The sequence below is a fragment of the Oryctolagus cuniculus genome, chromosome 6 (assembly GCF_964237555.1).
Source record: "Oryctolagus cuniculus chromosome 6, mOryCun1.1, whole genome shotgun sequence".
Taxonomy (NCBI): Eukaryota; Metazoa; Chordata; class Mammalia; order Lagomorpha; family Leporidae; genus Oryctolagus; species Oryctolagus cuniculus.
This window is the reverse complement of record NC_091437.1, coordinates 45,442,667-45,514,755: the sequence shown is the minus strand read 5'-3', so window position 1 is coordinate 45,514,755 and position 72,089 is coordinate 45,442,667.

Below are 72,089 nucleotides of genomic sequence, written 5' to 3'. Positions count from 1 at the left end.
ACGATACTTCATCTGAGTATTATTACTGGCCCAAGGTCACTAGTTCCCTAGACTAAGCACCTCCATACCTCTGTTTCTGAGTCTCCATGTCTTATTACTGGTACATAAAATACACCTGATAAAAAACTATATTGACTAAACAGGCAAAAACCACTTAGTTACAGATCTCTTAGGTACTAGAATTTTCTTCATGGAAGAAAACACATACACTTGTAATCATAAAACATCACCATCTCAATCTTTTATCATTTTCCAAACTGGTTTAACAAAAATGCTAAATTAGGATATTTCACTCACGGAAGAAACCACTAATTCCTAACAAATTCTTCTCATTGTCATAATGTACCCCTTTGTTTCAATCAGCTGAATTTTCAATATAAGCATATCTACTAACTTGAGGTAAAAATGACATTTTCATCAACTAAAGTCACCTATTCTATACTCGAAGGCTTATTCTGTGTATGGTAAGATTATGGGTAACTAAAAGTTTTTTTCCCCATATTTTCCAAATGAATTTAAAAATTGGGATTTATAACTTTGGGAAGTAGAGAAAAAAATTAAATGTTAAAACATGTATTTCCAGATGAAGGAACTACAATATTAACAAAGCTACAATAATTAGGTTAAGGATATTGATTCAGGTAAACTTTGTCTATGAGCTCTCCCTAAGTGCCCATAGCAACAACATCAGTTACAAAATCACTTGAAAATTTCAATGTCAATAAATTTCTACCATTAATTTTAATATGAATTTTAATACCCTCATGTTTCTATCATCGGTTTTAATAGTGATTTTCAATATAGTCATGTGTCACTTAACTATGAGGATACATTCTGAGAAGTCTGTTAGTTGATTTCATAGCTGTGTGAATATTGTAGAATGTGCTTGCAGAAATTAAGATGACTATGATGTCACAAGATGTTATGATCTTATGAGACCACAGTCATATATATGATCCATCATTGACTAAAACATCATTCTGCCATACATCACTATATTTTTGTTCATCTCCTGCCTTTTCTTTGATACTAGGGACCTGGCTCACAGTTGACATTCAATAAATATTTGTTTAAATATCACATGGGTGGAAAGATTTCATCAGGCCAGCTGAGTTCAGATTAAGTTACTCAGATGCATCATCACTCAAAGTGTAGTCTACTGATATATTTGATATCCCCAAGACACTTTCTCATTGTGCCCAAATCTCACTCACCAAAACTGTTCATTTTCTATGGGTAGTGGGCAGATATGTGATATTAGAACTTCATTGTCAATTGCAAGAAACTCTTATTTCCTCAGCGTGTCCCACCTTTATGTCTGGGAAACACTGGACTTCAGATGAAGGGAAGAATGAAGCAAAATCTTGCCAAGTGCTAAGGAAAGCCTGCTTTGCCTGGCTGCCAATTCCTGGGATTTGGCACAGTGAGGCATCTGCTGTGGTTGTAGATTTGAGTTGAGTGATTCCTGTAGAAAACACTGTGAATAATTCTAACAATGTCACTGCATGCTGTTGCTCTGGTCTTCTTCCCTTTGGGTCATGTTTCCAGCCACAGATGATTAATAATAAACACTAATGAGTAAACTGGTCAGAACAACAATGCGATAGCCAAGGCCTGGCAAAAGTGCACCAATAGGATATAAGGTTCTGATTTTAATTAGGCTTGGGTTTTTGTTTTATAAGCTGGAACGGGAGGAGGGGTTGGGGGATTTAAAAACAGCAAAGCAACAACAAGGAACTGATCTTCCAGCAGATTACACATCATCAGTCTTTCTTGTTTTATGTAGTTATAAAATAAAGTCTTAAAAAGTTTGTGCCACCATATTTTTTCTACATGTATGTATGTGATAGAGGTTGGATCTCCCAGAAGTCTCAAATTGTAGTCTTGCTTCCTCATCTTTGATGGATTTCTCTGTTGGTTTATAGATAATGCGTACTGAAGCATTGCCAGTTGAAAATAACACCTGTATCTGGTAGAGATGTCTCTCATATATATCCCCCATCTTCCCAAGACAGCAGGAACAGAAATTATCTTTTTGAGTTAATACAACCAGAGACAAAGACTTCAGTGTTTTGGCTTAGTGATATCTTGTAAGAGGACCATGAAAATGAGAAGCTTTAGCTCTTTGTGTTTTAATCCTGAAGTTTTCAACAAAGAATATGTCTAACTTCCACTTACTCCCTTTCCTCACAATCTTTGTCCACAAAATTTATTATCTATGAACTTTATCTAAGTTTTGGCTATATTTTATCATAAGATACACTGAAATCTGCAACATCCAAATTTACACTTCTTCTCCTTGCAAGAGGATCATCCCACCGCCATCATCATCAACATCATCACCATCATCATTATCATTGTCTGAGTTCTTACTACATGCCAGGCACTGAACCTAATAATTTATACACATCGTTTAATACTCATGTATTTTCATGAAAGATATTACTGTTGCTTTCACTTTGCAGATGAAGAAATGAAGACTCCTAGAGGTTAAATAACTTGTTCAATGTCACATAGCATATCAAAAGCAGAGTTAAACACAGTACAGGTTTGGTCAAGAGCTCATGCTCTTAAACAATAAGAATTTGAAGTTTGATCCATCATAGCACCTCAAAGGAAGAGGGGACTTAATAATTCACCTGTTCCTGAGGGTGATAACCTAAGTGGAATATTAATCTCCCAAGGGAGACTTTTAAAAAGTTAGTGCTCTAGTATCAAGTGACTAAGACTCTGAGGCAGGGGGCATGGCTATCAACATCTTATAAAAGATGCTCACGTAGTGCAGGGCTATGGGAGAGAGCTGGGGAAAGGGAAAGAACTTCCTTTCCCTCTCATTTGTCCTTCCATTTACTTTTTCTCCTTGTTCTCTCTTGATTCAATCTTCTCCTTTCCCTAACCAAACTTTTGTTTCTTGCTCTCCATTGCATCGTGGAAGTGGCAAAAAAGCCCCAGCCAGTAAACACAGGGCTCTCCTTAAACAGCAATGAGAGAGATCACAAAGTGCAGAGAATGCTCTTTTTTTTTTTTTTTTTTTTGACAGGCAGAGTGGACAGTGAGAGAGAGAGACAGAGAGGAAGGTCTTCCTTTTGCCGTTGATTCACCCTCCAATGGCCGCCGCAGCCGGTGCGCTGCGGCCGGCGCACCGCGCTGATCCGATGGCAGGAGCCAGGTACTTATCCTGGTCTCCCATGGGGTGCAGGGCCCAAGCACTTGGGCCATCCTCCGCTGCACTCCCGGGCCATAGCAGAGAGCTGGCCTGGAAGAGGGGCAACCGGGACAGAATCCGGCACCCCGACCGGGACAAGAACCCGGTGTGCCGGCACCGCAAGGTGGAGGATTAGCCTAGTGAGCCACGTCACCGGCTGAGAATGCTCTTTCACAACGGGGGAAGGAAGAGGGCTCTTGGTGTATAGTGCTTTGTTCTGTCACACCAAAGTGGAAAGAAGTCCAATGTAAGGTCAAATACAACAGGGGGCCAGCGCTGTGGTGTAGTGGGTAAAACCACTGCCTGCAGTGCTGCCATCCCATATGGGCACCGGTTCGAGTCCTGGCTATTCCACTTCCATTCCAGCTCTCTGCTATGGGCTGTAAAAGCAGCAGAAGATGGCCCAAGTCCTTGGGCCCCTGCACCCATGTGGGAGACCTGGAAGAAGCTCCTGAATCCTGGCTTTGGATTGGTGCAGCTCCAGCTGTTGTGGCCAGCTGGGGAGTGAACAAGCAGATGGAAGACCTCTCTCACTCTCTGCCTCTCCTTCTCTCTACATATCTCTGATTTTCAAATAAATAAATAAATAAATCTTTAACAAAAAATACAATAGAACAGGTCTATCTTCTTAGAATCTCTGAAGTTAGAAATTTCCTGGAGTCTTCAGACTGAACCCAGCATCCAGTGTCTCAAATGATACGTGAAAGATCTTTCTCTTTCAAGACCAGTTACACTGATTAAAATGGTTTCATTCCCATCTGAATTTGTTCTGCTTTAAACTCATCTGCAAACTCCTCCTTTGCGTTAAAGAATGTTCTATACAAGGCCCATTCCTGGGATAGAAGCTCCTAGTAGTAGAGTGGTATGCCTCCAAGAAAGGAATCAGAAAGTTCCCTGAATACATTTAAAAAAAAATGAGAGGGCTCCAAGATAGCAGAATAGGGAGGGAGCTCACTGATAGTCCAGGAAATGATAGCTTAATAAAAGTGGAGATACTGTAGTCTCAGGGAAGAGTTAGAGGAAAACTGTAGAGGAAACTCTTCTGGAATTAGAGGGACATGGTGGACCTATGTGGAGGGCACGGGCGCCCATGGCTTGGGACCCCAGCTGCTGAGTCTATACACCAGCACTGGAAAAGGAGGTGAGGCTAAACCGCAGTAGCCTGAGACACTGGCAGAAAAGTGGCAGGAAGAGCCTAGAGGGAATGAGGCTTGAAGCCCCGTGGGGGAAAGTACACCAGCCTAACTAGAGGAGAGAAAAAAACATAAGGGATGGTATGGACATGATTCTCTCTCTCCACTCACCTTACAAAGGTGAGCAAGACAATAGAGCAGGTGCCATTTTGGACATACGTAACAGCTGCACCAGCTCGGGGCTGTGACCACTCTCAGCCAAACAGAAAAATCTGACTCTGGCTGGGAGTAATAACAGGAGACTAAGACCTAGTGAATGTGTGGAGTTTATGAACTGGGAATGTGAAAAAAAATTGAGGGTGTGTGGGAGAACTCACAGTGTGGCTGAGATATAAATAATCTCGGTGTCAGACTCCATAAACTCAGTAGCCTTGGCTACCCACTCAGAGCAATCTGAGCTTACACTGAGGACTGCACAGATCCTTTGTGTGGTCCTTGGGACAGAGCAGACGAATACTATACCCACTGGGGCTCACGCTCAGGCACTGACTGCCAGCAAGGAGAAGAGCTCAGCTGAGCGGAATCACTTCCCTTCTGATTAAAAAAAAAAAAAAAAAAAAAGAGGGAGAGAAGATTTACCATGCCAAATCAGGATGTGTCACCTTTGGAACACCCTTAACCCTGAAGAACTGAACAGAATTCTCTGGCCACACCCATCACAAGCCTCTAGAGATTCACCAAAAGCAGACAGTCCACTTAATCTAGAGTCATGGTATAATGAGAAAAGCCACCACAGTGAGAAAAAAAAAAAAGAAGAAGAAGAAACCAAAGAATATCTCTATAATGCCAAACAACAAATGCAGAAACCGAGGAAACAAGAACATGGAAGACATCATGATGCTCCCAAATGAACATGACACTCCAATACAAGATTATGAAGATGATGAGATAGAAGAAATGCAAGATACAGATTTCAGAAAATTTATAAGAACATTTAGAAGTTATCAAAAACAAATGCATGAACTACATAAATCCATTTAGGACAGGACAGAAAATCTCTTGTGAAAATGAAATCTTAAGAGTAATCAAAATGAAATGAGGAATTTAGTAGAACATGAAATTGAGATATTGAAGAGAAACCAAAATGAAATGAAGAATTCAATAGAACAAATGAAAAACACATTTGAGAGCCTTTAAAACAGAATCAGTGAGGTAGAAGAGAGAATATCAGACTTAGAAGACAGAGCACAGGAAAGTATATAGTCAAACCAAAGAAAAGAAGAAGAAATTAGCAATCTAAAAAATATTGTTGGGAATCTACAGGATACTATTAAAAAAAACCCAACATTCAGGTTCCAGGAGTTCCTGAAGACATGGAGAGAAAGGATTAGAAGGCCTTTTTAGGGAGATACTAGCAGAAAACTTACCAGGTTTGGAGAAGGAAAGAGACATCCAAGTAAAGAAAGCACATAGAACCCCCAATAAACATGACCAAAAGAGATCCTCACCATGACACATTGTAATCAAACTCACCACAGTAAAATATAAAGAAAAGATTCTTAAATGTGCAAGAGAGAAATGTCAGACTACTTTCAGAGGATCTGCAATTAGACTCACAGCTGACTTTTCATCAGAAACCCTACAGGCTAGGAGGGAATGGTGAGATATAGCCCAAGTACTAAGAGAAAAAATTGCCAGCCCAGAATATTATATCCTTCAAAGCTCTCATTTGCGAATGAAGGTGAAATAAAGACCTTTCATAGCAAACAGAAATTGAAAGAATTTGTTATTATTCGTCCATCCCTGCAAAAAATGCTTAACGATGTTTTACACACAGAAACAGTGCCATCAATATGAAAGAAGGTAAAGGAAGAAAATCTCCCAGTAAAAGATCACAGGAAGTTCAAAGCATATATTAGAAATATCTTTGGGAAAATGGCAGGGCAAAGTCACTACTTATCAACAGTCACATTGAATGTAAATGGCCTCAACTCTCCAGTTAGAAGGCACAGAGGGGCTGAATGGATTAAAAAACAAAACCCATGTATTTGCTGCTTACAAGAAACACATCTTTCCAAAAAAGATGCATGCAGACTGAAAGTGAAAGGTTGGAAAAAAATATTCCATGCCAAAAGAAACCAAAAAAGAGCTGGCATAGCCATCATAATATCAAAAAAATAAACTTTAACACAAAAACTGTTAAGAGAGACAAAGAGGGGAACTATATCATGATTAAGGGATCAATTCAATAAGAAGATGTAACTATTATAAACGTATATGTACCTAATTACAGGGCACCGGTTTATTGAAGAGATATGTTAAGGAACTTAAAGGGAGACTTAGACTCCAATACAATAGTATTGGGAGACTTCAATACTCCACTCTCAGAAATAGACAGATCAACCGGACAGAAGATCAACAAGGAAACAGCAGATTTAATTGACACTATAGCTCAAATAGATCTAACAGATATCTACAGAACTTTTCATCCTATATTTAAAGAATACATATTCTTCTCAGCAGTACATGCAACCTACTCTAGGATTGACCACATACTAGGACATAAAGCAAGTCTCAGCAAACTCAAAAGAATTGAAATCATACTATGCATCTTCTCAGACCACAGTGGAATGAAGCTGGAAATTAGCAACTCAGGAATCCCTAGAGCGTATGCAAACACATGGAGGTTGAACAACATGCCCCTGAATAAACGTGGGTCATAGAAGAAATCAAAAGAGAAATCAAAAACTTTCTGGAAGTAAATGAGGATAACAACACAACATATCAAAACTTATGGGATGAAGCAAAAGCAGTGTTAAGAGGAAAGTTTATAGTAATAGGTGCCTACATCAAGAAATTGGAAAGGTACCAAATAAATGAGCTAACAATGCATCTCAAGGATCTAGAAAAACTGCAGCAAACCAGATCCAAAAATAATAGAAGAGAAATAATTAGAATCAGAGAAGAAATCAATAGAATTGAATCCAAAAACCATTAGAAAACATTAGCAAACAAAGAGTTGGTTTTTTGAAGAAATAAACAAATTTGACACCCCATTGACCCAACTAACTAGAAAAAGAAGGGAAAAGACCCAAATCAATAAAATCATAGATGAAAAAGGGAATGTAACAACAGACACTACAGAAATAAAGAATCATCAGAAATTACTACAATGACTTGTATGCCAGCAAACAGGGAAATCTATCAGAAATGGATAGATTCCTGGACCCATGCAATCTACCTAAATTGAACCAGGAAGATATAGAAAAGCTAAACAGACTCATAAATGATACAGAAATTGAATCAGTAATAAAGGCCCTCCCAACAAAGAAAAGCCCAGGACCGGATGGATTTACTGCTGAATTCTACCAGACATTTAAAGAAGAACTAACTCCAAATCTTCTCAAACTATTCAGAACAATCGAAAAAGAGGGAATCCTCTCAAATGCTTTCTATGAAGCCAGCATCACCTTAATTCCTAAACCTGAAAAAGATGCAGAAGAGAAAGAGGATTACAGACCAATTTCCCTGAATAACATAGATGCAAAAATCCTCAATAAAATTCTGGCCAATAGAATGCAACAACATATCAGAAAGATCATACACCCAGATCAAGTGGGATTTAGCCCTGGTATGCAGGGATGGTTCAATGTGTGCAAAACAATCAATGTGATACACCACATTAACAAACTGCAGAAGAAAAGCCGTATGATTATCTCAATAGATGCAGAGAAAGCATTTGATAAAATACAACACACTTTCATAGTGAAAACTTTAAGCAAATTGAGTATAGAAGGAATTTATGAAAAACCCACAGGCAGCATACTATTGAATGGGAAAAAGCTGGAAGCATTTCCACTGTGATCTGGTACCAGACAGGGATGCCCACTCTCATCACTGCTATTCAATATAGTATTGGAAGTTTTAGCCAGAGCCATTCGGTAAGAAAAAGAAATTAAAGGGATACAAATTGGGAAGGAAGAACTCAAACTATCCCTCTTTGCAGATGATATGATTCTTTATTTAGGGAATCCAAAGAACTCTACTAAGAGACTATTGGAACTCATAGAAGAGTTTGGCAAAGTAGTAGGATATAAAATCAATGCACAAAAATCAATAGCCTTTGTATACCAGGCAATGCCACAGCTGAGAAAAAACTTCTAAGATCAATCCCTTTCACAATAGCTACAAATAATCAAATACCTTGGAACAAACTTAACCAAGGATGTCAAAGGTCTCTATGATGAGAATTACAAAATCTTAAAGAAAAAAATAGAAGAGGATACCAAAAAATGGAAAAATCTTCCATGCTCATAGATTGGAAGAATAAACATCATCAAAATGTCCATTCTCCTAAAAGCAATTTATAGATCCAATGCGATACCAATCAAAATACTAAAGACATTCTTCTCAGATCTGGAAAAAATGATGCTGAAATTCACATGGAGATACAGGAGATCTCAAATAGCTAAAGCAATCTTGTACAACAAAAACATAGCTGGAGGCATAACAATACCAGATTTCAGGACATACTACAGGGCAGTTGTAATCAAAACAACATAGTACTGGTACAGAAACAGATGGATAGACCAATGGAACAGAATAGAAACACCAGAAATCAATCCAAACATCTACAGCCAACTGATATTTGATCAAGGATCCAAAAACAATCCCTGGAGTAAGGACAGTCTATTCAATAAATGGTGCTGGGAAAATTGGATTTCCATGTGCAGAAGCACGAAGCAAGACCCCTACCTTTCACCTTACACAAAAATCCACTCAACATGGATTAAAGATCTAAATTTATGACTTGACACCATCAAATTATTAGAGAACATCAGAGAAACCATGCAAGATATAGGCACCGTAAAGACTTCTTAGAAAAGACCCCAGAGGCACAAGCAGTCAAAGCCAAAATTAACAATTGGGATTACATCAAATTGAGAAGTTTTACTGTAAAAGAAACAGTCAAGAAACTGAAGAGGCAACCGACAGAATGGGAAAAAATATTTGCAAACTATGCAATGGATAAAGGATTAATAACCAGAATCTGCAAAGAGATCAAGAAACTCCACAAAAACAAAATAAACAACCCACTCAAGAGATGGGCCAAGGATCTCAATAGACATTTTTCAAAAGAGGAAATCAAAATGACCAACAGACAGATGAAAAAATGTTCAGGATCCCTAGCCATCAGGGAAATGCAAATCAAAACCACAATGAGGTTTCATCTCACCCCAGTTAGAATGGCTTACTTACAGAAATTTACCAACAATAGATGCTGGCGAGGATGTGGGGAAAAAGGGACACTAACCCACTGTTGGTGGGAATGCAAACTGGTCAAGCCACTATGGAAGTCAGTCTGGAGATTCCTCAGAAACCTGAATATAGCCCTACCATATGACCCAGCCATCTCACTCCTTGTAATTTACCCAAAGGAAATTAAATTGGCAAATAAAAGAACTGTCTGCACCTCCATGTTTATTGCAGCTCAATTCACAATAGCTAAGACATGGAATCAACCTAAATGCCCATCAAAAGAAAACTGGATAAAGAAATTATGCTATATGTACTCTATAGAATACTATACAGCAGTAAAAAATTAAATTTGGTCATTTGCAATAAAATGGAGGAATCTGGAAAACATCATGCTGAGAGAAATAAGCTAGTTCCAAAGGGACAAATATCATATGTTCTCCCTGATCAGTGACAACTAACTGAGCACCAAAAAGAAAACCTGTTGAAGTGAAATGGACACTATGAGAAACAATGACATGATCAGCCCTTGTCCTGACTGTTGAGGAGCAACTTACAATTTAATTCCTTTTAGTGTTTTTTTTGTTTTTGTTGTTCTACTTAATACCATTGATTGAACTCTTTAATTAACACACAATTATTCTTAGGTGTTTAATTTCACTGAAAAGTGATCCCTGTTAAATCTGAGTGGGAATAAGAGAGGGAGGAGATATACAGTTCGGCACACGCTCAATCAGACTTACCCCTAGTGTAGAGTTAGAAACGTGCCAGGGGATTCCAATTCAATCCCATCAAGGTGTCATGTACCAATGCCATCTCACTAGTCAAAGTGATCAGTTTCAGTTCAGAATTGATCATGATAGGATTAAGTGTCAAAGGGATCACATAAACAAGACTAGTGTCTGCTAATACTAACTGATAGAATTAAAAAGGAGAGAAAGATCCAATATGGGAATCGGGATACATAGCAGACTCATAGAATGGCAGATGTCCTAAACAGCACTTTGGCCTCAGAATCGGCCCTTAAGGCAATCAGATCTGGCTAAAAAGCCCATGAGAGTATTTTAGGCATGGAAAGCCAAGACACTTTAGCAAAAAAACAAAACAAAACAAAACAAAACAAAAAAAAAACAAAAAAAAAACCTAAATTAAAGATCTCTGTGAGTGAGATCCCAGCAGAAAGAACAGGCCATCAAAGAAGGAGGTACCTTTCTCTGAAGGGAGGAGAGAATTTCCACTTTGACTATGACCTTGTCTAAATAAGATCGAAGTCAGCAAACTCAAGAAGCTTCCATAGCCTTGGCAACTCATGACAAGAGCCTCGGGTGATTACTGACATCATAAATAAGAGTGTCAATTGTTAAATAAACAACAGGAGTGTACTTACTCCACATGTAGGATCTCTGTCCTTAATGTGTTGTACCATGTGAATTAATGGTATAACTAGTACTCAAACAGTACTTTATACTTTGTGTTTCTGTGTGCAAACTGTTAAAATCTTTACTTAGTATATACTAAATTGATCTTCTGTATGTAAAGATAATATTTTGATATGAATGGGATGGGAGAGGGAGTGGGAGATGGGATGGTTGCAGGTGGGAGGGAAGTTATGGGGGGGAAAAGCCGCTAAATCCAAAAGTTGCACTTTGGAAATTTATATGTATTAAATAAACCTAAAAATACTATAAAACATAAGGAATCTAGTAACATAAAAAAATGAGTCTTCAGTGGATATTCAGTGCAGAAGAATTTAACTTTTCTCTGAGAAACATATTTGCTCCTGATAAAAAAGAAGACTCATCATCTCACCCAATTTCTGAGCCTAGTTCATGAAGGCTCTGTGAATCACTCATCTTTAGGTGATCAATTATTTTTACAAAAGTGTTGCTGCCTGATTACTAGAATAATTCTTAAAGGGGTATTTGTACTGTTTTGCAAAATCTCATGTGTTGTGAACATCCTCTCTATGTGTGGTATCTTTAATTCAGTTTTAGGCACCTGCATGTTAGTACATGAATCTGCAAGTCTTTAACAGAGTATACTAGATTAAAGTAAGCTCTATGATCATTTTTGATCAATAGATAATCAATATGACATAGTTCCAAATGGGAAGGCAAAAATGACTCAGACAAGCTTCAAAAGGCTGTTTGGACTGGGGGAAAATAGTCCTCTATGAATGAATGAGTTAAGGTAAGACAAACTTAGTACATGTAACAATATTTATTCAGGGTGTGTAAGGCGAAGAAAGATTTTCAGCATCAAAACAGGGATTTAAATTCATGTTAAGGTCAGAATTGTGGTACAACGTATTAAGCTATCATTTGCAACTCTGGCATCGCATATCAGAGTGCAAATTGAACCCTGACTGCTCCACTTCAAATCCAGATTCCTAATGCTCCCGGAAATGCAGCAGAAGATGGTCTAAATACTTGCTCCCTTGATACCCACAAGGGAGACTCAGATTAAGTTCTAGGCTCCTAGCTTCAGCCTGGCTAAGACCTGGTTATTGTAGCCATTCGGAGTGTGAACCAGCAGATGAAAGATACTCATTCTTTCTCTTTCTAATTCTCATTCTCATTCTCATTCTGTCTCTCTCTCTTTCTCTCTCCCGATCTCTCCCTCTCTTTTTCTGTCTCCTCCCACAACTCATTGCTCTGCATGTCAATTGGATAAATAAATCTGAAGAAAAAAAATAGGTTAAGTGTCAAAGACTTTTTGGAAATCCCACAATGTTGAACCCTTTACCTGCATTATCTCATTAATCTTTATAAAAATCTTACTAGAAAGAGAAATCAGTATGTAATTCATCCTGATTCTATGGCTTCCTAACTGTGAATTTGAGCATATTTTTTTTAACTTTCATGGAACTCTGTTTCCTCTTCTGCAGAACAGACAAAAAGGCTTCTAAGTCAAAGGTTGTTGTCTATCCTTAATTATTCAACTCATGAATCTGTCTGGAGATGGTGGCCATTACATAGTAAATGTTTAATTTCTATTTCAGGCTAGATGAGAGGAGAAAACAGTAAAGAAACAGTATAGAAATGATATGACCAAAAATAAGACAAAAAGCAATTATAAATGGATGAAAGGGGTATCCTAGGATGTCACACTAGGGAATATGAGCAAATGGGGTTTCATGGGTGATATAAGGTAGTTGAAAAAGACTTAGAAGATTTGACACAGCAATATAAAGATGAATTAAAAGTTTTAACAACTCTTAGGTTCTTAAATGAGAGACTGAGACTGCTGAACTTTGGAGAAGAGAGTGGTATCACTGTCTTCCAACAGAAGGTCACTAGGAATGTAGCTGTTACTGAGCACTTTGAGTTCATTACTAGAGGGAATGAGAGAGACTCCACATCCTGGGAACTATGGGGTCACTTAACAGCAAGGTGTCAGAAAGCATTAATTATGGGATTTTTACTTCAATTAGTTGATTTTTGAGTTCAAAAGGTTTACTCTGGATTGGGTGTTGTCATAGAGTGGGCATAATTTTTAAATTGACTGTCATAATAAACCTTATATAGAAAAAGGGAAGACCAGACTCAGGCTAATCTGCAATAGGTAAGGAAGCAGCTGTTACTCACACTAGCTGAGGGGTAAGAGGGTGTCTGATATTTTTGTAATTTGCATAGCAACCTGTTTTCATGCTTAGACAAATTATGAAATGGTCTGTTTTGTTATCATGTCATCACGGTCAGAGGGTGAGCATATGTGATGATATTCAGTGAGACCGTTCATGTTTAATGGGGAGACACCATGGCCAAGCTTTGAGTTCCAGGCCAGTGCCTAACAACACCAAGCCCTTGGTAGATGTATAAGGCCAGTTCCCAAAGGTCAGGGGCTGAATGTCTTTCTGTTAGTGCACAATGGAGCAAAGCTTTATGAAGATTCACTGGTAGATGATATGAGCTTAGCAGAGAAGAAGCTCAAAGGCGGAAAGACTAGGTAGTTCATCACTGTAGGGGAGGAAGGTTGCACTGTCCGTGTTTCATCACGCGAAACCTCAAAACCACTCCGTAATGTAGGGGCCATCATTATCCCTATTTCATGAATAGAGACTCAAGGTTTACAAAGACTAAATAAATAGCCCTATGCCATGGCTAGTAAATGGAAGTGAGATTCAACTCCAGACCTGCCCGACTGCATCTAACCATAATATTGTATTGGGACTCTTGAACCCAGGGGCTCATGGAAGACCTATAAACCACATGTACACTCTAGAATCTCCTGGTGTGCTTTTAAAAGGATGCCTAGATTTTATCCTCAGAGATACTGACTTAAATGTCCTGCTTCATCGGTATGTGTCACTGATTATTTCACCACTTAAGATTTGAAGATTAGTAGAGTTGGAAAAAGGATCCACACTCTGAAGTTAACAATGTTATTAAGTACCCTGTTTAAGTCTCCAATGTGGAGTTGGAAGAAAACTGTGTTATGTTGCAATTTGGTAGATTCTCTCATGAGAAACAGTAAAAAACAAAAACAAAAATACAAACATGCAACGCCTTTCCCTGAGGAAGGTATGTTAGCATTCACTATCCCCAACCTCCCTGAACACCATGGCAGCCAAGAATAGCTATGAGAACAAACACAGACTTTCTTAATTTTGTTGTTAAATGGTGAAACAAATGAGCCGCTTCTAAGAGCTTGAATTCTTGTGAAGCAATGTGTTCAACGCAAATGGGTCTTTTCTCTTCCTCCTATTCACTGTGTCAAAACTGAGAAGTATTAGGTAGTTTACCTAATCCTTCCTTCCAAGCAACTAGGGATAAAAGTGCACTTGGGGATCCGAATTTCATTCTTACGTGGCTTATGAGGGTAGTAGAACCTCAACAATAAGTAGAGAAACTTATGGGGAACCAAACATAATTACAACAAAACAAAGCGAAGGTGACAATAGCTTCATGGAAATTGTTGAAGTTGCTCTCCCAAAATAGATATTTCTCAATTTGAACAATAATGTAACTTTGAAAGCTACCAAAAAACTCACACAAGCTGCAGGACAATAAAGGTCTCCAAGAGTGAGACTAGGAAAGTTGTGTTGACTTTTAAATAGCAAATGTATCTCACAAGGAAAGACAGGAGGTGAGCACAGTGTGAGGGGATGTGATGGTGACTGGGGAGACCAATGCTGACTGGGAAAGAACTGTACATGACCACATTCCCACAACCTGACACATGTGTGTCTCTTTCTCTGTGGAAATTGCCTGCCTGAGTCTTGACCCTGTCACGGAGGCCAACTAACTGGTAAGATAATTACTGAGCACTAAACAGATTTCTCAAAGTATGAGATATGACTACTGATGGTACTTGAGATATTTTTAGGGCTTTCAGGGAAGGAATGGTAAAATTTTGATTAGCTTTGTATAGATTGACAGTGTTTTAGGAAAATACACATGGGTCTTTAAAAAGTTTGTGGAAAATCCCTATTATGAAAAAAAAACTATGTATGGATCCCAGCTTTCTTGTACAGGTGATATAGGCTGCTGCTCCATCTATTATTTGCTCAATGGCTTTGGGCACTTAACTTCTCTGAGCTATGTACTCTTATGTGTCCAACAAAGAGACCTGTTGAACTCCTAGAAGCCATACAAGGCCCAATTACGCTTATGCTGCTAATAAATATGTAAAGATTCTCTAGCAAGGGCAAATATCTGAGACCCAGTTGGTTGTTCTTTTAAAGCATTGAGGAGAAATAATGATGAACAAACACACATTCACAAAAATCAGCTGGCCAGTTTGTGGCTATCACTGATAACCCAAAAGAATTTAATACTGACTCATTAGTATGGGATGGAATAAGAGGATACATGTTCCTTAGACCTTTTACCTTCTGTCTTTCTTTTCCTCATCATGTGATAATCTTCCTGGTGGGCATCTACAGATAAATGTATACTAGTTTGAGGAAGATTATTCCACAAAGCAGGACATGTTTGGCCAGTATAGTAGATTAGGACATGGGCTGTGGAAACCTGAGGTTTGGGTTTCGATTTTATATTTCTTGCTTTGTAACTGTAATGTGGTAGGGAACTGAAATAACATAAGGAGGGCTCGTTGTTTTTTCATACTTAAGGTGTAGGTAGTAATGATTCCTTCATAGTATGTTCCCCTTCTACACTGTTAGTAGAGACCATGTTCTGTTTTTGTTCATCATGGTAGGACCTCAACGTGGTCTCTGAATAAATGAATGAGAAACCACAGGGAATTAGTTAATGTTCAATACATGGATCTTGCTACATGGCAATGGAGGTGAATGTCAATACTCATCATCAATGTATTTTAGTTACTATTAACTCATAGGCTTCTGGATTAAACATGTGTTCCAGGCAGGTATTAGTTATCCCTTTGTTACATCCGCATCCTTGACCACGGACGTTGGCTCAGAGATAGGTCAATGACCCCATCAGAGCAGTAGGACTTTAGGTAGGAATTCTGGAGAAAGACCATCAGTTTTTTTCCTTTTTGAGAAGTGTATCAGAGAGAATGTAGGATCTGAGACTCTGCAGCCATGTTGTATTTGGAGTCTGACAAAGGAGGCAGCACCAAAGAAGTCACTGAGAATGAAGAGAGAGAAACAGGGTCCTCATGACATCATTTGAGCCCTGGATCAAGCAGAAGATAAATTCCTATTTACTTTGATACTTTGATCTATTGCATTTCCTGAGTTGCACCGAAAGCTTCTTGTTTGTTGTACTACTTACAGTAGTTTGAGTAATGTCAGTTTCAAGAAAGAGTCCTGACACAGTGATGTTATTGTCATCATCACAAAGAAAATAGAAACTAAGATCAAATGTCTAGAATTCAACAAATTAATGTGTTTGGATTTCCTTCATCAATTTTAAGGGAGACATTAATGTCCAGATTATTCCACTTAAGACAGATATAACCACTTCCTTCTTGAGTCATTCATATTGGTTCTTTCCCGATTTTCTGAGAGGTGTTGGGTCTGTTTGACCCAGATGTTTGGAAGAGGAAGCACACACAGTGTACTTTTTCTCTTAAGTCACATAAAACATCTCACTTCACTGGCAGATAGTTCCACTAATCTTTTCCCTGGCTGTGACTGCCTTCAACACATCACTGTAATTGTCTCCTTTTTAATTAATCTGTGTGGGACCACCTCTCCAATCACAGACAAATTGCTCCTGAAAGTAACATCTGGGCCCACAACTAAATTCATTCATACTTCAGATACTGTGCATTTCTGGACACTGGAATACAGTATGGTTTGAAAGTTAATTAACTCCACTATGGAAATTAAATTTGGGGCATCCAGAGGGTAGACTGTCATAAATTTTCCTTCTTTGTATTTGAGAGTTTGGAGTACAGAGAATACTGTGTAATACAGGAACTTAAGAACTATTTTCAAAGTCCTTATTTGGGTCTCTTGAAAGGATGGTAGAAACTTGCTTTTAAAATTCATTTGCAATAACTATATCATGCAACCAACAATGATGGAAGCTCTAAAGACACTCAACATGAATACAATGAGGTTTTCAAAATAATTCCTCATGTTCTGGGTCCATCAAAAAGGAGAAAGGAAATAAAACCCCAGATGAGATGCAGTCCCTGCCTGCAGAGTGCTTTAGATCTGGGAGAGAAGAAATCAGTGTTAGAAAGCCAGTTGAACCACAAGGTGGGCACACAATGATTTATGACGAAATTGTAGATTGACTCTGTGGCAGATAAGTTCATAAGTTCTGGAATCCAACAGGTATTGATCTGAGATGCAAAGCTTTCTCGCTTATTTAAGAAACCACATTGAATATATTCTTCAACCTCTGTTTTCTCATGTGTACAATGTTTTAGCAGTAACTACTGAATGTACCTTACTGCTCTCTGAAGATTAAAATAGCTCACACATGGGAAGCACTTACTCTCATGCTTGGCACAACCAGAACACTCAATAAATTTTAGGTTTTATGATTTTTAAGAGCACTCAACGTTATCACAGTAGTTAAGCCCTATCTGGTAGGATAAAAAGCAGCAAAACATATGTCCTCCATTTTAAGCAAATGCATTGTTTTAAAATCAAGTGCCTCAAAACAACAAATTCAAGCCTACGTTTGGCAAATATGAAGCTTAAATAGTGGCATCTGTTGGAAAACCATAATGTCCTACCTAAATATTGTTAGACATCTTCCCTAGATGAAAGAAAAGTCCTGCACAAACTGTACAGAAAAAAAAAAACAAAAATGTTAAAAGAAAAGTTTCTTTATCCACTAAAGAAACACTTCTAGTGACTTACTTGGTTGCAGGTGTCACACACATGGACACAGGAAATAAAACTGCAACTACAAGGTCTGACATGGTCAGAATTATGTTCTACTCATCAAGTTTTTTTGAAAATTAATAACAAAAAATAATAGTAGAATTATTAAGTAGTCACTATGTGCTAAGTCCATTGCTAAGTCTCAGGTATATATGAATAAGCATAATAATAATAATACTGATAGCTGCTAACGTTTGATAACTTACTGTGTGATGTACACAGAGCATCCCAATTAAGCATCACAACACAACAGCTGTATCTTATTATTTTCCTAATTTTCAGGTGGGAAATTCAAGATTCTCCAAAGTTATATGGCTTTGCCTGAGCTCACACTGTTGCTAAGCAGTACTATAGTAATCTCCTATGTCTGTGTCTTGTGTAGTATACTCACTCATTGGAGCCCCATGGATGGCATACACATATCTCAGGTGATGTTTTATTTTCTTTTAAAATCACTCTCAGCTTGAAGCCTTCAAGTTTTACTCCCATATGCATATGTAGGCACATGGTTGAACTCCACCTTAGAAAGCACATTAGAAATACATGAGAGAATTGGGGGCCGGTGCTGTGACATAGCGGGTAAAGCCACTACCTGCTGGTTCGAGTCCCAGCTGCTCCACTTCTGATACAGCTCTCTGCTATGTCCTGGGAAAGCAGTAGAAGATGGCCCAAGTTCTTAAGCCCCTGCACATGTGTGGGAGACCCAGAAGAAGCTCCTGGCTCCTGGCTCCTGGCTCCTGGCTCCTGGCTCCTGGCTCCTGGCTCCTGGCTTCAGGTTAGCCCAGCTCTGGTGTGAACCAGCAGATGGAAGGTTTCTCCCCCCAACCCCGCCCCCCGCGTGCCTCTCTTTAACCCTGCCTTTCAAATAAATAAATAAATCTTTTTTGAAAGAAATACATGAGAGTGGATTTTGTCCCAGGAGGGCTTTGATTTCAATTCAACTTATAAAGAGTAAATCACTCACCAGTGCTGCAGCATGTGTTTAGTAACATATTACAAATATTTGTGACACCATAGGAGAATGTGTGTCATGACCCACGACTGGGAACCACTTATCCAAATCAAAGACTGAAGGTTATCATGGAAAGTCAAATTGCTTTTTGCAAATCCTACCACCTCCATCCAGTTGACTCCTTTTGGAACTACACCCCTTGCTGATTGGAGGCATTCTCTATACTTATAGGGAAATGGAATTGGTACATAGCACCAAGTCCTCCTGGAGGGTGTGACAAAAAAGAGTGCACAAAAAATACAGTTATAAGAGATGGAATAATTTTCCTGAAGTGATAAATCTTAGCCAAAAAGCTGCATAAAACTCCATCCAAACTGTTGCATGATTTTAGAATTAGTGGATATTCCACAGATCCCTGTGGTCATGACTCTCTCCCTAACTTCTCTCCAGGGAGACCTATCTTGGGTAGAATCATTGTTCTATTAAAATAAGCCATGTTTGGGAGAGAGAGGGAACACAAGTTAAACCACATGCACTCCAAATGGCTCATTATTTATTTTATGGCTATACTTTAGTGGGACACAAATGAGCAACTCAGGACTGGAAGCCCTCATCTCATTTCTCAGCTCCCTCCTTTCCGCTCCACTTCCCATTACTCTCAGGGTTTTATTATTTTAAGAGTTTAATGTTTGTCCACTTAAATGGAGAAGGCTGGATAACTCACTCAGTGTAATGCTTTTATAATTTCAGTCACAAAGTAATCTGATGATTGGAAGCCAGACATGTTTCATTTTCCCAAGATTTTGTTTTCCACAACCCCCAAATAATGTTGTTGATACAACATCAGAGAAAGGTGATGCATATTGATTCATCCTAGGAGTTTTCCTATAACCAGTCAACTTGAGCAGTTTGGGGTTTGTCAGTGACTAATTTGTCAAATGTAAGCACCAATGACCTGAAAGATACAGAGATCTACATCTTAAACATGAAGACACAAGAAATTATTTCCCTGTTTCCTGTTTAAAGCTTTGATCTTAAATCTATGCAAACTTGATAATATACATTTAATCAGCATTTGCCTGCTGACTGTTCAGAGAATGAAGCCAGGCACTCAGAGGGAATTCAAAAGAAATGGAAAGCATAGTTCACTTCCTCAAACAATGTTTACTCTAATTGCAGAGAAGAGACACAGAGACAGCACTCATTAGGCAGGTAAGTTTCAAAGCGAGTTGCTTATAGCAAAGTAGCAATTAGGTAACAGAGATAAATCATAAAAGGGAGATATTCATTTGGGCTAGAGTGAGGAGCAAAGACCCTGTGCAGAAGGTAAAGCAGAGTTTAGAAAAAAATAAAGGCAAGAGAAGGGCCAAACGAGGTTTCAAGACGGGATACATTTGCATCTTCTATATTAAGTAGTTCTTTCTAAAGCACTCATTGCTGTTCTCTGACATACCCAACAGGTCCAGGAAACTTGCAGGGAGGTGAAGAAGGGACATTTTGTCCACCACAGAAATGGTTAAACAACCAAATGACTTTTGCAGTCACATGCCCAATTAAACACATTCCCTGTGACTGAATTCCTTGCTATTTTCTCCTAAGCACCAGCTTTAAAAAGAGGGGAAGGAAATTGACCTCCTTTTACCCCTCTGATCAGGACACATGCTTGGAAGTTGGTAAGCACCAGGAACTGAAGATATTACATTTAAGGAACAAGGATACTGTATTTTTGAGCAATTCTAGTTATTATTACCCTGATGTTACAAATGAAAGAATTGAGGCTCAAAGAGGTTGTCTCTTTCAAGAAGATGCAACAGGGCCTCAAAACAGGGTTAGTCAGGTCTGAGGTCCCAGCTCTTGTTCACTCTTTACCAGGCTCTCCAGGGCCAACTATCTCACTACCACCTGGGAATGCCAAATCCCAGGCCTACACTAAAGTTGCAGAATCACAAATACTGGAGTAGAGTCCAGTAATTTACATTCAAAAGAGAGATCCTGATGCATACTCAAGTTGGATAACTACTCTTATAATGATTTATCTGCTTACTAAGCTTAAACGGGATTTGGTATATGCAGCAATTCTCTACTGCTTCTTCTGTTTTAAAACATTTCATATATTTTTAAAAATATTTATTTATTTATTTTAAAGGCAGAGCCACCAAGAGGCAGAGGCAGAGAGAGAGAGAGAGAGGTCTTCCATCTGCTGGTTCATGCCCCAGATGACTGCAATGGCCAGAGCTATGACAATCTGAAGCCAAGAGCCAGGAGCTTCTTCTGGGCTTCCCATGCAGGTGCAGGGGCCCAAGCACTTGAACCATCTTCCACTGCCTTCCCAGGCCATAGCAGAGAGCTGGATCAGAAGAGGGGCAGCCGGGACTCGTACCAGAACCCATATGGGATGTCGGCCACTGTAGGCTGGGCCTTTAACCTGCTGCGCCACAGCACCGGCCCCAGGATTTCATACTTTTTAGAGAACCTTTGTGTTCACAGCAGAATTGAGCCAAGGTATAGAGAATGCCCATTTATCTCTATTTCCCACATACTCACAGCCTCCCCCATTATGTTTGCTTACTTTTAGTGGTTTCTTCTTACCTATAAGAAAGCAAGGCTTACAGATGCTCAGATTCTCAGCTAGTAGGAGGCAGTACTTGAATTTGGACCTGATTCTGCAGAATGTGAAAGCCAGTGAATGCTCCTGTGTGTGCTACCCACTTCTTCCCATCGCCCTGCAAGTTGTTCTGCTGAGCTGGTGCATCAGCTCTGTTGTAAGCACATGGGACATAAGGGGTGGGCCAGTCCACTTCTGAGGACCCAGGTGAAGGTGAGCCTTTCCTTCAGAATCCCTCATCTACTTCAGACTGTCCCTATTATTTTACAGGATGAATTGAGAAGAAGCTGGGACATAAGGAACAGGCCTCAAACTGATAACTGGTGGTAAGAGTCTATGTAAAATTTTTGTTCTCCAGGCATTTAAGTGCCTTTGTGGACTTTCTGCGGTCTTTCCAGAGGAGTCCTGGGTATCAGCTGATAGGGGAGGTGAACCATGAAAAACACCGGGTTCCAGTCAAAGTAATTCCATTAGGAGCAGAAATGATTTGCTGAAACATGAGGAAGGGAAATCATTTGCAGCATACCAACAGCTGGGCCCAAATGACATCACTCGCCAAAATCAAAGGAAATGAGCTAATCAGATATGCATAAAAGCCCTTTTTGTTTGCTTGCTTAGAAAGTTACAATTTGCTTTTAAGCTAGAGGTGAAAAAATATATCTTTGAAATATTTTGGCCCTTATATTTTGCTTCTTTAAATTGTTTTCAGTTATTGAAGCAGACATGAAGATAAAATGCTTGGAATATTCTCAGTTTGCTGTCTGTGAGGAGAAATTATCTCAGGAAGATTATTTTCACAGGTTCCTGCTACACACACATGACTGCCCTCAGTCCTACACCCTCTATCTCAGTGAGAAGAAAAGGAGGGGACCAAAGTGATCCATTGATCTTTAATGGCACCTTCCTTCACATGTTGACCTTCCTTTTCTGTCTCATCGCAAGTTCATCCAGTCCTGTGGTTGCATAAATGCATATTAAATTAAGGATTGAAGGCTGTGGGTAAAAGTAGACTTAAATAATGCTAAGTAAAAGAAGCCAAAGAAAAGGAATTCAAAGTTAGCTACCTGATTAGGACAAAGAAGAAAGATCCAGCTATTCCCCAAGGATAGAGGAGAGAGATGGGGCTGGCGGGCTCAGTGTCTGGGACACTGGAACAGGATGCAAAAGTATGCAAGGAACTGAAGGTTATTGTTTCTAGTAAAATCCATCTTTCACTTCTTCTAAACTCTTGTCACAGAGTTGAATGGGGCAAATAATGCAGGACTTAGTGTTGCATCCAAAGACTCCACTATATCCTCTCTGAGGTGTTAGCTGGGGGATCTCAAAGAGGAAAGTCCAGGAAAGCATTTCAGGCATGGAAAGTCAAGACACTGTGGCAAAAAAAATGTCCTACATGAAGGATCTCTGTGAGTGAAACCCAACTGGGAAGAAGGAGCCATCAAAGAAGGATGTACTTTTCTCTGAAGGCAGGAGAGAACCTCCATTTTGGTTATGGCCTTGTCTAAATACTGACAGAGACTGTGGATTCACAAGGCTTCTGTATCCTAGGCAGCTCATGTCAAGAGCCTGGGGTGATCACTGATGTCAAATGCAAGAGCGTTAATTGTTAAATTAAGAACAGGAGTCACTGTGCACTTACTTCCCATGCAGGATCTCTGTCCTCAATGAGTTGTATTATGAGAATTAACTGTAAAACTTGTTCCCAAACAGTTTTTGTTTGTGTGTGTGTATGCACAAATTGTTGAAATCTTTACTTAGTATAGAGTTGGTCTTCTGTGTAAAAAGTTAATTGAAAACAAATTTTAATGGAGAATGGGAACGGGAATTGGAGAGAGAGGAGGAAGAGGGGTGGGAGTGGGGTTGGGAGAGTGGGTATGGTGGGAAGAATCACTATACTCCTAAAGTTGTACTTTTGAAATTTCACTCATTAAATAAAAAGTTTCTTTGGGAAAAAAAAAGTTTTAAAAAATGAGGAAAACCATGAGGACCGCACCCTCTGAGGTGAGACAATGGGGTGCAAAGATCTAGTGGTTCACATTATAGAGAGGCTGTGAGGAGCCTAAAGAAAGCAGAGTCTAGTCATGAGGAGTCTTCAACAAATTCATGGAAAATGCATACTGTGAAAGAATTACGTTGTTCCTAAAGTTGTATTTATGAAATATATGCAAATAAATAAAGAAAAATAACTAAAATAATTGTCCACAGATTTCATTATATTTTTTTTGCACCAAAACAAACCTTCTAATTTCATTTTCCATGAACTTTCTGAAGTCCCTTATATTTGTAAAGGATATCTTCCACTGAAGTCATCCAGAAATCAACTGTCTGTCCAGAGACCCTAGTTTATTATTATGATTACATTATTATTATTGATTAAATTGTTACTATTGTGGCAAGAAGACTTAATATGAGCTTTCCCCCTCTGAGCATCATTTCAAGAGCATGATACAGTGTATGCAGAGTATAGGGATAATGTTGCGTAGCAAATCTCTAAAACATACCCACCTTGCATAACTGACACTTCATACACCTTGAACAGTAGCTCCCCATTGCTCTCCCTGTCCAGCCCCTGGCAGTCACCTCTTTACTCTCTGATAGCTCACAGAAGTGGCATCATGCCATGCTTTCCCTCTGTGACTGGCTGCTATAGTTTGAATCCATCTACTCCAGCATTCATGGTGAAACATACTGTCCACTGTGGTGATATCTTGAGGCAGGGCTTTTGTGAAAGCAATGAAGTCATTAGGGCTCTGCCTTCCTGAATATCTTAGTGTCTGATACATGGGCTAGAAGGAAGCAGCTTATCCCCTTTCTGCCCTTCTGTCTTCCTCCATGTGAGGCCAGCATTCAAGGGGCCACCTCAAAGCAGAGAGCAGCCTTCACCACACAGTACATCTGCTGATGCCTTGTTCTTAGAATTCCCAACATCTAGACCTGTGAGAAATAAATCCCTATTATTTGTACATTACAAAGTATAGGCATTTTGTTGTAGCACCACAAAAGGACTAAGACTGTGGCTAATTTTAGCTTTAGGGTGACCGTTTTTGATGGGGTCTGAGTGGACACTCTAAAGGGCCAGGGACCCGGAGGCAGAGATGCTCTAGTCTGCATAGGCTCAGGGGCAGGGGTGGGGCAAGGGCAGGGCCAGGCCAGAAGACAGGGAGGCCCTGCAGGTGCTCCCTTCCCTGAGGCCTCCACTGAAGTCACTCCCAGGGAAAGAAAGGTTTTGCATTAAACTTTTGGAGAAACAAACTTGTAGTTCCTGCTTTCTTCTCCATTAAGAATGTTTATTTTTTGAGGAAAAACAAAAATGCTGCTTTACAAATCAAATCTCTAGGTTAATCAAAAACATTAAACTTTTTTTTAAACTTTTAAAAATAAAAACGTATCTCTAAAAGTATCTTCAAGAAATGTATTTTTTTACAACTTAGCAACAACAAGATAACAATCTGATTAGCAAATTGACAATGGACTTGAATAGACATTTCTCCAAAGAAGATATAAGAATGGTCCATAAACACATGAAAAGATGCTCAAACCACTAATTATTAGTGAAGTACAACTACAAACCAAATAAGTTCTGATCTCACATCTATCAGGATGACTGCTACAAAAAACAGATAATAGTGTCCTGTGTTGTGGTGTAGTGGGTAAGGTCACCACCTGCAGGAGTGGTGAGCATGCCATACAGGCACTGGTTCAAGTCCTGGCTGCTCCACTTCTGATCTAGCTCTCTGCTATGGCCTTGGAAAGCAGAAGAAGATGGCCCCAAGAGCTTGGGCCGCTGCATCTGTGTGGGATACCCGGAAGAAGTTTTTGCCTCCTGGCTTCAACAGCTCCAACAGATGCGGCCATTTGGGGAGTGAGCCAGTGGATGGAAGACACCTCTGTCTGTCTCTCTCTCTTTCTCTCTGCCTCTGCCTCTCTGTAACTCTACATTTAAATAAACAAATAAATCTTTAAAAAAAAAAACAGTAACAAGTACTGGCAAGAAGACGGAGAAGTTGGAACCTTCATGTTCTTTTGGTAGGATTGTAAAATGGTGCAGATGCACAAAAGAGTATTGTGGATCTTCAAAAAAAAGTAGGGTAACCCTATGAACCAGCAATTCTTCTTTTGCATATATAACCCAAATAATGGGAAACAGAGTCTTGAAGAGATTCCTGTACTCCCCTGTCCATAGCAGCAGCATTCACAATGGCCACACCTGGATGCAACCCAACTGTCCATTGACAAAAGAATGGATAAACAGAGTGTTGTATATATGTGCAGGGGAATATTATTGCACTTTAGGAAGGAAATTCCAACACATGCTACAATATAGATGAATCTTAAGGATATTATGCTAAGTGAAATAAGCCAGTGCCTAGAGACAGAAAGCAGAACAGTAGTGACAGGTGGCCAGAGAAAGCAAAATTATTGTTCAATGAGTGCAGAGTTTTAATTTTTCCAGATAAAGAATTCTGGAGATGAATGGTGATAAGGGTTGCATGACAATATAAATGTACTTAAAACCATGAAATCACTGAGCTGTACCTTTAAAAATGGCTAAGATAATGAATTTTATCTTATCTGTCTCATACAACAGTGAAAATAAGAAGCTTTTCTCATGAAGTCGGGCTTTGGAGGTAGCAAACTGTGAAATAGAACAATAATAATTAATATTATGATTTTTTGACTGTTAATGATTTATCAGTAAATATATATACCATATCATTTAACCTTCACTACAACTACACAGCATAAGATTTATTGTTCCTTTGTTTCAGATGAAAAAACTGAGGTTTGGAAAGGATAGATGTTTTTTCCAGCAACACATGAGTAGGAAGATGTTCTAATCCACAACTGTGTTGGCTCTGAAGTTTGCACAACTGACTAGCGTACTACCTCATGTGGTTTGCATTCAAAGCCTGCCATTGTAGCTATTAAGTTCCTCTTGTTTTATACAGATAAAGAAACTAAGGCTTGAAGACAATACATGGATGGCATACTCAGATCTGACTCTTAAAATCTACCCTTGGTGCATTATATGACTGATAGTCCATCTCTTAACACTCAATTGGCCTTACTTATTTTGAAATCTAGTCTATTTCCAGCTCAATAGTTCCCTCCTGATTGAGGCATTTTCTCATTTGGTGGCAAAGAAGGTAACACTGATGAAACATTTAATATGCATCAGGCACTTTTCTAAGTACCCTACATGGATTAACAATCTAATCTTCACAACAAATTCAGAAGGTGGATTCCATTCCTGTACCCATTTTAGAGATTTGGAAGTACAGAGAGAGCAAGTGAACTTGCTCATGAACACAAAGCTTGTGGTTGGCAGAGCAAGCATTCAAAGTCAGGCAAGTGGCTCCATAGAGGTCATGTTCTGTCATGGGTTGGCTAGTATTTACTAAACAATTAGAATTTTAATTAAACAAAATATTTAATGATTGCTGGGAGGGCATCCAAGAAGGCATTGTCTCTAGAAACAGAAAAGCCTATCTGCTGTTTATTTAGTTGATTTGTCTCCCAACATTTCAGCTGCACTCATGTGTATTTTTTTGTATGGCATTGTTAAATCCTCAGGCTGCTGTGTTCAATGGCTCTGGAGCCATTTGAACCAATCATGGTAAATGTTGGATGGTGGTAAAAGGAGCTGCTCCATGTGGCCCAGAACCTGTATTCCAGGGCCCTTTTAATGTCCTTTTTAGATTCTAGCATATTCTTATTTTACGTGAGGTTTCCCCTGTGCTGGCGTCACCATCAATGAGAAGGTTGTTGCTCCCCCATTCGCGGAGGAACGACACAGGACCCTGCGCTATTCTTTTGTCTGCTCAGCCCTTCCTGGGTTGGCTGCTGGTTCTTCCCGGGTTGGCTGCCGACCCCTCCACCTCCGTGGAGGGGCGGCTCCTCCTGCCACTTTCCCCACTTCCGCGGAGGAGCGGCACACCGCCGGCCGGCTCTCTCGGGGGCTGCTCAGATGTTATCCGGATGTTCCTGGTGCATGTTGTCTCTCTCCTCCTTTATAGTCCTCTTCCACCAATCCCAACTCTGCTACCCACACGCCGAGCACACTGCTCTCCTCCAATCAGGAGCAGGATCAGCTCTTGCAGCTTGTCAAACTGATGAGGCAGCTGTGTAGAGGTTGTTTGGTCTCTTTCTCTCAGCACCATATTGTGGGAGAGCAGATGCATAGAATAAGTCTTAATTCCAGTAACTTAGTCTAGTCTCAGTTGCTCCCCACAGAAGGTAGTATGGAAATGACACAAATTAAAAAGGTCAACTGAAACAGCAGAAAGTTTAAAGGTATTTGTGACCAAACTGTGATTCATGAATTGGGCAGCTCCAAAGGAGAAGTGATTTGGAAGCTCTGTCAAGAATATGCAAAAGGGAGACTTTTGTAGGATAAACATGGAAATAAAGTAAAGAAGATAAGTGATTGGTTATAGTTATACAGTTGTCTTATTTGGTCTACCCCACTGGAAAGCCCCTTAGTTGTATAATTAAGTGTTATGGCTTCTTCTAGTTAAGCTTAAATTATATTAGCATTTACAGGGAATAGCTCCAGTTAAGTTTTGTTTATGTTTACAAATCAAGCAAGGTGAAGGTCACTTATGACGTTTAAGTGTGTTCAGGGATTCTTCAGGCATGGTCTTCATTTTAATTGACTAGCACATCTCATGGGGCTAGGTCCTGAGCTGTCTGTTTCTGAGAACTGGTGTAAAGCGAATCATCGAAGGAGTTGTCTGGGCCACTTAGAGACCCTTACTATGTTGTACCACAGAGCCAGTGCCCACCTGGGTGATCTCACGAGGCACCTGCTGGGAAGGCAGAGCCTTCCTTGCTTATCACACTCAGTGCATATCCTTTGGTTTGGTGCACTTAATTCTCTGCAGTAGTTTTGTTCTTGCTACAGTTGGGCAACAATTACTGTAAATTAAAGGAATGAACAAAAGAAAAATCGACATACAGATGTGTGGGTGTTCAAGTTCTGCCTGTAGGGCAGCTGTCGAACCCCTGGCTGGAATAAAGGCTGAGTGGAGATTTCTGGTGGTCTGTTCAGTCTGAAGGGTTCACTGTTCTCCACTTTGCTTTAATATTCAGCACATATAACCTTAATATATGTTAATGGATTTGTTTGTGGTTATGCACCACTCCCATGTGAGTGTGTATGTGAGTGTGGATGTGAGGTAGTTATAAGCTTAGGCTGTAAAGTCACCTCAATAAATTAAGGGTTTTATTCCCACTCCTTCTTGATGAATCCACTGAAGGCTTCAGGCAAGGGGTTCAGTGAAGGTCAGCCAAACACAGCTCAGTAAACAAAAATTACCCTAGAAGAGGCCTCAGTTCCTAGCTGGCATTTCTCAGAGTGACAGAGTCCTTGACAGCTATGCCATAGCCCAGTGGCAAGAACAGCCCTAGCCTCAGAATGCTGGGTGTACACACCAGTTGGGTCCCTTACTAACTAGGTAACTTGAAGTGAGTTACTGAATGTGGGTACAGTTATCTGGGGATAAAACTACTCCACAGGATTGTTGGGAGGGTGAAAATGAAGGAAAATCAAAGAAAGGTGCTTAGCACAGTGGCTGGGAAATGGTGAATGATACACCGACTTTAACAAAAGAACATCTCATTTCTATTTATTCCCTGCAAGCTCCACAGAATACCCCTAAACCTCACCCAAACGTCTTCCTCGGATTCTTTGATTGATTCCCATCTTTTTTTTTTCTCCTTCTTCTAAAGCCAGATGAACCATTAGAAATGAGAGGGGCATCAAGAAGAAAATAAGCATCTACAAGTAGAATTTTGGGATTGAGTGGGAAGACATCATGAAAATCTATTCTTTCTTTCCATACGCACATCAGGAATTGTTATCGTATCTTCTTTACCATTGTTGGAATTGGCATGCTCCAAATAGGGATTAAGGATAGGAGCTTTGGAGTCAAAGCTGCAGGCAGTTGAATCCTTGCAAGTTTCCCAAGTCGACAGATTCTCAGCTTCCTTTTCTATAGAGTGGTTGGTGGGGCTGATCTTAGTGAGTTATTGTGAGGCTTAAAGCTGTTGATACTATAACACGCTGGCATATAGTAAGTGCTCAATAATCTGGAGTTGTTATGCTTCTAGCTCTATAAATAGGAGGCAGAAGGGGATATCAAGGCAGAGACCCACAAGCCCTACCTCAGGCTAAAAGAAAAGCTGCATTGAGCCTTGTCTGAATGATATTGCAGTTCCTAAGACTTGAACCTTTAGCCTTCTGGACTTTACTGCTTTTCCAGAGCCAAGAAATTCTGTCTCCCAGTGAAAGTAATCCCTTTTCCGAAAGCTGCCCAAGATAGGGAGAAAAACACAGCCTAGTGGACCAGGCTGCCACTCTTCAAGCATAAGAAAAGACACAATGAGGGTTCCATGAGCAGGGGACAGGGAATGAGCTGGGGGCTCCAAAGTTTAGTGGAGGGAGGTGTGGGTCCCCAGGCCCCAAGCAGCAGGCTGTCTTCCAGGTCTAATTGCAGCGCATTCCTGAGCTCTGTCGTCACTCAGCCATGATGCAAACGCCTCAGCATTGTGGGTGGAGAGGAGTTAGAATATCTATGAAAGACACACAAAAACATATGCTGACCCCTTCAAACCTATGACCATATTCTAAGTGGAGCCAAACTAAATGAAATCAAGGTCTCTGTCCAGCATTTGAGAGCCAGTGAAAATAGGAACTCAGTGTTTCTCTAAATACACAGAGTATATTACCTTAGTCATAAAATTGGGGACTTTCAAATCTAATTTGTTCAGCCCTAGTGCTGTTGAAGGCTGGGCAGGGTTCCAAAGGAAATCACCTCCACGCAAACAGAGATTAGCAGCTCCCCACTGGAGGCATATGGGAATGATTCCCTATAATCTCCAGTAATTGTGGCTGCATTACATTCAAATCCTGTTTTCAATTTTCTCAAACTTCTAGACTGATTGTGTTATTAAATCATGCTGGCTGATGTGTTTAATAAGGACCTATTAAATGTTTATAAAATTAGGGAAATAAATATGGGCTTTTAGTCAGATTGCCCAATGGATCTGGTAACCTATTGTTAAAATAACAGCTCTCCTGTTAAAACTGCTTCTCCTGACTACACAGGCTGGTGCTCACTTTAAAACACCATCCCAGCATTCACACAGAACTGTGTATTCTACCACTCCATCTGCTAAAAACTTGGCTTTCCCTACCCCCACTCCCCTCCACAAAAGAAGAAATACTTTGAGAGAGGAATAACTGACTAGGAGATGCAGTGTCTTGGCTGACAAGAAATGGCACCTGTGCTTCCAGTGTGGTAGTGATGACACCCATTGCTAGAGAAGACCCAGAGAGCCCAGATCTGCTGCTGTTGTTATTGTCGAAGACTTCAGCTGGCTTAATTTCACACTGGAAATTGCGCTAAATTCTCCAAGGCCTTCAGCAGGAAGATTCAAGTAGGCCTTAGAGAGGGAAGGAAAACTTGGCTAGGATTTATACAACCAGTAGAGAGAATGAGTAAAATGCATTCTTCACACAGAAGGGCTTACTTAGGAATTGCTTATCCATGGAATCCTGGATGGTTTGAGAAGTATCTAAGTTTTCGTTGCACACTTCAGACTAGATCAGTAGCCTTTGTTTCACTGGCTTTTGAAAGCAAAGACCTGCAGAAGGGATCCAGGCATGGATAGCTAGCACTGTCTCAAAACAGATTTATAGTGCCCAGGAGTGTGGACTACCAACCCAGGGGGTGTGTGCTCCTTCATGTTCAGGACCTAGGAAAGATACTTCCCCCTCCAAAGAGTCCCCTTTTCCTTAAGTGTAAAATGATGATGTTAACGGTTTCTCCTCCAGGACACTTCAGTTGTGAAGATGGAATATGACTCGTCTATGATAAGCTGTCCACGCTGTCTGGTAAACAGTAAGGGCTCCAAAGTCACTGATACGAAAATGAAAAGGGAAGACATATAAGCCACTGTCAAAATCAGTGATCCCTTTGGAAATGACCAAAATAACTTTGAAGCCATGTTAATAATAAACATTAATACAATATTAACTGTCTGAGCATGCTTCTCCATGTGGCATTAAAGGCAGAACCGCATGGTTTCCATCCAGAGCAATTCCCTAACACAGACACAAAACCATAACTTCAGTCTTCCCTGCCAAAACACTCTTGGCCACCTGGCCTTAAACCACAGTTTCCTACACTCTCGACCACAGCTCAACTAATTCTGTTATCTTCAGGGCAAATGCACACTCTACTTTCTTGGACAAATTAACCTTTGAATTTCCCCTAAGGAAGGCGAAAGCAATTAAACAATCTTTCTGGCACTTAAAAAAAAAAGAGGGGGGAGGAGGCCAACAAACCACATCATTATTTTGGTATAAACACACCCCCTTAAAATATTTCTAACAAGTGGGTACCAACCCTCCCCTGCCCCCAGCTCACCCACTGCCCCCACCCCAGCTCCAGAATATTGTAAAGTGATGGGAAAGCTGGCCTGGTTCACATTAGGGGCTCTGAAAGGTTGGGGGAGAATTGGATATAAGGTTAATATTTGGCAGAACCTTGTAAATGACCTGATTGTTATTTTATATTGGCCACAGCCTCCAATCACTGCTGCTTGCCAGAAAGTCCCCAAGTCTGGCGAGGTAGTTACACACAGCAGTGTCCCAAGCCTGCTCCATGGAGGGACACACTTACTCTGCGTGTTTGTGTGTGTGCTTTGAGTGTGTGCACAGGCCCTCACTGTCTTTCCTTGCACCCAGCCAAAATGCAGCAGAAACCCTGCACAGCAATTATTTTTACAGATTTTTTTTGGTTTGCCCTCCGGGGAACTTCTCCCAGTTTAATTGTCTGGGGGGATTGTTTCCTTGTGGGATTTTATTTCAAAACATTCCTGTTAAAATTTCTTTCTGATGGGGAAGAAAAGAGAGGGCAGAATATTCCTTTTTTTAATCTCCCTAAACACACAAACCTACAATCACATAAAAATTCACCAAACTGTGTATCCTGAAATTAATAGTGGTGTTTTGTGATGCATAGATTTTTAAATTATTTGTCTAAAGATATGCTTAGAATTGATTATATTAAAGGTGTATAAATCTTGGGTGCCCTTCCCCCACTCCTGTGCTTTGGGATGAATTCAAGTAAACCAACTGAATTTTAAGTTAAGACAAACGGGGGGGAGAGATCATTTGTCTCCAGTTATACATGAACTAGCTTATAATAGTGGATGCTGAGTTCATGAAGTCTATGTTCGACCCTCTTTGATATAAATTCCACCATCGGCTCACAGAGAAATTGTATTTATGCATAAGACAGTGTTTTCTAACATGAACTCCTATAAATTATGAGAATAGAAAATACAAATTTATAAGATGCCATTTCTAGATTTATTTTTAATGCTCTCTTCTGCATATTACCAAACAAATGCCACATTAGCGGAGCATGGAAGTCTTTAGTGGCATAAGCTACAGTGATGAAATTCACAGCACAGGCATGGTTGGGGTTTAGGGCAAATGAAGAAGCAGAGAAAAGGGAAAGTGTGACAGGGATGCAACACTTGAAGGTGACTGAGAGGTCCAAATACCTGTTGCTTCCTTTAGTGTAGACGGACTCACCAATTTCCTTTGAAGGAAATCACATTTTTTGATCAATTAATGACTTTAAGCACATATGATTTCATGTATTTTCTAAGATGTCTTATGAATTTCCTCTTTTAAACTCTATACAGTAAGATATGACTCAATTTTCCTCTCCATCTTTCTCTAATTCATCCCAAAATTCCTGTATTCTTTCATTCATTTATTAATCAGATATTTGCTGACTGCTTTATATGGGCCAACTACTCAACTGAGGAACTAGGATGGGGTACATAATCCAGTAACACAGACATTGTAGGTTAGTCGTTAGAACTTAGGCTGTGAGGGTGAGCACTGTGGTGCAGTGGGTTAAGCTGCCACTTGTGATAGGGGCATCCCATATTGGAGTGCTGATTCAAATCCTGGCTGCTCTCCTTCTGATACAGCTTCCTGCTAAGGTGCCTTTGAAGGTGGAAGAATATGGTACACTTGGGTCCTTGGCACCCATGTGGGAAACCCAGATGGAGTTTCTGGCTCCTGGGTTCAGCCTGGCCCAGCCCTGGCTGTTGTAGCCATTTTGGGAGTGAATCAGCAGACAGAAGCTCTCTCTTGGGGACTTCGCTGTGGCTCACTTGGTTAATCCTCTGCCTGCGGTGCCAGCATCCCATATGGATGCTAGGTTCTAGTCCCGGTTGCTCCTCTTCCAGTCCCGCTCTCTGCTCTGGCCCGGGAAGGCAGTGGAGGATGGCCCAAGTGCTTGGGTGCATGCACCTGCATCGGAGACCAGGAAGAAGTACCTGGCTCCTGGCTTCGGAACGGTATACCTCTGGCCATGGTGGCCATTTGTGGGGGTGAGCCAACAGAAGGAAGACCTTTCTCTCTGTCTCTCTCTCTCACTGCCTAACTCTATCTGTCAAATAATTTTTTTAAATCTTTCTCTCTTTCCTTCTTTCAAATAAATAAATCTCACAAGAAAGAATTCAGGCTGTGGGGTCAGTCTACCTAAGTTATATAGAAAGTAATAACAATATTAATAATACTAACATTAATGAAATGCTTACTCTGCTCCAGGCACTATTCTAGATTTTTACATATATTAAACTACTTAACCTTCTCACATTCCTGTGAGGTTAGATATTATTATTTGTTGATTTACTTTAATCATAAGAAAACTAAAGTTAAAGATAGGCCTTACCATGAGAGTATTTCAGGCATGGAAAGCCAAGACACTCTGGCAAAAGATCTCTGCGAGTGAAGAGAGAATATCGGACTTAGAAGAGAGAGAACAGGAAAGGATACAGTCAGATCAAAGAAAAGAAGAGGAAATTAGAAATCTAAAACATATTGTCAGGAATCTTCAGGATACTATTAAAAAAACCAACATTCGGGTTCTAGGAGTTCCTGAAGGCATGGAGAGGGAGAAAGGATTAGAAGGCCTTTTTAGTGAGATATTAGCAGAAAATTTCCCAGGTTTGGAGAAGGACAGAGAAATCCTAGTACAGGAAGCTCACAGAACCCCTAATAAACACGACCAAAAGAGATCCTCACCACGACACGTTGTAATTAAACTCTCCACAGTGAAACATAAAGAAAAGATCCTAAAATGTGCAAGAGAGAAACGTCAGATTACTTTCAGAGGATCGCCAATCAGACTCACTGCTGACTTCTCATCAGAAACTCTACAAGCTAGAAGGGAATGGCGAGATATAGCCCAGGTACTAAGAGAGAAAAACTGCCAGCCCAGAATATTGTATCCTGCAAAGCTATCATTTGTGAATGAAGGTGAAATAAAGACTTTTCATAACAAACAGAAATTGAAAGAATTTGTTGCCACTCGTCCAGCCCTGCAACAGATGCTTAAAGATGTGTTACACACAGAAACAAAGAAACACGGTCATCAGTATGAAAGAAGATAAAGGAAGGAAACCTCACAGCAAAAGATCACAGGGAATTCAAAGCATATATTAGAACTTATCTTTGGCAAATGGCAGGGCAAAGTTACCACTTTTCATTAGTCACATTGAACGTTAATGGCCTGAACTGTCCAGTTAAAAGACACCGATTGGGATTTGCTTTTTAACCTGATGCAATTTTAAATGATGCTTAATTTTGTTTTTAAATTTCAAATCCTAGCTCTTACCCATACATGGAACAACAATTAAATTGTACATGTAATTCGCCACTTTGCTACACTAACATTGTTCCAGGGGTACTTATGATGTACTTTTGAATTTTCTATACATGCAATAATGACATTTGCTAGCAGTTTTATGTCTTCCTTCCCAATATGTATTCATTTTGTATCCTTTCTTTGTGTTACTGCACTGTCTAGTAATTCCACCATAATATTGAAAAGCAGTGGTGAGAAAAAGACACTTCCGCCTTTCCCCAACTTAAGGGAAAACTGTCCAATTTCACTATTAAAGTTGGTTTTGGTAGATATTCTTTATCTAGATGAGGAATTTCTCTTCTGTTTCTTGTTTGCTCAGTTTTTTTATGCCAAATATCTTTTACAAAAGTTGATGTAACCATTTAACATTTTTGCAGTTTGTGTAGTATGTCCAATTTATTGATTTTTTAAAATGCTGACAGCCTTGCTTACGTGGGATAAATACCACTTGCTTGTACTACATAAAATTGTTGGATTTTACCTATTATTTAAAAAAAAGAGAGATTTCTAAAGGCAACCCAGAGGAATCCTTAATCCAGTTCTTCATTAGAAGAGATGTGCAATTCGGGACATGCTCAAGCTGACTTACCTCAAACGGCAGAGTTAGAAACATACCAGGGGATTCCAATTCAATCCCATCAAGGTGGCATGTACCAATGCCATCTCACTAGTCCCAGTGATCAATTTCTGTGCACAATTGATCATAATGATAGGACTAAGAACCAAAGGGATCACATAAACAAGAATAGTGTCTGCAAATACTAGCTGATAGAATCAAAAAGGGAGAGAATGATCCAACATGGGAAGTGAGATACACAGCAGACCCATAGAATGGCAGATGTCCTAAACAGCACTCTGGCCTCAGAATCAGCCCTTAAGGCATGCGGATCCAGCTGAAAAGCCCATGAGAGTATTTCAGGCATGGAAAGCCAAGACACTCTGGGGAAAAAAAAAAATGAAAGATCTCCACGAGTGAGATCCCAGTGGAAAGAACGGGTCATCAAAGAAGGAGGTACCTTTCTCTGAAGGGAGGAGAGAACTTCCACTTTGACCATGGCCTTGTCTAAATATTATCAGAGTCAGTGAACTCAGGGGGCTTCCATAGCCTTGGAAACTCATGACAAGAGCCTAGGGTGATTACTGATGCCATAAACAAGAGTGTCAATTTGTTAAGTCAACAACAGGAGTCACTGTGTACTTACTCCTCATGTAGGATCTTTGTCCTTAGTGGGCTGTACATTGAGATTTAATGCTATAACTAGTACTCAAACAGTATTTTTCACTTTATGTTTCTGTGTGGGAGCAAACTGTTGAAATCTTTACTTAATGTATGCTAAACTGATCTTCTGTATATAAAGAGAATCGAAAATGAATCTTGATGTGAATGGAAGGGGAAAGGGAGTGGGAAAGGGGAGGGTTGCGGGTGGGAGGGACGTTATGGGGGGCAAGCCATTGTAATCCATAAGCTGTACTTTGGAAATTTATATTCATTAAATAAAAGTTTAAAAAAAAAAATAAAAAAAAAAATCCCAGAAGGAAAAAAAAAAAAAAGAGTGTCAATTGTTAAATCAATAACAGGAGTCACTGTGCACTTACTCCTCATGTAGGATTTCTGTCCTTAATGTATTGTACTATGTGAATTAATGGCAAAACTACTACTCAAACAGTACTCTATACTTTGTAAGTCTTTGTGGGTGCAATCTGTTGAAATCTTTATGTAGTATATACTAAGTTCATCTTCTGTATAGAAAGATAATTGAAAATGAATCTTGATGAAGAATGGAATGGGAGAGGGAGTGGGAGATGGAATGGTTGTGGGTGGGAGGGGGGTTATCAGGGGAAAAGCCACTATAATTCAAAAGTTGTACTTTGGAAATTTATATTTATTAAATAAAAGTTGAAAAAAAAAAAAAAAAAAAGATCTCTGCGAGTGAGATCCCAGTGGAAAGAACAGGTCATCAAAGAAGGAGGTACCTTTCTCTGAAGGGAGGAGAGAACCTCCACTTTGACTATGACCTTGTCTAAACAAGATAAGAATCGGAGAACTCAGAGGGCTTCCATAGCCTTGGAAACTCATGACCGGAGCATAGGGAGACTACTGATGCCATAGACAGGAGTGTCAATTGGTAAAGTCAACAACAGGAGTCACTGTGCACTTACTCCTCATGTAGGATCTCTGTCCTTAATGTGCTGTGTATTGAGATTTAATGCTATAACGAGTACTCAAACAATATATTTCACTTAGTGTTTTTATGGGGGTGCAAACTGTTGAAATCTTTACTTAATGTATACTAAACTGATCCTCTGTAAAAAAAAAAAAAAAAGAAATTATCAACTCCCAACTTGACTCTCACTGGGATTAAACATGACAATAGGTCTGATCTGATTTCATCATCATTTAAAAAAAATCATCTATTATTTTTCACTTTATGTTTCTGTGTGAGAGCAAACTGTTGAAATCCTTACTTAATGTATACTAAGCTGATCTTCTGTATATTAAGATAATCGAAAATGAATCTTGATGTGAATGGAAGGGGAGAGGGAGTGGGAAAGGGGAGGGTAGTGGGTGGGAGGGATGGTATGTGGGGGAAGCCATTGTAATCCATAAATTGTACTTTGGAAATTTATATTCATTAAATAAAAGTTAAAAAAAAGATAAAAAAAAAAGATAGGCCTTAATAGGAAGAAGAACAACTAGCATTTGAACCTAGGACTTCAAGGCCAGCAGTTATAATCACTATATTAGAAGGAGCAGGTGCTCTTGAATCACTCAAATAAGCAACCAATAAATCATTAATCACCAGCATTGCTCTTCTCTGACTATGGGATAGTGAGCAAGTTACTTAACAACTCCATGATTTTGTTTTCTCATCTATGAAGTGAGGATGATGGTTGTAACCACTGAGGATCACAGTGATGGAATGAAGAGTTGTGTGTGTGTAGCACTTAGAACAAGGACTGATATGGGTGCGTGCTCAGGGTTCAATTTTATTATCTATTTATTATCATCATTATTTAGTAGGTCTACTCTTTCTCATTGCATATTATGGATTCATTCAGAAATCAAGGTTTGGTTTTTCTCCTTTTTATTTTTTAAAGTTTGTTGAGCAGCATGGTGAATAAAGCCAGTAGCTGAGGACTACACATGTGAACAGCATGGTGAGGATTTATCTCAAATGTTCTCATCAAAGAAGATGTTACCTGTTTAAGATGATGTCTTGATTGGTTTGATGTAATCATTCTACAGTACCTTCAAAATTCATACCATCACTTCGTATTCTATAAGTACGTGCAGCTGTAATATTTGTCAATATATAATAAAATATGAATGAAGAAATTATAAAAAAAGACATGAAGACTGAATTTTCTCAAAAAGCTTTGAATAAGGAAAGGCTAGATTAGATACACACAGTTTTCCATTAGTAAGGATGCAAAAAGGTCTTAGGTCAGGAAGGTCAATCCTAAGTGGTCCATACCAAACCACTCGAAAAATCTAGTAAAAAAAAATCACCTCCTTCACAGGTGAGTCTGGGAACCTGGGAGTAGGTGTCAGTAGAGCTCACTGAGTTTTGAGTCTACAACCCAAGTCTCCACATTTAGCTCAAACCCACCACACCATTCTTCCCAACATTAGTCCTTTTTCAGGAAAGACTTGAGGCAGTGCCCCTAAGCTCTTAAGACTTTTCAGTATTTCCATTTAAAAGTTCTAAGACATTGAGGGCAGAATGCCAAAATAGCAAAAGGTACAAAAGCATGCAAATGGCAACCAGTGATAGCTCAATCTGAACACAAGCCTTCCCCTTCAATTTCTATCTTCAGAAATCAGATTGTTTACTGACTGTTTTATCTTTTCAAACATGCCATGTTCTTGGTGGCAAGCTGTATTATGAGGAAATAGAGTTTATCAATAGGATAGAAAATAAAACACCTGTAGGAACTAAACTGAGAAACTGTTAGCCTGGAAGAAGACAGTAATCTGCCACAAAATGCCATGGATGGGATAACGATAGCTATGGTCCAAGGCAGTCTGCTTGAGACTTAGATCTGTCTCTGGACTAGGCTGTCCTGGGGACCTCCATTCCTCTTTGCTGAAGTCTAAAGCTTGATATTTCCAATGCAAAAGGCTCTTCTTGCTTCTTTGCAGCTCTCTCTGGATACAAAATCAAGGGCAGATACACTTAAATGGCCAATCCTAGGCCCACATTCTCACTGTCAGTGGACTCTTCAAGTCAAGTTTCTTGTTTGTTTGTTTGTTTTTTTCAGATTTTATAGAGGAAGGTCCTATTAGCTCAGGCTCCCATAACAAAACACCCTAGTCAGGGTGACTCAAAGAACAGGTATTTATTTCTTACAGTACTGAGCCTGCAAAGTCCAAGATCAAGGAGCTGACATATTTGGTTCATGGTGAGGACCCTCTTCTTGGTTTTCAGATGACTGAGTTCTTCCTGAGTTCTTAAATGTGTGTGTGTGTGTGTGTGTGTGTGTGAGAGAGAGAGAGAGAGAGAGAGTGAGAGAGAGAGAGAGAGAGAGAAGGAAACAAAGAGAGAGAGGGTAAAAGGGAAGGAGAGGGGGAGGGAGAGAGACAGAGACAGACAGTTTTGGTTCCTCTTCCTATTCGTACATAGTCACAAATCCCATCATGGGGACTTCATTCTGATAATCTCATACACGCCTGTGTACTCCCGAAGACCCTACCTCTAAATACCATCATATTTGAGGTTGGGCTTCAATATGAATTTGGGGGCACACAAGCATTCAGTCCTTTACAGAGGTAGACTCTGTGTGCCTTCAAATGATATAAGGTAGAGAATTTCAAAACAACAGGAAGGTGGTTTCACTGCTAATTAGTCAAAAATATAATGACAAAAGTACACCACATCTTATTTATTAGACCTTTGATTCTCTGAGAAAGATTTTGCTTGTCCCAGCCCTGGAGATATTTTTGGTTCTCAGAACTGGGATACCGTCACTAGCATCTAGTGAGAAGAGGCCAAGGATGCTGCTAAACATCTTCTGAAGCACAGGACAGACTGTTGCTGCAGCAAAGGACTAAAAAGGACCAACACGTTAAGAAAAACAAGGTGGAAAGACTCCATGGTGGACTAGAGCTCCCCAGTGAGTGGTGACTGTCTCTGGTTTTTCTCACCTTATGTCCTGACAACCATCAAAGGAAGGGCTCTCTGTATTGGGCAGATAAATCAAGGGGCAAATTAATAGATTTCCTTCACTGCTCTTTAGCTTCCACAGTAAAAGGACAAACAAATTGTTTTTTCTATTTGCTTCTGACTTGTTGGCCACTATGGCTTCTAACACATGGCAGAAATATGTGTATTACATGTACAGATTTACATGCATAATATCTTCTTGTAAATCAGTTATTCAGGCTAAAATCCCTATATTACATAAGTAATATACTATATTACTATTACTATTATACTATATAAGTAATGTCTCCAAAGCCCTAAACAGTATGGCCTGCCCTTAACTCTTCAAACTCCTCTCCCACCACTTTCATTCCTGTACACTCTGTTCCCACCACATTGGCTTCCTTATTATTTCTGCATGCCAGCCATGTTGCTGTTCCCTCTGTCTATAATGCTTTCTGCCCCCTCCATTCCCCAGACTCACTCCTTTCCTTCCTGATGCAAGTCTTTGCTAAAATGATCTTTGTCCAAGTACACTAACCTTGACCCCTCCCCCCCCATGTAAAGAGACACCTGTCACCCCACCCTTGATATTCCTGACATCTTTACATTGCTCTCTTATTCCCCACAGCACTGATAACTAACATACTGTAGAATCTATTAAGTTATTCCTCCTCTTGAATGGCATTTGCTATTTAATTTGTTCATAATGTATATCAGTTGCCTAGATTGATGTCTGACACACAGTAGATGATCAATAAATGTTTGCTGATTAACTAACCAACTGAATTAACCCCAAGACATGGGAGAGACTGAAACAATAAATAGTTTTCCAAAAAGGACTTTTTGAAGTTCTTAGAATGGCAGGTCCATAATGATGCAACAGGTACACAGAATGTCTGTGTGCTTGCAATGTTTGGAGATGACACTAGAAGGAAAGCACTTGATCTGCCAAATGCATCCTCCTGAGGCTTCCTGTGTACCAGACAGGGGGCCCAGGGATTCCAAAAATAGCCTCTATTTCTCAAAAGTTTTTGAAGGAAATAGTATCCAAATTTTTCAAATGAGGAAAGTGGGGCTTAGGGAGATTAGGCAGATCTCCCTAGGGCAACAGGACTAGAAAGCTAGGAGTGTGAGCTAGGTTTTTCTGATTCCAAAGTTCATGACCCTGAATCATACAGGGGCTTGTAGGGCAACTTTTATGGTGCTAGATCTCCATATTCTATAGCAAGTAGTCAAGCAGAGGTGAATAATTTCCAGAGTAACAGGCAAGGAAGGTAGCAACGTCATGGAGTCACCACACAGGAAACCAAAGCATCATTTCATTTTTGGACTGTAAAATTTATCTATAATAATGTATTGTGTAAATGTAACAATTTTATATTAACCCTATGATTAGAACATCACTAATATCCAATGCACTACATAGAGTAGATTTGTCCCTATTACACAGATGAATAAAAAAAGGCAATTTTTTCATGATACACATTTCCACGAACTTTTTGAAAAACCTCCATATGCGGGGATTTCAAATTTCTTGAACCTAAATAAACATATCCATTTTCTAAGAACATTAGGAAATTTTTTTAAAAATCTTATTCAACAGGCAGTTAAAGATGGAGAGAGAGAGAGAGAGAGACAGAGAGAGAGAGATAGAGAGAGAGAGAGAGAGAGAGAGAGAGAGAGATTCCATTCAATGTTTTACTTTTCAAATGCATGTCATGTACAAAACTGGGCTGGCCAAAAAGCCAGAAGCCAAGAACTCAATTCAGGCCTTCCACATGAGTGGCAGGGACCCAATTACTTGTCACCTGCTGTCTCCCATGGTCTGCATTAACAGGAAACCAGATATGGTTCCTTAACGGATATACCAAATGCCCACCCGTTCATGAACTTTTGAAGTGACCATTGTATATGTAGGGTTTGTGTATATGAGTATGTGTGTGTGTGTGTGTGTGTACAAGCACCAGATGCTTACTGCCTCCAAAGTTCTCTCCACGCCCCAGGGATATCTGGAATCCAAGAAGTGACAGGAGGGTGCTGCAAAATGCCCTGATTGAGATATAAGTCAGGACATCTGGTATCTAAACCTCACCTTTCATTACTTTCTCAAATAGGAGTTTAGTCATGGGATCCCCAAGGTAGAACCATTCACTGATCCCAACAGGAGTCTCTGGGTGCCTGCATGAGCTATTCTCTTCCCACACCAGTCTGTTCTCTTTCTGACCAGGTAGTTTGTTTCCTCCTGACTTGCATTTTGCTTCCTTAGGGCAGGAGGAGGATTCTGCTTCCCGATAGAGCTCTGTGCTTTGCTTTTATGACATTAGCATAGCAGATGGAAAGCACCCTTGCATTTGTATATTGTTTTATAAAAGACTCCATCACCCACAAGCATAGGAGTCTTGTGACTTTCTCATCACCCCACGTCCAGGGCTAAGTTCTGAGCATCACCCATGTTCCACCATTCTATGCCCAATATCCACTAACTGGAATTTCTGTGAGAAGTAGCACTCTCTGAATACCAGGAACCCAGCAATTACTATCTCTGCATAGCAGCATTTTAAAAATAACTAGATTGACAACTCTGTGGCGCAGCAGGTTAACGCCCTGGCCTGAAGCACCATCATCCCATATGGGTGCCAGTTTGAGACCTGGCTTCTCCACTTCCAATCCAGCTCTCTGCTATGGCCTGGAAAAGCAGTAGAAGATGGCCCAAGTGCTTGAGCCTCTGCACCCACGTGGGAGACCCAGAAGAAGCTCCTGGCTCCTGGCCTCGGATTGGTGCAGCTCCGGCCGTTGCGGCCAACTGGGGAGTGAACCATCGGATGGAAGACCTCTCTCTTTCTCTCTCTCTCTCTCTTTCTCTCTGTGTAACTCTGATTTTCAAATAAATAAATAAATCTTTTTTTTTTAAAAAGATAAACTAGATTTAGGATTTTTTTCTTTTCTTTGTTTATTTGAAAAGGAAAGAGAGAGAGAAACACACACACAGAGACCATTCTTTTACCCATTTGTGTACTTCAAATACCATCAAAAAATGACCTCAAAGCCAAGGTTGAACAAAGCTGAAGCCAAGAGCCTGGAACTTGATCCAGGTTTCCCAGATGGATGGAAGGGGCCCAAGAACTTGAGCTATCACCTACTATCTTCCATGATGTGCGTTAGTAGGAAGCTGGACTCAGGAGTGGAGCCCAAACTCAAACACAGACACTCCAATATACGAATATCCCAAGCAGCATATTAACTGCTCTAACAAATGCTCACCACCATTTTCATTTTGATAGGAATTTCAAAGCTTGCAGTAGACTGAAAAAGTATATATGTGAAGGAGATTCAAAAAATTCATGGAAAAATGGACTTAAAACATAAATTTATTTTGGTGTAAAAAATTTTTATATCCAGGCATAGTTCTTAAATAATATGCACTTGTTGTGAGATTTTTGATGACCCCTCATATACATCAGTAAAATTTTAGCGACATAAAATGTTAGAGAACTAGGAATTTTTCATTTACTGCAATCTTGCTTTTCTGCCATACCTGTGCTGTACAAAATGCAGTCAAAAGCTCCTGGAATGATTTTAGAAATTAAGAGTGTTATAGACATGAATTGACTATAACTTTACTGTGTAATGTTTCTTGGAAACCGCTAGTTGCAAAGCCACATTAGCTAATCACACAGGAAACTTCATCTCATGACCTTATGATTTCACCCTGTTTTAGACCAGTGTTCTACCCAGCTTGGCCTCTTTCTTCACCAGACTTGATGCCAAATGACTTTTGATCCATTTCAAAAGTTAAAACCACATTTCAAGGATGAAGCCTGCCTGCAATTAATGCTATTCAAAATATCCTGGGGACTTGAATGTTCTAGCAAACAGCAGCCTCACTGAGGTAAATACACAACCTCTCAGGGTGACCATTCTGAACATAGTAGTGTATAAATGGCTTGCTGTTTGTAGGCATTTAAGTTATTTTGTTAAATTACAACTCAAAAGAAAATGAAGACAAAAATAATGTTTGCAAAACTGTTCTTATAATATGTGAATTAAATGTCTTGATGTTATTCATGGGAAATGAAGCTGAATATAATGCTGTTGATTTATAAATTTTCTTTAGCCCATGAGGCTCTAATATCAGAAGGGTAGATCATGTCCCTGCCCGTGACTGCTGTGGCCTTAACACCAAGCACAGGGACAAGAGCACATGGCAGCAATGCATTCTAGGCTGCCCATGACAGTATGTTTCCTCCAGGTTGTCCTAGTGTAAGTGTTTAATAACATCTCCTTTTACACTTGGAAACGTCCTTAGTTTTAGAAATAATTTATATGGAAATAATTGTTTGCATATGTTTTATGGGTAAAACCATGGATGAATGGCTAAACAAATGAAATGCACATCTATCGCCATCTAAGATTTATGATGAATGAATAAATCTGGCTCTCTGAAAACAAAAACAAAGTACAGGTTTAGAAAGTTTGCTGACTTTTGTGGTATAAATACCCCCACTGTGGCTGATTTTAGTGTTACATCAATGAATGGTTGGTTAGGAAGAATTGTATGAGCTGGTACACATTTGCTCCTCCATACCTTGTCCGAGTAGACAGGAGCCACACATTTGTGAGACACCAAACTGGAAATGGGCTTATTGTTTAACAACTGATATGACACAGATACAACTGACATGACATGGGTATAACTAATTTGATATGGATACCAGCATCTGATCTCATCTCTTCAGTAATAGACTATAATTGGCTATAATAGCCAACTGGAGCATGATGACCCAAGCTTCATGGTGACCGAAGCTACTATGTTGAATCTTACCCATCCCATGTTCTCATTTACTAAACTTATTGACTTAGTTCAGCCAAGATGGGCAGGGACAATACCAACACAATTCTCAGGTCCTCGTAAGCATCTTTTGGTGCTTCTCTGAGTTTTGAACAGGAGTTGACTGATTTCTCCAAAAGATATGAATGTATCACAGAGCATCACAGATCCATGCTAGGAAGAATTCCTCCTGCTATCCTGCCCTCTTGGAGAACATTTCAGAGTTTCTGTATTACACTGATGTGGAACTGAATAGCAGAGAAGTTTGACAATATAAGTAAAAGGATCCTTAACCTCTCTTTGATTTTGACAGGAAAAAAAAAGTATTCTCCCAAGGCCATCAAAATAATTCTTAGAAAATTCTTAGAATTCTGGGCTGGCACCGTGGCTTACTTGGCTAATCCTCCGCCTGTGGCGCCAGCATCCCATATGGGCACTGGGTTCTAGTCCCGGCTGCTCCTCTTCCAGTCCAGCTCTCTGTTCTGGCCCGGGAAGGCAGTGGAGGATGGCCCAAGTGCTTGGACGCCTGCACCCATGTGGGAGACCAGGAGGAAGCACCTGGCTCCTGGCTTTGGATCGGTGCAGCGCCAACCAGACCTTAGTGGCCATTTGGGGGTTGAACCAACAGAAGGAAGACCTTTCTCTCTGTCTCTCTCACTGTCTAACTCTATCTGTCAAATAAATAATAAAAAAAAAAGAAAAAAAAGAAAATTCTTAGAATTCTTAGAGAAAACATTCAACTGTGTCATGAAATAGTCTGCATAATAGACAGACGCATTAGTTGCAGGAAAATGAGGAGAAATTAAGAATTTCCCTTGACAGGGTAGGGAATGTCCAGCCCACAGGATCTATGAGGCCTGCAAAATCATTTTATCTGGCCCTGAATAAACTATCTTTTAATTCTGTTTTTCCATAAACTTTTGAAGTACCCTGGTAGAAAACACAGAACATTTTCCCAAATTGGCAAATGTAATTTATATATTGTTATTTCCCTGAATTTGTTTCCTTCTCTTTTTCCTTTTCTCTTCTTCTCTCTCCCTCTACTCCATATAATCATTCAATAAAGCTTTATGGTAGACAATGAAAAGTGTATTAAGAAAGATAATGATAAGTAGTGTGAGTGTTCAGAAGAGGGAGGCATCCCCCTCACTAGTGGGAAGACACATTTAGAGGAGTCAGCATTGTAGCTGGGCCTTGGGAGACAGAAGTGACTTGGATACTAGGTGATAGAAAGGTTTTCTAAGGAAAGGGGACAGTGGGAACAAAGGCATGAAATGAGAAAGCCTGGGGCTGATTATAAAGAACAGTGCCTCGCTTTGTTCGCCTGGAGTACAGGGTTCATGGCGAGGAGCAGTAGGAGGGAGAGCTTTCATTTCTCCCTCTATTGATTCTTTCCCTGAATATTTCAGATGAAGAGAAGTCACAGTTTACCGAATGGGGCACTTTGCCAAGTACCTGGTCCTTAGCGACTGTCTTCTCTGTACTCAGCACCGTGACATATCGTAATTCTCAATCAAGAAGATGCATCAGTTGGGACAGGCACACTCCTACTGTAGTAATAAACAACCTCCAAATGCCAGTGGCTTAACCATGTTAACAAAGGTTTATTTCTCTTTCAAGCTGTATGTCTATAGCAAATCAGCTGGAGACTGCATTCTGCTTCCTACTATCTTCAGTCTGGGCTTAGGCTGAAGATGTCCCTGCTCTCTGGAGCTTTACTGGTTACCATAGGAGGAGGAAGGAGCAAATCACAGGCTGGTTCTTAAAGGCATTTTGCCCAAAGGGGATCCAGGTCACTTCTATGTACATTTCATTGGCCAGAACAAATCTCACAAAGATGCCCAGCTACAAGGAGCTGGTAAAGATGCTGTCCTACCATGCACATAGCAGAAGAAATGCTGTAGAGTTGTGATGAATGGCACTAATGAATTCATAGAAAATCACAAAGTGATTCGCTCCAAATCAGCTGCTTCAGTCTGTGTATGATATGTCTAATAAGTAAAACTACGAATGGTTTTTTTATAGTTTCATAATTTGATGCTTTGGCAATTAAATTGATCATCAAATTTATTTATGCATTTAAATGCATTTATGCATTTAAATAAACCCTTATTTATATAAGGATAATTTATTCTAAATGTTTTGTTTTTAATTATTTATTTTTATTTTTATTTTATTTAAGAGAAATTTTCCATATACTGATTCATGCCCCAAATGCTTGCAATAGCCAGGGTTGTGTCAGGCAGAAGCCCTGAGCCTAGAACTCAATCCAGGTCTACCAATGTGCCTGACAGGGAACACAAGCACTTGAGCCATCTTCTGCTGACTCCTGGAGTACACATTAGCAGGAGCCTGGATTGGAAGCAGAGGTTCTGGGGCTTAAATAAGGCGCTATGGCATGGAAGACAGATAACCCAAGAAGTAGTTTAACTGCTATGCCAAATGCCTACCCCTGAATGAAAGTTTTAAAACTAATTTATTTTAAAAGTATCTGATTTTTTTTTTAGACTGAAGGCACTTGGATAGTGTAGGTATTCTCACTTGTCAGCCCTTCTTTATTTCTCACCACTTTGCACTGATGTCTACACTCTGAACCATGTGATCAAGTATTATTTATGTATTAATTAGGATTTTTTCCAGTTGGGGGATAAATAGCCAATTTCCCCGCCATTACTCATGACAAATATCACTAATCAATCATAGTCTTCTCTCTATACTGATCCAAATTTGAATCTTTCTCAATTGAGTATTCCACCGGGCCACTGTCAGTTGATCAGTTTTAAATGAGATAAAACTTATTTATCATTCTCTTATTAAAAAGGGGAAAGGCCACATCAAACCCAGGTGATTTTCTAAAAAGGCAACAGCACATTAATGGAAGGATGTTATTCTTTTGTATATTTATTGATTTGTTGACTTCTTCCTTTACCCACCAGGTTTTTACTGAGCACCCCGCAATGTGCCAGATACTGTTCTAGGTACTGGAGGTGCTCATAGACATGATAAGCATGATCCCTTCCCTGATGAAGCTACTATTCTGCTACTAGTGACCATTTTAATGGGTTCATTATCCAACTCTGGTAGCAAGAGTCACAAATAAACTGTACTGCAAGCTAGAAGGGAGAAAATTCAAGTTGTCACAAAAAGATGTGAAAAGGCCAGCAGGCAAGCTAAGAGACTGAGAACCCCTTGGTGGAAAGCCAGAGAGAAAAAAGAAATGTCTATAACAACAGTAATAAAAATTATCCTTATTCACCCTTATGTTCAAATCATGTGACCAACAGTTATAGTCATGTACTTGCCAAGACTTGATGAATTATCCTTCATAGAGGCAACTACTTCTACAGATTCACTTATTCATTCAATTGTTCAGTCAATTGTGAGTGTTTATTATGTGTTGGAAATAATAAAAATATAAGAAAAATAATAAAAATACTATGTGTTGGAAAAATAAAAAAGCAGTCTGAATATGAGTAACAAGAATCCTACCCTTGAAGAGTGTTCCCATGTAGGGGGTTAGGGGCTAAGTAGAAGCAAGGGACACCAACAGAGTAGCAACTAATTACAAGACAGAGCAGTACTAGAGATGAGTGGAAGGAGGACTCACCTTTGCTGCATAGGGAAGGCTGTGCAAGGAGTCAAGAAAGGTGAGTGGATTTTTTCATCAGCAAGAGAAGGCCAAAAGCATTTTAGGCCAGGGGAGGGTTACAGAGAGGAGAGAATAATAGATTGGAGTGAGTCTGGGAAGTCTGAGAGGACTCAGCAGCTTTGGAATGCTGAGATGAGAAGCTAGGCTAAGAAGCTTGGAAACACCTGAGCTGTCAGATTCAATGAAGTTCCTAGGACAGGGATTCAGGGAAGAGAGGTGGCAGGAGGAGGAACATATCAGAATCTAAGGTTCTCCTTAGCCACTGGAATCAGACCACTCAGATGTCATCTGCCTCCTCTGCACACAGAACTGCCCTGATTCTAACTGTGCATTGCTCTTGGGCCCTGACTTCCTCCTTGCTCTACAGCCCTTTGTCCAAAATACAACAGAACATGATTTTCGCAAGATTGTAAGAGGACAGTTTAATCTTTTAAAACGAACAAATGAAATTCCACGACTGCATTGAAGGGTACTTCCTCAGGGGTTTGTATGAAAAGTTTCATCTTTAAACCTGAGCTCCAAGACACCTGAGCCCTCAAGTGGAAAATATGTAGATTTACCATTTTATCATTGTGAGGAGTTGGGCCTGATGCCGGGCAGTGTGGACTTCATGCCTTTGGGAAGCCACTGTGGTTTTAAGCTCCAGTCTGCTGACATCAGCCTCTGCAGCTTTCTTATTAGCCTTGAGAAAGAAGTAGAGTTCAAAAAGGACACTCCTTTCAGAAGGGAAGGGCCCTCGACCCATCTCAGCGTCTCCACCGTGGTTGCCAGGGAAGTTTCCAGCTCTGAAGGGCCAAACTGGGAATCAAACCACGAAGCTGCGAGTCATTTTCCATAAGCCACCGAACAGCTGTCAGATGTTAACGAATTTGACTCAGTACCACCCAGGAACTGGATTTTGTGGACAAAAAATGAAAAACTTCCAAGTTTATGACACAGTTGGCCCTACCTTTACTCCTCTTCTGAGGGAAGAGAAGGCTTGCCACTAGAGTAGCCATGGCCCCTGGGGCAGAGGCAGCCTCTGTCTGTCTCCCCCCACTGCTGACCATGGAAGGGTTCCTGTCCCTGGAACTGAGCTGCTGTGTTAAAGCAAATGTGCATTTCTGGTGTCACCCTCCACTGACAGCTATCTGTAGAGGCAGACAAGTCTCACTAGCATGTGGCTCGCATACATGTTGAAGAATCCTGCAAACATTTGCAAACCCTATGGTCTTAAATGTCAACCACAGGGATCATGAGGGGAGTCGGTGGTAGCTTGAAAAGCATGAATTTATCATTTTTTCCAAGGAGGAGGAGTTGCTGGCTGGCAAGACCAATAAAGCTTTTAATAGCTCTATGAACATTCCAGGAAGGGAGCTTTATGTAAGGGAGCAAATGGAACCTTCCCTGGGAAGAAAAGGAACAGATGATAACAAAGCACAGGGAGTCTGAGGGGACCCTACAGGAGATGGATGATAATAACCCCGTGATTTCTATCATCTTGAATGCATACAGTCTTCATCACCACTGGCACCTCTTTTGGCACATCTGAGATACCACAAGAACCTGTTGACCTGTCTCCCTATTTTCACTTTTCCCTACTTCCAACTGATCCTCATGAGCAGCCCAACTAATCCATTTAAAACTGGATAGGGCAGGCATGTGACCTAGTAGTTAAGATGTATACATTCCATATCAGATTACCTGAGTTCAATCCCTGGCTCTCACTCCTAGTCCCAGCTTCCTGCTAATTCAGACCCTTGGAGGCAACAGGTGATGTGTCAGGTAACTGGATTCCTGATGCTCACATGGAATACCCAACTCAGTTCACAGCACCGTGCTTCAGCTCAGCCCCAGCCATTGACAGCATTTGAGGAATGAACCAACGTAAGATTCTCTCCCCCCCTCATCTGTGTGTGTGTGTGTGTGTGTGTGTGTGTGTGTGTGTCTGCTTCTCAAATAATTACATGAAACAATTTTGAAGGGAAAAATTGGAACATGAGTCTGCCTTGGTTAAAACTTTTCCCAAACTGAGAAAGTCACTTACTGTAGTCAACGCAGGAATCTGCTCTTACTTGCCTCTCCATCCTCATTTAATTCCCGTTTACCTAACTTAGCACACTTCAGCTTCTCCAGCCTTCCTTCAGCTGCGTGCAATCACCCTAGTCTTTCCCTGTGATGTGCTGGGGTCCCTGCTGTGTTTCATCTTCAGCTAGGTCCTCTTCCCTTTATTGTCCCCTTTAGCTCAAGCCTTACCTCCTTAGAGAGGAATTCCCAGATTACTCTATTTAAGCAGAGCCTCCTTCTTGCTTATTTTTCGTCACCCTGCTTGTTTGCTTCATAACACTCATCCTATCCATAGTCAAAAACTCATGTGATAGCTTCTTGTTTATCCTTTGAATCTTCTTCTGGATTATAAATGCTGCAAGGGCAAGGCTAAAGCTGTTTGCTCTAACAGTGAACTTCCCAGTGCCCATCATTATTCTTGGTGTCAGAAATATTTGTTGAAAAGTTCATGGTCTAGCTACAAACACAGTCTTCTCTCAGATGGACCTGAGTTTATCTCCTTGCCTGCACCTTGCAGCAAGGGGATCGTGGCCTCCATGGCAGCCTTGATTTCCATCTTTGTCGTGGAAATGAGAATGGCACCTCTCTCTGAAACTTGGTGAAATGAAGACTCATTTCAGGAGAAAACTGTACAATTGGTGCCTGGCGCATAGCAAGTGCTCACAAAGTATTAGCTACTATTATTGTTATTAATATTAGGGTATTACTATTACTATTTAGCTATGTTTAGGCATGGTCTTCAGTCCTCATTGAGGAAGAGTGCACAGGCCTTTCTTATGGGGTGTGTGCTGTGTGTGTGTGGGTGTGTGTGTGTATGTGGGGTTTTCAGTTTTGTTTTTATCACAGTGGTGCCTAACCCCAGCCTTCTGTTCTATTCACTTTATACCAGACAGCATTTTACCACAAAGAGTTGCTGCTGTTTCTCTAATGGCAGTCACGCACTTAATGCTTCAATTTCCACATTTTATTTTATATGTAATTTAAAGCCCATGGTGCCTTAATTGTAAAATAGGCCTTATTAAAATAATAGCTTGAAAACCAGTGGGGCTCCCTGTGCCGAGCAATGAGAGTTTTTCGCTTAACGGCTGTTTACTAGGATTTAAAAAGAGACACAACCCAAATAAAGCTGTAAAGACATTTGCAGCGTGAGTGATGGGCTCAGGACCAGCTGATAATTAAGCTCCCCCCATCTCCACACTTTTTTTTTTTCTTTAGGTGCTGTCTGGAGCTTTCCTTAGAAATCCAAAGCACACCCTTTGCTGCTTTTATGATTGATGAGGCGGTGAGGGTACTTCACTACAAGTAAGCAATGTGGTGCTTTGATTAATGATGCTGGTGGGACTCCCACAAGACCAAAGAGAATAACACTGTTATCAGGAAAGCAGTTGAAGCTGTGCAGAGGGATAGCAGCTCCCAGGATCCTGTCAACTATGGAGCCATCCACTGGCAGGGCCTTTAATTCAGCCCTAGCACAACCTCACCTCCTGAAAGTCCAGCAGCCAATGGAGCCAGTGAATGCACAAGACCAGCACTGGGCACAGTTAGGGTCCCTAGAAATCTCTGAGGATGAAACATAGCTAAGCTGGTAGGAGTCTCAGGCTCTATCACAGATGTGATTTTTTCTTAGGCAGCAAAGCCAGATGAAGAGATTTTGCAGAATAAGGAAAATAAAAGTGCCTATCCACGAAGTTCCAGGCTCCTTGTGTCAGCCTGGACTTCACTCGGACTTACACTGAATTCTTTAGGAACATGAGCTTGATGTTACTATTCTTCCTCTTACTTTCTGACTAAGGGAACCTGGACTCAGAAAAACTTCGGGCACTACAAAATGTCTCATAGCTCTTGAGCTGGGGAGCCAAGACTCAAATCCAAAATGGCTCCAATGCCTTGGCCTATGCTCTTAGCCCTTTAACAATCCTGAGTTTCCAAGAAGAGAGCCTTGGGACTCAGAGATACATATCCCTCCAGGTTTTAGAACACCTTGGGCCTTAGGTCGTGTCTGTGTGGTAGAACCTAGGGTGAGTCAGTTGCTTCTCTGTGTCTCAGTAGCCTTGACTGTGAAATCAGATACACCCTGCCTAATTCACAAAGCTTTCATGAGGATCAAACATAATTCACATTTACAAATGCTCTCTGCAAAGTAAGAACCCCAATGGACTATTCATTCTAGCAAAAGTGTCAAGTGAACCCACACAGAAAAACATAAACCCAATCAACATGGAAAGAGCCAAGCAAATTAAAATTCTTGGTTCCAGAGAAATCCAACATCATTTCTAACTCCCAACTGTATGACCATGGGTAAGTCACATAGTGTTTTTATTGTTTGTTTAAAGATTTATTTATTTGAAAGGAAGAGTTACAGAGAGGCAGGGAGAGAGAAAGAGGTCTTCGATCTATTGGTTCACTCCCCAATTGGCCACAACAGACAGAGCTGTGCCTATCTGAAGCCAGGAGCCAGGAACAGGAACCTGAAGCTTCTTCTGGGTCTTCCATGTAGGTGCAGGGGCCCAAGGACTTGGGCCATCTTCTGCTGCTCTCCCAGGCCATAGCAGGGCGCTGGACTGGAAGTGGAGCAGCCTGGACTCAAACCAGTGCTCATATGGGATGCCGGCACTATAGGTGGCAGCTCTACTTGCTATGCCACAGTTTTAGCCCCACATCCTGTCTTTTAACCTCAATTTTATGCTCTGAAAATCAGTTAATATCCACATCTCAGCTTTGCTGGGAGGCTGCCATGATTTTCTGCCCACAGAGCAGCCTAAACACTGCTGATACCTGTGTGCCTGAGTCTCAGCTACCATTACATGGCCTGTCTTTTCTTTCCCTGCAAGCCACAGTCTACTCCTCATTACCTACTTGGGTACAACTGTGCCTGCCTTTCCTATTGTCTTTCTGAACCCTAGCGGCATTATAGACTGCAAAAGGAAATATGAGTCAAAGAGTGCCCCGAGGCAAGAGCACTGTGGTTTTGAAAATCAATACGCCTGTCGATATGGAGGACTCACAGCCTCTCCAGGGAGCGCCCACAGCGTGTTGCTGAGCTTGCCAGGCCCCGCACAGAGAAGGTTTGCCGTGATGGAAAGTGTTGCCCAGAGGAAGGGTCGAATCACTGTTAGGCCCTAGCATCTTCAGCCACCCGAGGGAGTGGGAATTTGAGCACCAGGAAAACCAGACCACCTTTGCCTGTCCTCACACCCATAAGGGGCTGAAATCACTGTCCTTTACCTTTGACAAAGTGTTTTTACTTCCTGCATGCTAGAGGAAGAATGGAAACACAAGGGAAATACACACACACAACCAGCCACCTTGGACCAGTCTGCAACAGACCTGCAAAAGAAGGCATAAAGAGAAACTACAACTCCCCTAGAAGGTGAAGACAGATAGATCTGGGCTTAAATCTGGACTGCCAGTTCTGAGTACTGAGATCCTAGGCAAGTTCCTTAGCTTCCCTCTTCTTTCTCTAAGGCAGCAGCTTACTGTAATGCCACAAGAATGCCTAGGTTTAAATTCAAGCTTTCATGCATCCTCACTGAATTCACAGATAATACACTATTTTCCCTACCTTTTAAAATGATACTGAAGATGAAATGAAACCAAAAATAAATGCAAAGTCCATAGTACAAGCACTTGTGTTTGTCATAATGGGCCTAGTTATGCTCCAATTGAGTAATGAACTTTGATATCTCCATGTAACGGTACAATACAAGTTTGTTTCTCAGTTTCAGGAATTTCTTTTCTATCATTTAAGGTGATGCACCACCTGGGCTCTTTCCCTCATCTGAGATCACCATGTCAATCAAGCCATGGCTTTCAAGTCCAACTTGACAAAGACAAGAGTGAAAGAGGGTTCACGGCTCTTTGCTCCTCTGGCACAAATGTGGCTCTTAGCACTCCTGTTCACAATAACCTCAGCCACAGCTCACACTAGCACCCAAATCCCACGGCTGTCAGGCAGGCCCCAGCACCTACAACTCCCCTGTGAACTGTTACTGCAAAGCAGGCTAACTGCCTAATTTCTCTGGGTTGTAAAACCATTAAATGACACTGTACATGGAATGCTTTACACTGTGTCTAGCACACAGTGAGTGCCTGGTGTTTGCTTTTGACTCAGTGCCTTTCTGACTTGATTGCACATGATTCTGACTCAGATCAAACCACTGGCACTTCCAGACTATGGAAGGCCATGGTAGATGCCAGGTTCTGGTAGTCACAGTAGTCTTTGACCTTATGTGTTTCCTTCCCCCAGTGCACTAACGTGGGCCCCCAACTTATCGGTGCTGCTTACTTAGGCCCTCCACCATGTATAACAGTTGCAAGGTTATTTGGTCATTTCCAATGTCAAGTCTTCTCACAGTATCTATTGTGACATTGTACTGATTCATTCAGCAAGCTTTAATGGAGTGTCCATCCCATGCCAGGACCAACAGATATTAGTGCTCATACTACTAACTGTGGAGCTCAGTCAATCTTATCAGCTTTGGCTTTGGATGAGCATCTAGAAGCTCACAGAAGTTTAGGGACTGTCGCATGCCACACAGCCTCTATGAGGTGCAAGAGAACTCAACTCAGTAGGACTCCCTCCAAAGAGCCCTGTCTACTGCCCTCTCTAGACCTCTGCAGATTATATGTCCTCTGGAAGTTGCCACTCATACTGTGGGCCTTTCCTAAGCCTTATTTATGTTTCTTTCCCCCCAAAGACTGAAACCTGATCAATTGATTAATTCAAGATTGACTGACTTTCTGTAGGAGATAATGACTTAACAAGGTGCTCCCATCTGGGACTCTCAGCAGCTGAAGATGCACTGTTCCACCCCAGAATCTGCTGATCACTGATGCTGACGTCAAGAATACAGCTGTGCACTGGATGAGCTATTCTGAGGCAGGAATGGATATTTAGAGGTGTCCCCAGATCAAAGCACAAAAGCAATACATATCTGACCCAACAAAAAGGCAGAGCTTTCCAGTCCCAATGACAAAAGCCAAAAAGTGAACAATCAGATTGAGTTCTCTGAACTCAAAGAACTTGGACTCTCAAAGGGTATCCAGGAATTGCAATTCAAAGAATACATTACCATTCAAACAAATATTACTTTTTATCCGTTTTAGCTCCTATCCACAGAGTGTAGGTTTCTATGCAACATATTTGAGAAATACTATCTTTAGTCTTCACAATCAGCACATGATATCAGCATTATTTATGCTCATTTTCCCATGCTGGTGTGGACACTGAGGCTCAGAGAGATTAAAACAACTGGTGCAAGCACACAGCAAAAGAAGTGTCAGAGTTTGCATTTGAACCAACTCCAAAACTCATCACTGTTCATACCTCCATAAAGCGTAATGCCACAGGAAGGATTGGCCTTAAAAGTATCTCAAAGATGGGTTGCTTTTCTACAGGAATTCCCCAGGGCTCTGGCACATCAGTTCAGTATTTCAGAGGCTGATGGAGGGCTAAGGGCTGCTTGAAGGCAGCCAGGCTGGACCCCACTTTACATCTACCAGAGAAATCTCACTTGTGAATTTCCCACACTAAATTTTCTCAAAAATATTTTATTAGAAAAATGTATACAACTTCACAAGGCAAAGAGAAAAGCAACTGAATTTAAAACAGAAGAGAGATAAAAGTGATCATTTTAGTGTCATAGACTCAACTGGTCACAAAGGCCCAGTAGATGAGCAGGTTTGTCTGATGATCATACAAAGAATTGTGACAGGCCGTGACTTCGAACAGGGCCTGACAACCTTTTCCTGAAAAGGGCAACATAGTAAATATTTTGGGTTTTGTGGGAACTGTGGGTTCTGTTACAACTCCTCAACTCCACCATGATAGTGAGAAAATGGCCACAGACAATCTGTAGACAAATGAGCATGGCTGAGTTCCACCAAACTTCATGTACAAGACAGGCTAAGGGCTGGATGTGGTTCTGGGTTTGGTAAGTGGTGAACTCCTGGTTTCAAACAAAGGACTGTTGACCATTTAGCACTTTTTCTAGGAAAATAAAGCTGCTTCCTTGAGGACAGATGAATTGCACAGCCCCATTACACTTTCTTAATGTTGAGGAAAAATGGAAAGTCAGAGTTGAGAAGTTCCTGGGATACAGAATGAAGGGAACTCATAACTAAGGGGTTTGAATAAAGGTCTCAGACCGGACGATGATGTTCACATGTCAAGAACTTAACAGTGTGATTGTCTTGTTTCTGCACCCAAGGCCTAGAGATAAATTACTTTGGAAGTTGTGAGAAGTGATGGTTGCCCACCATCGTGAATGTACTAAATGCTATTGAACTGTACACATTCATGTGGTTAATTTTGGTATGAAGTTTATCTCAATAAAATTTTGAGAAGCACACTAAATAATTAAACAAATCACAAAATACCTGCAAATGAACCAATATAGTTCTTTCCATGCAGTCAGTTCTCCATCTCTCATCTTACCTCAGGGTCCAGGGCTGTGGATGTTTTCCTCAGAGGAGAGAGTGAATTGTCTGCACGGCTTGGTTACAGGGTGCCATGATTCTTCTTCTTGCTTTGATGTCACGCGGGTTTGTTCTTGATCTCTAGCTTCTTTGGACCTGAATTTCAACATTAGTAAAATGCAGGTTATTATGTACATTTGTTAGGGTTGATGTGATCACTAAATGCAATTCTGTTATAAACGATCTTACTCAAATGGACCTGCTATAATAAAATACTGAGGACTGAGTAGCTGAATAGAAAACTTCTATTTCTCACAGTAGCTAGAAGCTGTGAAGTCCAAGATCAAGATGTGGGAGACTCAGCTGCTGGAGAGGGCCTACATTCTGGCTTGTAGGCTGTACACTCACAAGGCCTTTCCTTGGTGGATGAAGTGAGAGACAGAGAGCCATGTATTCCTCTTCTTGTTAGACCATTGATCCCATAGCACCAGTTCCATGAGAGTGGCACCCTTACGATCTAATCAACATGAAATGATCTTCTAGAAGTCACACCTCCAAATACTACCATATTGGAAGTTAGGACTTCAAGATACGAACTTAGGAGAAAAGGACAAAGCCATTCACCCCATAACAAAAATTTAACATTTGGGAAGTGTTCATGAATACAGCTTTTAATAGCCTTTATTTCTCAGAAGCCAATGACTTTTACTTCTTCACCAATTCATTCATGTATCCATGCATAACCATTTACCCAGCTCCTAGTATCTACCAGGCAGTATAACTATACTTGCTTTCTATTGCTGTATGACAAACTATTCTCTTTTTTAAAACAAGATTTATTTATTTATTTATTTATTTGAAAGGCAGACTTATAGAGAAAGAGAGAGGGAGAGAGAGAGAGAGACAGACAGACATAAAGACAGATATTCCATCTGCTGGTTCACTCTCCAAATGGCCCTAACAGCTAGGGCTGGGCCGAGTTGAAGCCAGGAGCCAGGAATTTCATCTGCATCTCCCACATGGATGCAGGGACCCAAGCACTTGGGCCATCTTCCACTGCTTTCCTAGACACATTAGCAGGGAACTTGAATCAGCACCTTATGGGATGCTGGCATTGCAGGTGGTGGCTTAACCATTCCAACACAGCACCTACCCCACATACTATTCTCAAAATTTATTAACTTTAAACAGCAAATATCATTTCACAATTCCTGTAGGCAAGGAATTCAAGGAATTAGCTTGATGATTTTGACTGGAATTCCCAATGAGGATGCCATCAAAGCATGGCTTGGGGCCACAGTCATCTAAAGTCTTGACTGTAAATGGTCATCCTGCTTCCAAGATAGATCACTCACATAGCCAGTGGTGTTCTCATGAGCCAGCCACTGGCTTCCCTCAGAGCAAATGATAAGAAAGAGAGAGACAGCAGTCTCCAAATCAAATATCAATTAATCCATCTTATTCTGCTTGCTAGAATATGCCACTAAATGAAATCTACCCACCATCTAGGGGAAGATATTATACAAGAATATGAGTACCAGCTGGTGGTGTGGTACGCACTGCAGGTAAAGCTGCCACCTGCAGTGCCGGCATCCCATATAGGCACCTGTTCGAGTCCAGACTGCTGCTTTTCTGATACAGCTCTCTGCTATGGCCTGGGAAAGCAGTAGAAGGTAGCTACGGTCTGTGAGTTCCTGCACCCACGTGGGAGAACCAGAAGCTCCCGGCTCCTGACTTCAGATTGGCCAACTGGAGAGTGAACCAGCAGATGGAAGACGCCCCCAACACTATCTCTCTTTCTCTCTCTCTCTCTCTCTCTCTCTCTGCCTCTCCTTTTCTGTGTAACTTTGACTTTCAAATAAATCTTTAAAAAAAAATGTGAGCACCAAGAGGTGGAATTGTTGGTAACAATCTTGAATGCTGGCCACCTTGGTGACTTAGCATGAGTTCCAGGGATACAGTGATGAGCTAAAGAACCATCAAACTTACATTATAGAAGCAAAGAGATAAACATAACAAACTGTTATGGACTTAAAAATATATCAACTGACTGGTATAAATCAAAGAAGAAAAAGCACAGTAAGTTATAAGATGCAGTGACCCAGGGGACTTGACTTAGAAGGGAGAACAGGGTACAGGAAAGCATTTGTGAGGAAGTTAGATTTTAGCTGAGGCTTGAAGGATGACTGGCAGTTCATGTTAGAGCCAAAATATGGTAATTGCCTCAAAATGTTAAACATGGACTTTCCATATTACTCAGCAATTCTACCCTTGGGTATATTCATATACTCAAAGAAATGAAAACATATATCCACTTAAAAACACACACACATGAATATTCTTAGAGGCATTATTCACAGAAGCTAACAAGTGGAAACAACTCACATACCTATCAATTTGTAAATGGATAAACAAAATGTGGTATACCCATAGAATGGAATACTACTTGATGGTTAAGAAAGAATAAAACACTGATACATGGTACAATATAGATGAACCTTGAAAACATTATGATAAGTAAAAGAAACCAGACACAAAAGACCACACATTCCATTTGTATGAAATTTCCATAATAGAAAACAGAACAGAGAGAGAAAGCAGATTAGTGATTGCCTACGGCTTGGGGTGGAGGGAGGTTGGGAGAAATAGAAAGTGACTGCTAATGGGTAAAAGATTTCTTTGGGGGTGATCAAATAATTTGAAATAGATTGTGGTGAGGTCTGCACAACTCTGGGAATATGCTAGAAATCTTTGGATTGTATACTATACTTTAAATGAATGCATTACATGGTTTGTAAATGAGTTCTCAATAAAGAAATTTTAAAAAAAGTAGATAGCTGGCGAAGGAATACAGCAGAGGGAGTGAAGTGCAGGGGGATATGGTACATGGGAGAAATAGGGAGAAGGCCACCATGCCTCGGACACAGAGCAGAGGAGAGGAGTGGTTTCTGACGCCCAGGGACAAGGCTCTGCAGGCCTTGTGGATCCTATCAAGGATGCCAGTCTTCATCACTGGAGGGGATTGAAGCCTCCAGATGGTTTGTGCCTGGACCGTTTCAAGCATTCACTTGGTCATAGTCAGATTTGAGGTTTTCAAATGTAATAGAATTAGCAATCAATAAATTAAAGCTAACATTAAATTATGAATTAACGGGGCAGGCAGAGTCCACTGAAAAACTTATTTTTATCATTTTTTCCTGAGGAACACAGACTCTATAGAGTCCTGGCTAGCGCTTGGATCTTTTACTGTCAGAGGTGGCAAGTTTGCTGTCTTGTGCTCCTCATCTACTTTACTGTGTCCTAAGTGGCTGCATGCTGCCTACTATGGGGACACGCCGGATGCAGTCACCCTCAGGTGCTATCCTCATGTCCCCTGGTTGCAGAGTCTTTGGGACTCGAGCCTTCACTGAGCTTTTTGTTCTTCTTCAGATGTCAGAGTGTAGGAAATTTCTGGTCAAATGTTAATTCCACCTCAGTGAACACAGCTTCCATAGGTGTGGTGTAGTCAAGGCCTCTACAGGAAAAGCTGATTTCAAGTTCTGGCGCAACGATTAGCTGATTCACAAAAGATGTGAGTCTTCATTTCTCCCCTGCACATCTGTCCTGTCTGCTTTTAATTTGAAAGCACCAGTTTTAATTTAGCAGCAGGACTGTAAACTCCATTTCTGTGAACACAGAATGACATACTTTGTGGAACAGAGGCCGCTGGCCAAGATCTGACTCTTAAGTAATTGATGGCTGGTGACTAGCTGAGAAGCACTCCAATGTGAACACTTTCCATGGCAAAAGCCCTGTCATATCAGCTGCATTGCAAGAAGCCTCACTGGCCTGCTACCCATTAAATACAGACCATGTCTTTAACCACAGTTCCTCCAAGACGGTGAAGGTCTTTCTGATCCCTAGTCTCCCGTTATCCCAGGCTCGGTCTGGAGGCTGTGGCCCCATGCACAGATTTCCTCAGCATTGGAAGTCGACCATATCAGGAAGGAGTCTTCAGCACGCAGGGCTGTTTTGTTCTGGGGAAAAGGACACTCTTTTCATCACACTTAAAAACCAATTTTTAAAAATCTCACTCATATCCAATATTGTGTGAGTGAGAGGGAGGAAAAACAGGCCTAGAGTTACATCACCCCTGTGGTTTAAGAAATCCTTTTCACAATATGTAGATTGTTTTTGGAGCTGCGATTTTTGGAGAAGGGGGAAAGATGTAGAACAAGAGGGAAAGAGATATAAGACAGAAAACCGAAACCCTTTCCAAGCATGAAGAAGTAGATAAGTTAAAGGGAATAAAATGGACAAAATCTGCACGAGTTTGGGGTCTTCTAGATACAGAGATAACTGATACAAAATCTCATGATGTCATTTTTAAGTAATAAATTTTATTTGAATCCACCTGTCTTAGATCACTGTTGAATACCTTTCACCTATCCCTGTGTTTCATGTAAAGTAGGTATTAATACGCTGATTCAAACTCATAGCTGTGGAAATGAGTGATTAGGGAATGCTTACCATGTGTTCCACACTGCTGTAGGTCACAAGCGTAACTAAGGGGACATATGCAGAATCTGGTGTATAATAACAGTAGTGAGAACAGGGCATGGTGCTAGCTAGTCCTGGGTTTCGTTTTAAGTCCTGGCTCTGTCACTTATCAGTTAGTTACCTGTACTTGGGAAAAAATATTTAAACTGCTTAATTCCCAGTTTCCTCACATTGAAATATGGACAATAATAGGATCCATCTCATTTGGTTGTTTGGAGAATTAATTGAGGTAAAGGGTAGAAGGTGCTTAGAAAAGTGTCTGAACCAAAAGTGTCTGAAGCATAGGAAATGCTTAGTAATGGTTGCTATTATTGTGTCATTTGGAACCGGCATGGGACAACCCTTATACAACATTTCTTGCCATGGGTCTCCTCAAAATGTTCTTGAACTGTCACCTTTGCGTCACATGCAATTGGCTGCCAAGTATTTTCTCAAGCCATAGTGAGGTCACATTACACACTCCTGTTGGTTTTATTTAAGTGTGAAGAGTCCCATTGTCCTGAAACTAATATGGGTTTTGTGAAAATCATGTCTCCATGGAGGACAGGGGCTCTCTCAGCTCCAGCACAAACAAGAGAACATCCCAGATGGTTTGCAAAAGTATTTTAGCTTTTGCCAAACATGTTTTCCCCTAATTTTAAATTCCCTGTGTATTTTAAGAGAAATGTGATCCACATGTTCCTGGCCAAGTAACTCTTGGGGAAAGGAGTGGGGGAAGAAGAGGGGAGGGAGAATCTCAACATAAGCTCTTAGTGAGACAGCAACGTCTGAGGGGCGTGCCCCATGTATGCTCCAACAGGGGGCTCTGGCCAGGGTGAAGAGGACATGAACACTCCCCAACTCTCCACACACACCCACCAATCAATCATTTCCCCAACCACTTCCTGTTAATGCGTCCTCATCAACTCCATACTGCACTAGACACAGTGACTCACATAGAGGGGGCTAATGTAATTCCTGTCCTGCATCAATTAGATTAGAGCTTGGCAAACTTTCTCTGTATAGGCTGAGAGAGTAAACATTTTCGGCTTTGTGGGATGTGAGATCTCTGTGCATCAAATCCACTCTGCCATTGCATCATGAAAGTACCAACAGACAAGTCACAAATACAAAGGACTTCATTCCAATAAAAATTTACTTGTATATAAAAAAGACAGTAGGCCAAATTTAACCTATTACCCTTAGTTTGCTGATCTCTGGATTATCTTGTACCAGGAACACTGACCACACTACCTCAGATAAACACTCAAGGGGCAGATAACTCAGTGCTGGACAATGAAGTGGCTGAGATAGGAATTCAGTCCTAAGAAGAATCAAAGACACAGAGCTGAACCTTTCTGGAAGGAATGGATTCCAATCCAATTCCCATCATTTTTTTGTTTTTGACAGGCAGAGTTAGACAGTGAGAGAGAGAGAGAGAGAGAGACAGAGAAAAAGGTCTTCCTTTTCCGTTGGTTCACCCCCCAAATAGCTGCTGCGGTCGGCGCATTGCGACCGTTCCGACCTGAAGCCAGGAGCCAGGTGTTTCCTCCTGGTCTCCCATGCGGGTGCAGGGCCCAAGCACTTGGGCCATCCTCCACTGCACTCCTGGGCCACAGCAGAGAGCTGGACTGGAAGAGGAGCAACTGGGACAGAATCTGGTGCCCCAACCAGGACTAGAACCCGGGGTGCCAGCACCACAGGTGGAGGATTAGCCAAATGAGCTGTGGCACCGGCCTCCCATCATTTTTTAAATGACTTAAGAAAAGTTACTAAAGCTCTACAAGCTTCAACTTTTTCATCTCTAAAGTTGATGCAATGACATTATTTCCTTCTTTAAAAAAAAAAAGATTTATCGGGGTTGGCACTGTGGTGTAGTGGGTAAAGCTGCCACCTGCAGTAGCAGCATCCCATATGGGCGCCAGTTCGAGTCCCGACTGCTCCACTTTCAATCCAGCTCCCTGCTACTGCACCTGGGAAAGCAGCAGAAGATGGTTCAAGTCCTTGGGCTCCTGTACCCACATGGGAGACCCAGAAGAAGCTCCTGGCTCCTGGCTTCGGATTAGCCCAGCTCCAGCTATTTGCAGCCATTTGGGAAGCGAACTTTGTTTCTATCTCTGTCTCTCTGTAGTTCTGCCTTTCAAATAGATTTATTTATTTGAAAAAGTTACAAAGAGAGAGAGAGGATAGAGAGAGAGAGAGAGAGAGATCCATTTTCCATTCACTGGTTCACTACCCCAAGCGAGCATAACAGCCAGGGCTGGACCAGGCCAAAAGTAGGAGTTTCATCCAGGTCTCCCATGTGAGTGGCAGAGGCCCAAGCACTTGGTCATCTGCTGCTGCTTTTCCCAGGCCATTAGCAGGGAGACTGAGCAGAAGTGGAGCAGCCAGGACCAAACTGGTGCCCTTAAGGGATGCAGGTGTGACAGATAGAGGCTTTATCTGCTATAGCAAAATGCCAGTTCGGATCATCTTATATAATATTATGTAGCATTATTAATAAATATTGGTAATTGACATTATTTAATTGAAAAATTAAATCAGACACAGTGTACTAAGTTTCTAAGTTGGGACTGACATCTGGTATACAACTGGTAGTCACAGCATTATAGAAACTCAAGATGGTGGTCCTGGGTTTGAGGTCTACTTTGCCACTTGATTGTCTAGACTAAGGGTCAGTATTTTTTCTCTCTAAAGTACCAATAGCAAATATTTTACTTTGGAAGCCACATGGAGTCTATCACACTTTAAAAAACTTTCTACAAAGTAAAAATCCTTCTATAATCTTTAGCTTGGAAACTCTATAACACCAGGCTATGAAGTCACATTTGACCTAAGGGCCATGGTTTGTTGACCTCTGCTTTAGACTTCTGTGTTATCCAACAGAAACAGAATGTAAGTACCAGGCTGAGGCTCATAGGTAATTTAAAATTCTCTAGTAGTTATATTAGAAAAATTGAAATAAACCAAAAGGAAGCAAATAAAACAAATAACTTGTTAATTTTAGTAATATATTGAATCTGATATTCCAAATATCATCCAGTAACTAATACTGAAAATTTATTGATAAAGTATTTTGCTTCATTTTCTTTCTTTGTGGTCTTTGAACTCATAGCACACAGTTGACATTTTATGAGTGTCTGACACTCGTAGTACACGTTAGGTTCTCAGAGCTGCATGTGGCTAGGGGCTACCATGTGGGATAGGGAAGCTCTAAACCTCAGTAATTTTTTTCTAAAATGGATGTTACCATAGAACTTACTTTTTAGAGTTCATTGGGAAGACTTACTGAGCTAATGCACGAAAGATGCTGAGCACACTGCCTGGCACTGGGAGTCTGTAAGAGCTGGCTGAATGTGGTTAATTAGTCACTGGAAGAGTAAGAATGCTATTGATCGTTTCAAGGGGACAATCTTCGTCTCGTTCTTCCTTCTTGGCAAAACCAAAAGACCTCTGTCCTAGTGATCAGAGGCCTTTCCCAGGATGCAACATCTCCCTTTATCATTTCTCTGAGAGGCTCAGGAAGATTCTAGGTGCTCCTCAGAACTCACAGTTTTCCTGGGACCCAGGATCCAAGGAAGAGGCCTAACAATGAAATGAAGTGTTTCAGGAATGATCCACATCCTCCAAACCTTCTGAGACACTAGGAGGGTCAGCATCTCTGATACTTTTTTGAGTGCCTCATTCCTAGGTTCCTGCTCCAGTAGAGACCCTTTGCTTCCTTTAACATTTGGGGTGTGTGTGTGTGTGTGTGTGTGTGTTCATTTCAATCCTATGCCAGTTCTTTCTTTCTATTATTTATTTATGAGTCATAGAGAGTCAGAGAGAGAGAAAGAGAGAGAAAGAGACAGACAGACAGACAGACATCTGCTGGTTCACTACCCAAATGTCCAGAATGACAGAGGCTAGGTCAAGGCCAAAGGTGGGACTCTGAAACTCAGTGCAGATATCCCATGTGAGCAGAGATCCAATTACTGGAGCCATCATTGCTGCAGGGTGCACATTAGCATGGAACTGGAATTGGGATCCAAAGCAAGGACTTAAACCCAAGTACTGTGATGTAGGATGTGGGCATCTTTACTACAGGGCTAGCTGCCTGCACCACTTCTCACGTCATTCCTTTTTCCCATGTGGGTACCCTGCCAACATTCCCTATAGCTTTGCACAAATAACAGACTCATAGTTTTCAGGAAACCTCCAGAGTGGGCCAGGATATCTCTTCTTTAAGCTGGAGACCCTGAAGCTGCTTCCTTGAGCCCTAGAAGGCAGCTTTGCTTCACATGCTCACCCAACCTGACCTCTTGGACAGCCAAAAGCATGAGAATCAGGCTGAGCCTCTCCCATTAGGATGTAGGATCTGACTTTCCAAGGGAAAGGATCAAGCGTCTTATAGCAGAGAGTAGCCCAGCTCTAGGGGAAAGCCAAATCAGATGGATGGGTAGAGTGTTCCTAGACTGAAAACAGCAAAAATTCCTTCTGCTTGAGGTCATCCTGTACAACTCCCTTGAAGAGTTGGTTTTCATATTGAACAACTCTAGGTCAGGGGTTGAATGACATCACCCACTCATGAAACCCAGTCCTCTGCAAAACGTTCCTTACTTAGCATTTTAAAGAACAAGGTCCTTGGAGCCAAATCCGTGCCCTGCCACTTACAAACTGCGTGCCTCAGTTTCTTTATCTTTAAATGGTGATGACCATCTCTTAGATTGTGGGTAGGGCTGAGCTGCTGTTAGTTATATAGAAGATTTAAATAGCTTAGAACTTGACATATAATAGTTACAAACTTAGGTAATTAATTATTACTCTCTCTTCTTGAGTGAGGTGGCTGGCTATATTAATCTAATCTCTTTCCTTCCTTTCCCATGTTATTATACTGGGCTCTCTCTTGTACCCAGTATGCTACAGGAGGTGAACATCTTAAGATGCTCTGGTGTGGCTATGGGCTCACTGGTCCAGAGCCATTACCCAGGGCACGTGGAGACATATAACTAAGAGATTTAAATGGAAAGGAGCAGAGAAAAACCAATGCAGTCTCCCTGCCACGTGATCCATTTTTGCCCCAAGTAAAGCTACCAGTTCGAGATGCCACATTTTGCTGCTCCTGCTGGAAAACGTGTCCTGACTTGCACTGATCGCCAACATACAGGAACATGTCCATATCATTTGGGAACCCTTGGATATGATTATTTGAAATTCAACCATGTGGGGCAAAGAAAGTACAAACTGACTGATTTTGTGACCCCCACACATTTTTTTCTAATCTCAACACAAAAGATTGTAGCTGACTGCAATGTGTGCAAATATGACCTCATCAACCATGGTAAAGACTGTCCTCTGTCAAGAAGGGCAATATATTGTTATAATTTCTGACTACTAAAACAATTAATTAATGTTAATTATTCATTAATGTTTTTACTACTAAGATAATTAGTTAAAATGAATTAATGTCAATATGCTGATATATTATCTTCCATGGCATAAGACTTTCACAAAAAATTTTATTAATAATAATTACAAGTATTTATGGGCTTCAGGGCAACATTTCAATACATGAATATAATGTGTACTGATAAATCAGGGTTGTCTCAAGCTGACTTACCTCAAACAGTAGAGTTAGAAACATACCAGGGGATTCGAATTCAATCCCATCGAGGTGGCATGTACCAATGCCATCTCACTAGTCCCAGTGATCAATTTCTGTTCACAATTGATCGTAATGATAGGACTAAGAACCAAAGGGATCACATAAACAAGAATAGTGTCTGCAAATACTAGCTGATAGAATCAAAAAGGGAGAGAATGATCCAACATGGGAAGTGAGATACACAGCAGACCCATAGAATGGCAAATGTCCTAACAGCACTCTGGCCTCATAATCAGCCCTTAAGGCATGCGGATCCGGCTGAAATGCCCATGAGAGTATTTCAGGCATGAAAAGCCAAGACACTCTGGGGAAAAAAAAAATAACCTAAATGAAAGATCTCCACGAGTGAGATCCCAGTGGAAAGAATGGGTCATCAAAGAAGGAGGTACCTTTCTCTGAAGGGAGGAGAGAACTTCCACTTTGACCATGGCCTTGTCTAAATAGGATCAGAGTCAGTGAACTCAGGGGGCTTCCATAGCCTTGGCAGCTCATGACAAGAGCCTAGGGTGATTACTGATGCCATAAACAAGAGTGTCAATTTGTTAAGTCAACAACAGGAGTCACTGTGCACTTCACTCCTCATGTAGGATCTCTGTCCTTAGTGTGCTGTACATTGAGATTTAATGCTATAACTAGTACTCAAACAGTATTTTTCACTTTATGTTTCTGTGTGGGAGCAAATGTTGAAATCTTTACTTAATGTATGCTAAACTGATCTTCTGTATATAAAGAGAATCGAAAATGAATCTTGATGTGAATGGAAGGGGAGAGGGAGTAGATAAGGGGAGGGTTGTGGGTTGGAGGGACATTATGGGGGGGAAGCCATTGTAATCCATAAGCTGTACTTTGGAAATTTATATTCATTAAATAAAAGTTAAAAAAAAATCAGGGTTGCCAATATTTCCCTTTTGGTGGCATTCTTTTATGCTTGGAGTAAGCCCATATATCTTTAAGTCAATGGAAAGCAAATTTTGAATTAATGAACATATTAAATAGAATTTGAGAAATGCAGTACTCTTCTAATTACTATCTCTAAAGTCCCCCCTACTATAGTTAAAGGGTCAGGAGATGCATCCTATAAAAGGCCACATGGTACAAGCTAGATGGGCTCTGATATGACTTTGTCCACCTATGTCACTTTGGTGTCACAGCCATTTTACTGAAATAATCATATGGTTTCTGTTCTTCAGTTTGTTAATGTGATGCATCACATTCATTGATTTATGAATGTTGAGCCATCCTGCATACCAGGGATAAATCCCACTTGGCCCAAAATTAAGAGCTGGAATAGGAGAGAAAGGAGGAGGAAAGGTAGGAGCGTGGGTGAGAGGGAGGGTTAGGTGGGAAGTAACACTATGTTCCTGAATCTATATATAGGAAATATATGAAATTTGTATACCTTAAATAAAACTTTTTAAAAAAGCCATTTCAGATGGTCTTTAAACTGATGGGTGAGGCTGTGGTCCAATAAAACTTGACTTACTGAAACATGCAGTAGGCTTTGGGCTTTACATTGCTCAAACAGCCAAAAATACAAATAAAATCCCTACAACATTCCCAGCAAATTTATTTCCATTATTTCCACATAAGGTAAACTTGTAATAATAATGATGTGGGAACAACACGTGGGTTGAGAATTAAAAGATCCAATAGCCCTCCTGTGAATAAGTGAGGCATTATTTCATTTTTTTCAAGTTACAAGACTGTGAATGTTTCCAGCCTTTAAGAATAAGAGAAATAAGGAAGGCATATAATTACATGGAATAAAAGACAGAACAGTGTTGTTAGTTTATTTATTTATTTAATTCATTCAACATAAATTTACAGCAAGCCTATGGCCTGCTAGACAAGAAAAATGTAGTTCATTCATCAATGACCAGGCTATATGAGAGAGTTTTGATTTTGTTTTGTTTGGCTTTGTTTGTTTATTTTAAGACATTGGAGGTACTCTTAAAAATCCGACCATGAGAAAATTTCTTGTCTTGTGTAGCTGAAAAATATAATAGCCTTTCTATTCCTGGTTTTCCACAAAGAGGGCTCTGAAGTATACATGGGAATAATTAAAACTCCCCAAAATTAAAAATAATAAAAAAGCTGGTTACATTAGTGTTGTAACTGGGCACTGACACCATATGACATAATTGGCCTCGCCTCCAAGTTTCATCTGAATCCAGCATTCTAAAGTCCTTTCGTAACAGCAATGAACATCTGCTCAAAAGCAAAGCCCTACTGCCAGGCAAAAAGAACAGTATAGAAGGGTGTGTTTTCCTTAAAGTGCAATAATATGTCATTAAGGTGTCAAATACCCAAATTTTGGAAAAATAATTGTAAAAACACAAGCTAGAAAACTGTAGGAAAAAAGATACACCAATTAAAAATGAAAACCCACAGGAGAGGCAGCTACAGATATTTGAGGAAGGTCAGTTAATTTTGCCAAGGTTGGAGTGAATGTATTTGAAAAGAATGAAGATGATTCTAGTGACGTTTTTATGGTTATTATTTCTTCTCTTTTTTCAAGACTTCCTCCCTTCAAGAAAGAATTATTTATTAACAAGTGGAAATCATTACTTTGTGATTTTATTCAACAGAACATTAGATGGAAAAAAAAGGCTCCCAAGCTGCCTGAATGTCATCATGTGCTTTCCTCACTTTTTCTAAATTGAGCTCACCCATAAATTTTCAGATATTATTTTTAAAAACCCACCAACAAATTTTCCATGCCTGTGCTTCCGATAAAACTATTTGAAAATATTTCCTACTTCCTTCCATATTGAGAGAGAAGGAAAGGACGCACACACACACACACACACACCCAGAGAGAGAGAGAGAGAGAGAAAGGAAGAGAGAGAGAGAGAGAGAGGAAGAGAGAGAGAGAGAGAGAAGAGACAGAGAGAGCGAGAAAGAGAGAATGAACAGCAAACTGGTGAGAAAACACTGATCACAAAGGATTAGCTTGCCCACAACTTGTTCAAATTGTAATTGTTCATGGATTCATATAGTCTTTGAAAGATACAGTATGATGTATTTCATCAAAGTGTTGGTGCCCATCATGAATGAGGCTGACATACTGTATATATGTGTCCCTTTCCAAGGTAATGAGACAAACTGGACTCTTGGGGAGGGGACAGTCTCTTTAACTCAGTCAGCACTGTCTGTGTTAATGTTTAAAAAGTTTAGAAGTTCTAAGACAGATTCTAATGCTGAGATTCTGTCAACGGATGGCTTTACCCATGGATGTTACAATGGTGGCTGGAAGTTCCATTTTTATTTCCTTATTTACAGTGTTTCCCTGGAAGCATTGTTTAAAGATGGTGAGATGTAAAACACAGCAACATAAAAAAGTGTCAGTTGTCTTGACCCGTGCATTCTAGTGCTACTCCAATGTATTCCCAAATTTAAATATCATGCACATAATTTTAAATTTGCATATCATTCTATTATTTACATAATAATTTATTTTAAGGGATCTGTTTTCCATGTAGACAAATTCACTTAGATGTGAACCTTTATATTACTACTGTTAATGGAAAAGCATTAGCACTTATCATGAAGGAGTTTGCCACAAAAATACGTGAGCAAAGAAAACTAAACCCCATTCTTAAAATGTAGTTAGAGGCACTTGTCTATTTAAGGCTCCATGTCTGAGACTTCTCTTTCGAAAGAAAGGGAGCTTAATGAATGTTATGGAGTCACTAGCATAAAGGCGATGTGCTTTTTGGAGGAATCAGAAAGGTTGCCTGAGAATCAAAGAAAGCAGAAACTTCCTCACTCTGTAGTTCAGTACTGCTTAATGTCCATTTCTGAAAGCAAACCCATGGACCCTGAAAAATCTCTCTCATCCCACCTGCAACACATCCCACAATACAGTGCCTTGCTAGCAGCCACCAGTTTTTAATACCTCTCAGACTTCAGAGATGCTTCCATAGATAATGTTCTATTTGATCCTAATGACAACTTGGTGATGTAGATAGGATAATAATTATTACTTTTATTTTACTGGAGCTGCAAGTACCAACCAAGATACTTTATACTCACACAGCAAGTCAGTGACAAAGGGGCCTTAGAATTTAGGATATATTTTCTTTTAAAAAATATATTTCAAGTATATTGGATAAATTTCCTATTATACCTTATATGTTTTCCCTAAAAAATTCTTCTCTTTCATTTTATTTTATTTTTAAGATTCATTTATTTGACAGGTAGAGTTACAAAGAGAAAGAAGGAGAGAAAGAAAGAGATCTTGTATCCATTGGTTCACTCCCCAAAATAGCCACAAGGGCAGGAGGTAGGCCAGGCCGAAGTCAGATCCTGGAACTCCATTTGGGTCTTCTCCCACATGGGTGGCAGGGGTCCATCTTTTGCTGCCATCCCAGTGCTCGCTTCGGCAGCACATATACTAAAATTTTGCTGCCATCCCAGGCACATTAGCAGAGACCTGGACTAGAAGCAGAGCAGACAGGACTCTAGCCAATACTAATATGCGATGCCAGCATTGCAAGCAGTGGCTCAACCTGCTGCACTACAATGCTGGCCCCGCAAACAAAGAAACCATTTATTTAATAAGCACAAATTTCATACATAGAACTTTAGGAATACAATTATTCTTCCCACCATACCAACCCTCCCACCCCCACTCTCACCCCACCTCTTCCTCCATCTCCCATTCCCTGTCTCA